The sequence below is a fragment of the Antechinus flavipes genome, chromosome 2 (assembly GCF_016432865.1).
Source record: "Antechinus flavipes isolate AdamAnt ecotype Samford, QLD, Australia chromosome 2, AdamAnt_v2, whole genome shotgun sequence".
Classification (NCBI taxonomy): Eukaryota; Metazoa; Chordata; class Mammalia; order Dasyuromorphia; family Dasyuridae; genus Antechinus; species Antechinus flavipes.
The window spans coordinates 434,909,111-434,981,199 of NC_067399.1; the positions used below are offsets into that span (position 1 = coordinate 434,909,111).

Genomic DNA, 72,089 nt, shown 5'->3' on the forward strand with positions numbered 1-72,089 from the left:
TTTTTGTGCCTTTTTCATCATTTGAACTATCCATTTTTTAAGGTGGTATTTTCTTCAAGTTTTTTTTTTGTATCTCCTTTATCAATCTGATAACTCTTTTTCTGCTATTTTCTGGCATCACTCTCATTTCTCTTCCCAATTTTCCTCTGTCTCTCTTATTTGTCTCTTTTGAGTTCTTTCATGGTTTGAAACCAATTCAGATTTTTTTTGGAATCTTTGGATACAGGAATTTTGACTTTTCTTCTTTTGAATGTGTTTTGATCTTATCATAGCAATTTTCTATGATGAGAATTTTTTCTGATCATAAAGAAGGGAAAGGGTCCCACAAGTGCAAAAATGTTTGTGGCAGCCCATTTTGTAATGGCAAGAAACTGGAGACTGAGTGGGATGCCCATCAGTTGGAGAATGTCTGAATGAGATATAGCATATGAATGTTATGGAATATTATTATTCTACAAGAAATGACCAACAGGATGATTTCAGAGAGGTCAGGAAAAACTTACATGAACTGATGCTAAATGAAATGAGCAGAACCAGATCATTATACATGGCAACAGCAAAACTATATAATGATCAATTCTGATGGACATGGCTCTCTTCAACAACAAGGATTCAGGCCAGTTCCAATGGTCCTTTGATGAAGAGAGCTATCTGTACCCCGAGAAAGGACTATGGGAACTGAGTATGGATCACAACATAGTATTTTCACTCTTTTTGTTGTTGTTTGCTTGCATTTAGTTTTTTTCTCATTTTTTTTCCTTTTTGCTCTGATTTTTCTTGTGCAGCATAATTGTGGAAATATATGTAGAAGAATTATACATGTTTAACCTGTATTGGATTACTTGCCATCTAGGGGAAGGGGTAAGAGAAAGGGAGGGAAAAATTTTGGAACACAAGGTTTTTCAAGCGTGAATGCTGAAAATTATCTAAAATATTTTTAAAATAAAAGCTTTTAATTAATTTTTTTTTATTGTTTGCTCATTTTTTCAGCCCATTTCTTGATTTTTAACTTTGTGTTAAAATAGGGCTCTGTTTCCAGAGTGAAAGGGTCACTTTTGAAAGCTTCAGGTTTTTCGTGCAGCTCTTTTCAAAAGTAGTTCTGGGGACATGTAAGTTTTTGGCTTTTCCAAGATGGTATGATTTAGAGAGAGGTGTGCTTACTACTATTCTCCTGTTCCATGCACTAATTTGTGAACCACTACAAGCATTCTTTTCCTGTGAACTAGAACTAGTTCCTAGTTTCCTAAAACTGTGACAGGATCGCTGCTCTACTGTGGACCACTGCAAGCTGGTGTTTCTCCTCTCACTGGTACTAAGACCCAGGACTGCAACCCAGATTTAAGTATAGACAATACAATAGAGTCCTTGCCTGTGGTGCCAGCAAAAGGACCCCTATAAACCTCTTTCTGATTCATTGTCTGATCCCCTTACCATCTGTGGGCTGAGAGATAAGAAAATCACTATTTCTGCTACTTATTCAGTTGCCTGAAATCTGTTCCAGGTCTGTTGGGACCCAGTCTGCACTGGCAGGGTTTGTGTTGGGAATGTACTCCTCTCTCATCCTGGTGCAACACACTTTTACTGCCAAATTTCTAAATTGTTTTGGGCTGGAAAATTGTTTCACTCCATTTTTTTATAGATTCTACCATTCTGAAATTTGTTAGAATCACTATATAAAGATATTTATATGGTTAGGGGAGTTGTAGCCTTTACTCCACCATCTTACTCTTTCTCTAGGTTAGATCTCAAATCTGTTTTTAGTTCAAGTTTTATAATCTTCCACCTTCCATCACCCAAGGGAGAAGAAAGGAAGAAGAAATAAATAAGCATTTATTAAATACCTACTGTGTGTCAAGAAATGTGCTAAGCACTTTTACAGATACTATCTCATTTGAGGGCAAAGTCCTGTCCTCCATCATAGCACTATTACCATCCCTTCCCCATTACGACTTACTTCTGTATCTTTGAGGTTCCCTAACAATCTATAGTATCATGAAGCAATCTATGAGTTTCTTCATCTTCTTCTCAGGTCCCATAGGACTTTGTACAGAAGTAATGGTGCAGATTGAGAATATGATTGCACTGTTATTGTAGATTGTGAATCTCAAGTGACTATTATTGTATATTCTAGTCAGTTTTAAGTGACATTTGAGCAAAATACTCTTTTTTAAAATTTAATTTTATTTTATAATAACTTTTTATTGACAGAACCCATGCCAGGGTAATTTTTTTTTTTACATTATCCCTTGCACTCACTTCTGTTTTGATTTTTCCCCTCCCTCCCTCCATCCCCTCCCCTAGATGGCAAGCAGTCCTATATATGTTAAATATGTTGCAGTATATCCTAGATACAATATATGTTTGCAGAACCGAACAGTTCTCTTGTTGCACAGAGAGAATTGGATTCAGAAGGTAAAAATAACCCAGGAAGAAAAACAAAAATGCAAATAGTTTACATTCATTTCCCAGTGTTCTTTCTTTGGGTGTAGCTGCTTCTGTCCATCATTTATCAATTGAAACTCAGGTCTCTTTGTCAAAGAAATCCACTTCCATTAGAATACATCCTCATACGGTATCGTTGTTGAAGTGTATAATGATCTCCTGGTTCTGCTCATGTCACTTAGCATCAGTTCATGTAAGTCTCTCCAAGCCTCTCTGTAATCATCCTGCTGGTCATTTCTTACAGAACAATAATATTCCATAACATTCATATACCACCATTTACCCAGCCATTCTCCAATTGATGGGCATCCATTCAATTTCCAGTTTCTAGCCACTACAAACAGGGCTGCCACAAACATTTTGGTACGCCCCTTTCCCTTCTTTAGTATTTCTTTGGGACATAAGCTCAGAAGTAACACTGCTGGATCAAAGGGTATGCACAGTGAGCAAAATACTCTTATAGTTTATTAAAGGACCAGAACTTAGAGAACTGTGTCACACCAGAGTAAATACATAGTTTCCCAAGGTGGTGTCAACAGAAAACCAGATTCTATGGCTTTGATATGTCTATCAACCATCAGAGGAGGATCAGGTGTTTGGAACCAATTTCAGGCTATTTAAATTACTAGCAGGATACTGCAAGCAATAAGCTAGGAGACTCTGACTATTCATGTTGCCTAATGGAAAAACTATCAGGACTGGGGAGAGAGAACAGATATATGTTAGCAATAAATTTCATGAAATACTGTACTTTTTCTAGAAATGGCTCTGTTGGTCCATTTTTGGGGAGATTGTAGAAATGAGCCAAACTTAGGGCATAATAAGACAAAGAAGAGGAGAAAAAGCCCAATATTCTAAAGAGAGAAATCATTTCTTTAGAGCATTGAATCTGGTTTGCCTGAGTCCAGAGCAGAAGTCCCACTTTTCTTGGTCTGCTGAACGGATTTCACTTTTACATGATTTTGTACTTTGGCCTTTTAACTTCAACTGTTTAATGCTTAACTCTTTTTGGGGAACTCTTTGTATTTGGGGTTCATATCCAAGTTTATTTCCTCTTTTAAAAAAATAAATCTACTGGTCCTATTGATGGGAACTTAACCCAGTTTATCTTCTTCCTAAAAGCAAAATCTCTTAATTTACTCTAAAACCATCTCCCCAATTCTCCCCTAACTTTGTCTCTCCAATTCTCCTGACTTTCTTTCTTCAAATCTCCCCTTTGTCCTTCAAGTGTTCTTCCAGTTCTCCCCTTTGTCCTTATCCTTATCACATCCTTTCCCATTCCTTGCAGATCTTATCTTAATCCTTCAAGTATTTCTCCAACTCCTTCTGGATACCCTGGATCCCTTCAAACATCCCTTATCTCCCCAAACTCTTAGTTTTCCTGGACTCCCTACAGTGTATAAAAATCACCCTTTCCCAAAATATGATACCAAAATCATATTTGGATTTTGTCCATGATCTTTACCTTTTGGCAAGAAAAATGCCTTGTGATTTTTCACTATTTTTGTGCTTTATCTTTGCTCTTTCAAACCTCGACCACATCACTATCATTGGGCAAATTTGGACTTCCACTTGAAAATCTCTATGACTTTACATATATGTAAAAATGGGGTTCCATATGTGTTTCAGGGACCTTTGAACTGACTTTGGCCAGATTACCATCTAGAATTGAGACACATTTTTGGGTTGCTTTATGTACTGACAGTACCCATAGGAGGAATTTCTATCTCCCTTCCACCCCCAGGGTAGTTTTTTAGTTTTGTTTCTTACCTGAGGGTGAAAAGGTTGTTTTCAGCAAACCTTTAATTACCAATCCCTGTTATAAAGGCCTAATATAGTTTGAAATCATACTTGGATCTAGATACCTTCTGAGAAAAGAAACTCATCCTTTACCCTTTTATTTTATTTTCTTCCCACCTGTTAGAATTCTTACAAGGTGCTAAGTTGGTGGAATTGATAGAGATAATGGTTGTTTAGCAGAGTGCTTAACAATTCTCTAGATGTACTTAGTACTTATTAGAGTTCACACCTTTAAGAGAGCATATATAAGCTAGGAGCCTCAACCAGGATGCACTTCTGGAGATTCACAAGGCAGGATTCAGTCAAGGAGATTCACAAGCCAGGAAGAAAGAAGGAAGACAGAGAAGTGGTGGCAGGCTGTCCTGTGGAGAACACTAAAACCAAGATCCCGAAGGCCTCCAGAAAAGCTATTCAAGCCCCAAGTGAAGGAGATAAGATTTTGGAAGAGACAATAAAGGATTTGGACCTTTAACTCCTGGCTGCATTCGGGATGATTATTGAACTGAACTGAAACCAAGGCTACCTCCAGAAGCCCCCCTGGAAACCTGCTCTCAGAGAACATTATATTTTAAAGAAGAACATTACATCCACCTTTCCACATTTAGTTCTTTTTGGTTGAGATAGGCTTTCCTAAGCAACAGACATATAATAAACTTTGAGGATTTTGTCAAATTTGTTTGCTTACTGAATCTGAATTAATTTGTATTTGTAGATGAATGAAATCTCTAGATCCACTTCTAGGGATTCTGGAATCCAGGCTTGGGGTCTTCGAAAAGAGTTTTTGTGATTTTCTAAGGACTATGCCAGATGGATTTTTCTTGAAATAGAAAATTTCTTTCAGTAAAATTTAAGTTTGGCACATCTTTTAGAATTTCCCAAATAATTCAGCTGGAATTTTAAAAGCCATTAAGAACTACTCACAGATCACTGTACCCAGCAACTAGATTATATTATGATCAATTCTGATAGACATGACTCTCTTCAACAATGAGATGATCCAGACTCGTTCCAATGATCTTGTGATGAAGCAAGCCATCTACACTCAGAGAGAGGACTGTGGGAACTGAATGTGGATCACAACATAGTATTTTCACTCTTTTTTTTGTTGTTGTTGTTGTTTGCTTGCATTTTATTTTCTTCCTCCTTTTTTCTGGTTTGATTTGATTTTTCTTATGCAGCAAGATAATTGTATAAAAATGTATACCTATATATTAAAAAAAAAAAAAAACTACTCACATGGATATGCTGTCACTTAATCCAATAAGTACTTATTAAATACCTACTATGTGTCAAGCACTGCCTGGAGATACAATTAAAAAGACTGTCTCAAAGAGCTTACAAATTAATGGGGGCTGAGAGTGAGGAAGAGATAAAACACAAAAGGAAGCAGAAAAACAAGGGAAGGAGAGAGACCTATGGGATATCTAACATGGGGTTATCTTGTTCTCTGGAATTGAAATCAGGAAGAGCAGTAGATGTAGAATGGAGTGAGCCAAAAAGTTTCTGCCCACTATAAAGAAAGGCACTGGAAGGAGTTTGGTACTCCACCCTCCAGTCCTCCAATTAGAAGGGAGAGGAGATTGAGGGAAGTGGTGTCAGTCAAAGCTTGAATTAGCAGCATAGTGAAGAGATTAGAGGTGATGAGTTTAACCTGGGAGAGGCCAAGTAGCAGATGCAGAGTGGGATCTTCGATGTAAGGCACTGAGAGAGGTAATTGAAAGTACATTTCATGAGTTTCCCTAGGTCACAAAATCATGGGATTTGAGAACTGGAAGGTACCTCAACAGCCATGTAGTTTAACTCATATATAAAAGGAATCCCTGTTTGTATCATATCTAAGAAATGATCATCTAGACTCAGCTTAAAGACCTCCAAGGAGGGGAAACCCATCATCTTTCTAGGCAGTCCATTTCAATTTTTGGATAGCATTAATTGTCAGGACATTTTTCCTAATATCAAATTAAATTGGTCTCTTTGCAACTTCTGCCAGTTACTCCTGATTCACTGGGATCAAACCAAATAAGTTTAATATCTCTGCCACATGATTAGCCCTTCAAAAACTTTTTTTTATTATAGTTTTTTGTTTACAAGATATATGCATACCGTGTTTTCCCGATAATAAGACCTATCCCGAAAATAAGCCCTCCCCTTACTGTGTAAGATTCCTCTAAAATAAACCCTCCCCGAAAATAAGCCCTATTGAGATTGCTACTGTAGTGAAGGTGATCCCCTGCGCTACACGCTACATTACAGTACTCTCTGTATGCACCATCCCCCCCACCCCCGCTCCCTTCTTCCCCCCGGGGTGAAACGCACGCCGCGCTCCGAGCTGCATCCAATCAGAGCTGCAGCAGTGAGCGCATCATCCTGTTCTTCCCCAGTGATTTGCTTGCTGGCGTCATTGAGAGCAGTGCTGCGGAGGAGAGCTGAGGCAGGACAACATAAAAACCCGGTATGTAAGCAGGTTACCTGGACAAGACATGTTCATTTAAAGAGAGCTATATTGCTGGACATGACAGATTGGGTCTGTCCTTCTGAAGGAAATCTTTTGTATAGTTAGAAATATTTCCCAACTTGAGAAGAGAGGATTTCTCTTTCTTTACCTTCACAACAGCAGTGATAGCAGTTTCTCATACACACAGAAACACACACGCCTCTTTCTTTTTTTTGTTTTAACACATACACACCAACCTCCCTCTCTCTCTCTTTCTCTTTCTCTCTCTCACATACATCCCTCTTTCTCATTCCATGATGGAATTCAGGGTATAGACACTTATGACGATGTTGTTGAAGAAGATGACATGATCATTATTGAATAAAGGTACTTTTTTTTGTTCACATTTACCTGTTTATTAAAATTGCTGTCAATGTTCATTAAAATAAGCCCTCCCCTGAAAATAAGCCCTCTGGTGGTTTTCTGTCCGAAAATTTTTTTTCAATAAGACAGTGTCTTATTATCGGGGAAACATGGTAGGTAATTTTTCAGCATTGATGGTTGCAAATCCTTTTGTTCCAACTTTTTCCCTCCTTCCCCCCTACCCCTTACCCCAGATGGCAGGTTGACCAATACATGTTAAATATGTTAAAGTATAAGTTAAACACAATATATGTATACATGTCCAAACAGTTATTTTTCTGTACAAAAAGAATCGGACTTTGAAGTAGTGTACAATTAGCCTGTGAAGGAAATCAAAAATGCAGGCGGACAAAAATATAGGATTGGGAATTCTATGTAGTGGTTCATCGTCATCTCCCAGAGTCCTTTCGCTGGGTATAGCTGGTTCAGTTCATTACTGCTCTATTGGAACTGATTTGGTTCATCTTATTGTTGAAGAGTAGCCCTTCAAAAACTTTAAGAGAACTATCACATCTTCCTCTTAATTGTCTTCTCCAGGCTGAACAGCCCATCTTCCTTTAACAAGTTTTCATATGATACAAACTTTCATCCTCTTGTTTTCCTAAAATGTGGTGCCCAAAGCTGAGGTCTTTGATAAGGTCAGAGAACACTGGAATGATCATTTTCCCATTCCTAGAAGCTATGCCTTTTTTAATGCAGCCCAAGATGGCATTGCTTTTTTTTTTTTGTTTGCCAAGAAAATGTTCCACAAATCAGGATATGTACAACTATATCAAATGTACTACAGTTGATTTTTGGGGGGATAGCAAGTATTTAGCTGGGGAAGAATATATGAGATAAATAGGGTTATATCCCATCTTCTGAACTGAAATACTTCCATGGAGCTTTAGCATAGATGCTGTGGTTCCATTGAGAGTGAAATGTCTGGAAACATGTTCTTTGTTCTTTCTAGATTGATAATGGTCCCCATAACTGGGAATTGTAACAAAGAAGATTGGTCTTGAATCAGTATTGCCTAATCAGTAGAATTTATTAAAAGGAGAGAACTAAGTCTTTGCTAATCTCTGTTTTTCTCTTTTGTATAGTTAGGAATATTTCCCAACTTGAGAAGAGAGGATTTCTCTTTCTTTACCTTCACAGCAGCAGTGATAGCAGTTTCTCATACACACAGAAACACACATGCCTCTTTCTTTTTTTTTTTTTTAACACATACACACCAACCTCCCTCTCTCTCTCTTTCTCTCTCTCACATACATCCCTCTTTCACATACACATATTTCTCAATCTTTCTCTCTTACACACACACACACACACACACACACACACACACACACACACACACATACTCTTTTTGTGAGTATCTATATATTCCTATATAAGCTTCAGACAATTTTGTAAGTCTCCAGCTGCCTTTTTTGCTTTATGTTTCTTTCCCTGGATATAGTTGTCTGAATAAAGCTCCCTTATTTCTAGCCTTATATGTTATATATTCAAGAAATTGGGAATCCCTGGGTCACTGGCAGCAGCAGGAGCTTTCTGCAGTCACATATTTCTTGGAAAAGATCATCACTAGAAGAATAACTATGTCCTGGTTCAACAAGCTTGAGCTGCTATTCAAATAGTCGAGTGATAAGAAAATGAAATCTATTAAGTAGACTCCAAGTGTCTCAGGAGTCAACCTCCTTAGAGAATATAATAGAAGTGTTAGACAATATAGTTCTGTGCCTGTTTCTATGAGTTTTTGAATGCCCCTAATATTTCTCTTTTTGTTTATAAAATCTTGTGTTTTGTTATGTATGTATTACATGCATGTCTTAAGTATTTGTCAATGTAAAGTTATATGTATTTTGTGTACACATTCCCTGTGTTTCTCCTCTGGGGCTTTGGGAAGGTACCTTAATGAGTTAAAGCATACTGAAATATGAAAAAAGAAGTTCCCATTTAGCAATTTCTCACCAGGTCAGAAGTGGAGTCCATTTGAGTCCCTTAGGGAGTCCTTTCATACTCAGGGGTCCCTGGGTCACAGGAAATATAAAACAAATAAAAGATAACCTCCCTGGGAGGTGAGGGAGGAGTTATGGCAACTGGAGGCAACTGGAGGCAACTGGAGACAACAGGAAGTTGAAGATTACATAGCTGAAACTCTTTTTTTGGGGGGGGGCATTCTGAGCCACAAGTAAAACTACCACCATCACCACCAATAACTTCCCTCCTCCCCAAAGAAAACGAAGTAACTTTGTTAGGGACTGAGGGACTAGAAGGCCTTGCCAACCATAGACAATGGGAAGGGGCTCATTTATATAGAAGGTAATACTTAGAGTCAGTCTTGAAGGAACTCCAGGATTCTAAAAGATAGAAATGGGGAAGGAGTGCATCACAAGCCATACAGACAGCTAATGCAAGGCATAGAAAGAATTGGGTGGAGTGGTACATTCAAGGAAAAGCAATTAGGCTAGTTTGGCTATACCACAGAATTTAAAGAGGGGACTGATGAGGCAGCACAGGACTAGGTAGTGACAAACTACTGAACAGCGTTTCCATTACATCCTGGAGGTAATAGGGAGCTGTTTAAATTTGGTGGAGAATAGCAAGTAGGGGGAGGGAAAGACAGGAAAAAATGAACTTTAGGAAAGTATTTTTGTGGAAGAAGGGACTTACATTGAATGGGATTGGGAATATGAATTTGGAGGCTATTGCAATAGTCCAGGCAAGAGATGATAAAGGTCAGTACTACAGTGATGGCAAATTAAGAGAAAGGGATGGATCTGAGCCACGCTGTGGGGAGTAGTAAGGACAAAATTTTGTAAGTGATTTTGTGTTGAGGTCCTGAGTAACTAGGTGAGGGTGGCAGAAAAAAGCCTGAAGTACAGATAAGATTACTCCCTAAGGCAAGCAGGGAAGGGCACCAATGGGGATCAGTTCAACCTGGTAGTCCCACTATCTGTGGTCATGGGCAGCCCCACCTTGTAATATCCAGTCAGAAATCCAAGTTATGCCAAACTCTCCAGGTTAAATTTCTCCTATAAATGTGTCCATGGTCCACACAATCTTTGCTGAATCCCTATTTGGGTTAGCCTGCATTCTGCTTTCTGGCGTCTTTCTTCTCACCTCTCCCCCATACCTCATAGTATCTAAATATATACTCTCCCAAATCTGGTGTCTGTTGTTTCTATTCATTTTGTCTGTAATCTCTTCTCCTAAATAAACTTATCTTTTGGCAAAGAGAGTGGTCACTGTGAATTCTGCCCATGGCTGAACCCAACATTCGGTACCTACATCAATCTCTTCATTTGGTGCTAAACTTCAAATACATCAATTGGCTATGTGGAGTGAGAGTGAAGACTTGAGAATGAAAACAAGATTGTAGAGCTACTAGAAAGATTTTTACAGAAATATAGGGAAGAAGGGTTGCAGTAGGAGTGAATTGTTTGTTTTGTTTTCAAGAAAGATGATAAATTTTGACTATGTAGCATTTGAGACACTTATAGGCCATGTAATTTGAAATCCGCAACAGGCCCGTTGAATGAAACTCGGGAGGGAGGCTAAATCTGTAAAAAGAGATGAGGAAGTCATTTGCATAGAAATGATCATTAAATTCGAGTTAACTAATGAGGTCATTAAATGAGAGAGTGTACAGAAAACTGAGGGCCAGGAACAGAATCTCGGGGTAACATCCAGTGATGATGATCCAGCAAAGGAGGCTGAGAATGAATCGTCAGACAGGTAAGAGGGGAATCAAGGAGAGCAATGTCCTCAAATCCAGAAAGGGAGTATCCAAAAGGAGTAGTTAATTCGTGTTTAATAATAATATAAATTTTTAAAAAATATTTCTTATATCGAAAAATTCTTCTTATATCTCACTGTCCTTTGGGCCTCAGTTTTGCTAATCCATAAGATGAAGGGAATGGAACTCGATCTCTATATTCCCTTCAAGCCCTAAGAATCAGCGATTCCTCTCTGGACTAAAACACTCCCCTGGCCCACAATTCATTCCTCGGCTTGCCTCTCCCTTAACCCCTCCACCCCCCAAACCTCGTTCTCTTCTTCCAAAGCCTCTCACGCTCACTTTTCCCCAAGAGCACATCCGTCTTCCTTCTCCCCTCAAACCCATATCTAGCCACCGCTCCCACTCTTGCCCTTCTCCCAAATTCTGTTTTCTTGTCAACATAAAACCTTAGCCCCCTCTTCCAACCCCTTCCTCCTCCAACCTCCAGTTCTCCTTTATCACTTTAGTCACCTTTCCGCGCCTCAGCCCGTCCCGCTCTTCATGGAAGCCCAGCAAGACCAGATAGGCAAGTTTCCCCCGCTGAGACAGTAGAGAGCGGCTCAAGGGCTTCCCCGAGTTCAGATCCAGAGGACCAGGGTAGTGCCCCGCCTCCTGCCCCGCCCCCAGCACGCCGATATCCTTGCCCTCACCCATCATGGCGGCCATTGCGGCTTCAGGGCTGGCGGAGGCGCTGGGCCTCCGTGACCTTTAACCTGCTGGCAGCGGGCGGAGGGGGGGGAGCCGCGGGCGCCGCCATATTGGCTGTTGTCCTGTCTCCGGGAGCGGCTGTGGCGGCGGGAGCGGCGGCAGCGGGAGCGGCGACCCAGGGCAGGCAGCATGACGCGGCGGCGGAACAAGCCCGGCGGCGGCGGCGGCGGCGGCGGCGGGGCCCGCAGGGAGCGGACCATCGGGCCACCCCCGCCCCCGCCACAGCCCGAGCCGCCCTGCCCAGCCGCGGGCGCGGGGCTCCCGGACGGAGAGGCTGCAGTGACGCTGGGCGGCTGCGAGGAGCCCGTGCGTCCCGGGCCCGAGCCGGGGCTGGAGCCGGAGCCGGAGCCCGAGCCCGAGCAGGAGCAGGAGGAGCAGGGCCCGGCCCCTGAGGTATGCTCTGGAGCGGCCGCCGCGGGCTGGCTGACGAGCGAGCGGGCGGGTCCCTCCCCTGCGGCCCCGCATCCCTGCCTGCAGCACGGACCGAGCAGGACCGGGCTGGGCAGGGCAGCGCCCCCCTGCAGGTGGCCCCGCGGCGGGCTCAGCCTCTTCTCCTGGGCAGGGCTGCAGGGGCAAATCGAGCCGTGGTCCAGAGCCGCGGTCCTCCCCTTACCCCCTTCCCTGGCAGCTGCCCCACAGAGCAGGAGGGTGACCTTCCCTCTGCCTAGCAGCTCCCTTCACACACACCTCCCTCCCCGGCCGCCGCTGCCCCGAGAGAGTCCGGGAGGGAGCGCGAGTCCTCAGGTGCAGGGGTGCAAGATAACGAGGCTGGCTGCCCGCCCCTCCCTGGAACATGCCCAAGGGAGGTCCAGGGGACGATGACCTCCCCGGGCTGGGGGTGCACAGTCCCACACCCAGTGCTTTGCTAGCCAGCTGGCTTTTCACACTCTCACTGCCATCTGATCCTTGGATGGGGGTAGGGGGAGAAGGGAAGGAGGGAGCGGGAAGAAGTACCTCCTCTCTGCCTGAGTTCTCAGCCCCACGCCCAGGTTCAGAAGGCCAACTGGCTCTTTACTCGTCCCCCTCCTTGGCAGCTGATCCTGGGAAGGGGGGGAAATGAGAATCGCTTCTCTGCTGCCAGGGTCTAGGGCTGAACCACTGTTCAGGCCAGGGTCTAGGGCTCACCCTAGTGTTGAGGTGAATTAGCAAATTTGGTCAGGGGAAGGTAGGAGAAGTTGCCCCCCAAGAGGAGGTGGAAGAGGATTCTGACTTGCTATAATAGACCCCAATGCCTGGAATCTGGAGTTGAGGATGGAGGGTGAGGGAGGGAAGGAATGGGAGTTACAGTTGTGCCTGTTGATCCAGTGTTGGGCCTGCCCCTCAACAGATGCTTTCAGGCAAAGGAAATGAAATTCAGGGGCAAAGCGCTGGGTACCTTGTCAGTGCCTTTTCAGGTATTTGGGAGGCTGCGCTGCCTGTGCTACAGATTCTCCAGGAGAGACTTGAGAATCACAGGGACAGGAGACTTCCCCTCGGCTTGTTGTAACAAAGAATTCTGGAATTAACCTTGTGGAAGAGAGGTAGGCTGCAATCCGAAGGAGACTTGGAGGGCTGTGTGCACTGGATGAGGTGGGGTGGAACTACTTTTTGTACTGCAAGAGCCAAACATCTGTCAGCAGAGGAATATTTGATAGCTCTTTTTTCCTTTGAGGTTGGTGGGCCTGGGAGCAGGCAGAGTATGTCACCTTTGTTACTATAGCTAAAAGAACTATGCATGGAAAGATTGGGATTATTTTGGGGGGCTAATGAGAAATCAAAGATGGCTATGAGCTCTTCTCTGAAACCCATTTATCTTCCCGGCCTCTTTTAATTTTAAAATCATAAGCAGTTAAAACAATTTTTTCTTTGATTTTCTGCAAGTCCCCCAAAATAGATTCATGGTGACAGGAAAGTATTTTTTATAGAAATTCATTATGTATTTCAAGAATTTAAAGTGTTAGAATATCTGGCCTCGTCTGGCTTTTGTCAAAAATTATTAGGAGGTAGTTGCCTTGTAGTCCTCTTGGGAAATAAGTTCCCATTTCTCACAAACAGGCCTTTGTAGTGGCCTTAGCTATGAATGATTGATTCTGGATTCCCAGTTCTCCTAGTGATTGATTTCAGTCTTACTCAGATTGCATAACTTCTCTCCATCCCATGATAACCCATCTATCTTTCCACTTCTAAAAAATTAGGACACTGATATGACTGATGCTCAGGATGAGAGATTCATCCCATGTAAATTGGTTGGAGACCCTACCTGAGGCTTAATTGCCCTGCCTTCAGACAGAATATTGCCATGTGAACAATTGGTATGATGCTAAAACTTCTCTCTCTTCGTGATTTCTGCTGAGGCACAGAAGCCTAGTTTGGGGAGGCTGTTCTCTGATTAAAGCACACAGACAGAGAAGTACTATCATTCACCTGCTTTTTTTTCCACTTTCTCAGTGCTGTGCACAGGGCATAAAAGGAGGCCTTTGCCTGAGTGTATTAACCAGAAGCTTTGTAATAGTACTAAATACATTAAACTGTGGCAATTTTTTTTTAAGGGACAAGTAGTCTTTGTAACTAGCTATTTATACTGAGTCCTCTCTAGGAGTGGAAGCAAAGGGTTTGGTGGGGGTCTCTCCTAAGATCACCTCACTCCTAAGCCCCCATTACCAAGTTATTTTCAAATTACTATGCTAGCAACTACTCTCAGCTTACCTGAAAAGTTGGCATGGGCTTCCTTTGGTTCCCTCAAATTTGCACCCTAGGAATGCACTCTTGTGAGACTTGTCAAGACGAGGATTACAGAGCCATGAATCAGGAATGAGAAATGAGAAAAAGACTATTATTATTATTATTATTAGATCATCCTGGTCTTTCTCCTTAGGCCTCTGATCCCCTTGAGTATATCCTCCAGGGTTTTGCCCAGTCTAGTTTGAAATGACTCAAGAGACTAGGTTTTTCTTATTCTTCTAGATGAGACAATTCCCTAGACTCTCTTCTTATGCCATTCCCATTCACAGAGTAATCCGTACCTTGATAGTTTTAAAATCATCGCAGTAATGTTTTAAAAATTGTTTTATTGTTCTAAATTCCTTTCTGTGGAGTGTCCTCCTTAGATCTGAGCGTTTTCACCCACTTCTAACTTCCTTCTTAATGGATGACCAGGATCATAGATCTTTGAGCTAAAAGAGACTTAGAAATCATCTAACCCATAATTGCCTTATTTTGTAGATGAGAAAACAGATTCAGAGAGAAGTGATCTGCTTTTGGTGGCACAGTTACTTACTGAATGGCCAGAATTCAAACTCAACTCTTCTAATTTGAAATCTTATGTTCTTTCCACTAGCTAATTTTGTGTTCATTTCCATATTCAATGTGTAATCATATTATAGAGGAACCCTGAGGTTTTTATATGTGGAGGCTTATTTCTGTTCAGTTTCTATTTAGGATTTAATCTTTAGGTTAGAGATACAAATTCCATTAACTTGCCTTTTATTAGGTTTCTAACAGTTTGCTCTTACCTGAACACTTCCCCACAAAGCAAAGAGCCTCAGAAGAAACTGTATCGTTTGCTTCTACTAGAAAGCATGTTAAAATTTTTTTTTCAAAAGATTAGCCTCCTGAAATCAGGCTTCTATTTGGAAACTGTTGCCTGTAAATAAATAGAAGCATACTAGGGACTAAATGCTCCTTACTCCCACCTTAGTGAAGAATTTCTTCTGGGTATAGAAATGGTTATAGAAAAGTCAAGGAATTCACCTGTCTCAGGGAATAAAGGGATACTACAGTATTTGTATCTTTTGTTTGTAATGGAGTGAAATGGAAATAATAATGTAGCTAGCTCATATTTTAAAAGTATTTTCCCTGTGAGCTAATCAGTTCAAGTATCACCCTCATTTTAAAAACACAGAAACTCATAACAGTGAAATGATTTGATAGGAAGTATAGTAAAGTTAGGATTTGAACCTAGGGTTTTTCTGACCAGTTTAGCATGCATTCCCCTAGATTGCTGTTTGAATTTGGAGTCAGAGTAAATGGATTTAAATCCTGGAACTTACTGCCTTGTGTGATCTTTGGCCCCCATTGTCATATTTGTCAAATAAAGGGAATTGGAACCATATGATCCTTTTCTGCTTGAAATCCTATGACCCTGTTATTTTAGCATGAGTTGCAGGTATTCTATCATCTTAAGAACTCTTAATTTCCCTTTCCCCCTCCTCCAATTCTTGTAGTGCAGTTGGCTGTTACTTATCAGTTAATTCTTAAATCTTTCCTACTTCAAGCCTTTAGCATTCAAATTCTCTCTGTAATTTTTCCTTTCCAGGGTGTACTAGTTTTGATAAGCTCTTGAGATGTGACAAGTCTGTACCTTTTATAGCCAAAATATTCTTTGCTCTGGTGGAAATAGAAAATGGAGACATGGGAGTGAGTGTATGACTTATTTGTCCTCAAAGAAGACCAGTGACATCAGGAGGGTGATGTCTTGACTTGTGAGTGAATTGGATTTAAGTGAGGCAGAGCTGAGCAAAGTTATGGAGCTAAGATGCATATCTTTTGCATAGATACCTTTGGCCACAAATAATTCCTGCACTGGAAGCTCCAAGTGACATTAACTCATTTCTTCTAGGGCTGAAATGCTCCTCTGCTCGACTAAGCATTGTATTGTAAAAGTGTGATAGCAGTGCCCTCTTTAGTTCAAATGATGGCAACCCCCTAAAGTTTCTTAGTTACAGATTTACTGAATCCTGAAAATAGGATGTTAGCTGTGGAGATAGGGAACCTTCTTTAAACAAGATTGGGTAGGTCTGTCTTTCTTGCTAGAAAGCTATGTAATATTGATTATTGGAAATAGATTTGCTTAAGTTCTTTTTCAAAAGCTTTAGTTGTCATTGCTAATGAATTGGCAATGTACTTGTTGCAGATTCTCCACATGTTGACTTGTACTGAATTGTCTTGTCCCCTAGAGCTGATTTGGCAGCTTCAATAGGAATGTTGGTTTGGCTTGTGTAGGCAGTTATGGGAAAGGCCAAAGGGTGTTGAAGTTTTATTTTATTTTATTTTATTTTTTAGGATATAGATCAGTAATGGTTATTTACAGTTTTCATTGGAAAAATTTAAATGCCTCAATACTTTTAATTACTTTGAGGCTCAATACATCCCAGCTGCTAGAGCACCATGATACCCTGCGGTTTCATGTTGGTATTGAATATTTTTGCCTGGTCTTACCTGCAGAAGTACACATCATTTTTCTTTTTCTTGAGTGTTTGATTTCACTATCATGAGAAATTGGAAAAAAAGAGTCTGCAACCAAACAATGTTAACTGCTATGGACAATAAAGGAAACTTGCCTGGTGGGTTCTCAGCAGCCATTAAGACTATTGTAGGTGGATTCTGCTTCTTGCAGAATGGAAGATGGAGATGGAAAATGCAGGGAGAGGAGGGGAAGATGGACATCAGAAAGTCTGCTTATCCTCTGTATGGGCAGTCCAAATATATTCAGCTCTCTCTGGGCTTTTCAGAGTATAAAGGTAGGTAGGCAGTGCAGTGGATAGATTCCTGGATCTGGAGTCAAGAAGACCCAAGTTCAACTCCAGCTCATAACACTTACTAGCTGTGTGATTGATCCTAAGTCAATCACTTAACTTCCATTGGCCTTAGTTTCCTCATCTGCAAAATGAGGGTGGTAATCTTGCTTATGAAGACCAAATGAGAATATTTGCAAAACATTTTTCAAACTTTAAAGCACTAGATAAATGCTAGCTGTCATCACTTTTTAGGATCTTCCTATGAACAGTCACTGGTCCTCGTCTGAGTCTTGCCTTGAATTTGGGAACCATTATCTCATCAGAATACATTTCTTTTATTACACTTTCTATAAAAGCTGGACAATTCTATTGATTTCTAAACTTTTGGTCTATTTTCTAGATCCAAAACACATTAGCTAAGTAAGACCTATTGTTTGTTTACTCCCTTCTTCAAGGAATGACTCAAATCATTTCCATTGATTAGTACATCACTAGATAAATCAGTACTCTGCTTTTTTTGCCTAGAGACTAGGACCAGAGAAATGGTTTGATGTTTTATTCTTCCATTACTTTCTAAGGGGGTATTTATTGATTGATACAGTTACTTGTGCTTAGCCAGACATTGAAGAGTCTTCAAAATCTTGTGGCAGAGTTGAGGATGGAGGTCCTCGGTGCTAGGAGATCATTTATTATTGCCATATCCATTTTTTTGTTTTGAAGAGATTACTCTTCATGTAGTTTACTCTGCAGTATGCTGGCAAGAAAATGGTGAATGTAGAATCCTTAGAAAGGAATGCTTCAAACTGCTGGTTGAATCATTCCAGTTGTTTTTGAAAGAAAACCTTGAAGCTATTGTCTATTGCTGGTGATAATATTTTGGGGAAATTTGGGAGTGCCTGAGAACCAAAAAATTTGCACAGAACCTTTTCAAGAAGAATTTTGACCCTATTGAAGAACCATTGGGTAGATACTGTGCATCTTGGATATGTCCTCAATAAGCAAATGCAGAATCTTGAGTCTAAAGAGACCTTGAAGCTAAAGCACTACAATCTTACATGCTGTTAGTAAGAACTAAATAAACCTCAGGATAGCTCTTAGCAACTTCCTGGGAATCAGAAAGGTTGTTATAGATCAGGGAGCTTGTCCAGGAGGGCTGAGATTTAGATCTTTGATTCATGACATAAGAAGGAATTTTAAAATTTGTTTTGAGTTTTTTTCCCTCCTTGGATTACTGATGTATTTTAAATATATCTATTCCCATTACCAGATGAGTAAGATTTCTGGTACTACCTAAAAGATAAGGAAATCAAATGATTGATGATTGTTCAAAGAGCAGAGGTGAGGATTGATTAGCCTAGTTCCAATTTCTGTTCTCACAGACAAACTGTAAGTTTTTGGGAAGATTATGGTTTTTACTTAGATTTTTGCAAGATACTGTTATAAGAACAAATTTAAAAGAAAAATAATTGTAAATGTAACATGGAGCTTTCCTTTTTTAGATCTTATTTTACCACAAACCAAACTCTGTGAATGAACCAGAGAACAAAGTGGATACATTGTCACCAACTTCCTGTGGTTCTGTAACATTTTCAGAAGGTATAAAAATGTCTCAATTTAGGAGTTGTTTCTCATGTGTCAGAGAATTGATGGAATATATTATATGGAATATTGGAAAACTGAAGAATATAAGCATAGCTGAAAGTTAATGGTCTTCAATATTGCAGCGCCTTTGAGCTGACTTTTCTGTGGCTTCTTATTCACTCTGGAATCTAGTACCGATAGGCTATGTCCTGGGGATGAGCTCTTGATCTTCTTGAGGACAGGGACAGTTTTTGCTTTGTCTTTGTATCTCTAGTGCTTAGTGCAGTGCTTGACACGTAAGTGCTTAATAAATTGTTGAATAATTGGTCTGTACAAAACTGGGTTGCATCTAGAGGTCTAGAAAATGTTTAATAGGTTAGGTTCAGTTTTCTCTGAGGTTCCTGATTTAGAGAGAGTTTTATTAGGGGATCAAAACAAGATGATCTTGGGACTTCTTGAGTAGACCTGAAGGTAAATCCCATCTTTTTTTTCCCACAAAAAATCAGTTGATTCTTTATGCTTGCCCATATCTAGCTAGATAGATGTTCAGAAAATTTCTGGACTGACCAGTTCAGGTTAGCATCCAGGTAAGGGGAAGAACTGTAGGGTAGACTGTACCATCATTTTCTGTCACAGACAATGGATGTTTGCGGCCTGTTTTGTACTTCTGAGACATTCGTACTCTTCATTGGTGAACCAGTGAGAACATGTTATATCTGTGTTCTCCATGAGTTTGAGGCTTATGCTTCTGAGTGAATAGGTTTCTAGGGAACCATACTGGAAGCAAGAAGAGAAAATGGTCCAGTCAGATAACCTTATGTCCCTACCATCTTGCCCATCTATACTTCCATCTCTAAGACATGATAGCATTGAAAACTGAAATATTTTTTGTGCATGCCATTGGGTTTTCAAAGGAGCAGTTTGTAATTGAAAGAAAATTGATCCTTGGCCTAGACTAGTGACATACTAGTGCTTGAAATGAAAGTTTCCCCACAGTCACTGGGAAGATGGGTTTTAAAACTTTTTAAAGATTAGAGGTGGGATTCAGAATTCATTGAAAAGGAGGGGAACTGGCAGTAACATGCTTCTTTTCCCTTATTGAGGCTATGATTATAACCAATATTACAACCAATCCCTGAAGTCAGGAGGACCTGAGTTCAAATCTGGTCTCAGACATTTAACACTTCCTAGCTGTATGATCCTGGGCAAGTCACTGAACCCCAGTTGCCTGAGCCAAAAATAGAAAGAAAGAAAGAAAAAAGAATAAGCTTGTTATCTGGCAGTGGTCCCTTCTGTTTTGATATGCCAGGATATTTGCCTTATGTCTCTGACAATTTTTCTGAATGACTTTTTGATAGATAACCACATATATATTGAATGGAAATTAGTTGCACTAACCCCTGTCATATTCCAGTTTATGGAAAGAAGAATGAATGATAGGAGCACTGATTGGTGAGAACGTGAGAACTAATTTTTAGGAACACTTGTTAAATGGATGGAGCACAAGACAAGATCATAAAGTTTAAAGCACTGTATGGACACTTCTCTGTTAAAGTCTTTTCTACATCATCAGATGATCTTGGAAGTGATCTTGGGTTCTTAAAGCTTATACCAGTAAAGTACAAGCCTTTGTAGGTCAGCTCAGTTTGGAAAGGCTTTGAATATGGTCCTTATTAGAAATCATCTGTTATCCATCTTAGTAAAGTTGAGACAGATTCATCATGAAGTTGGTCAGTAAAGTTGAGACAGACTCATCATGAGGTTGGTCACCAGGTAATTTTTTTTTTCTAGTCCCAGATACTCATAAAGTCTGTCTATTCAGGCAGAAAAAGTTTGTGATTTTTCTCAGGGGATAGAGCACCCATACTTTTGAAATCATGGATCTTTTAAAGTATTTGAAGTAAGGACCCTACAAACAATTGAAAATGTAGCCAAGATGGAACAGAATAAGTCATTAGGCTAAATCTTGGGTGAGAACTTGGGAGAAATCTTTGACCCATCTAACATTCACCAGAACCTAGATCAGTAGGTGGGATTGAGAGCTAACCTGTTCCTTGAACCTTGAATAATTGCAAAAAAGTCAGGAATTGGGAAATGGGAAAATGGGAAGCTGAAAAGGCAGATTTTTATTGATCGAAAAAATATTTAATGTTGTTTTTTGTTTTTTGTTTTTTGTTTTAAAAAAAAGTGAGGAACTGTGGGCACAATAACCTGGAGAAAATATGATTTTCCCTGAGAGCAACTAAAAGTGGGAAAATAGAGAAGATCCTAAGATGCATACCAAAGCAGCTGTCAACACTGGAAGAAATTCTGAAAGTAAAAACCAAATGAAGAAAAGTGCAATTGTCTAAGTAGATTGATGTGACTATACAAGGAATTCATTGACGAGTTTAGGTTTTTTTAAAAGACATGTACAGAAGGTGGAAGCAAGAGCAGGTAACTGAGAATGCATACAGAAGTCCTTTAAGAATATTAAGAATGTGGGGCAGCTAGGTGGTGTAGTGGCTAGAGCACTGGCCCTAAAGTCAGGAGGATCTGAGTTCAAATGTGAACTCTAATACTTGATAATAAATTAGCTATGTAACCCTGGGCCAGTCACTTAACCCCAATTGCCACCTCTCCTTCCCCCCTCCTAAAAAAAAGAATTTTAAGAATGTGAAAACCCAGAAAAAAAATGAATCTTTCAGTGAATGTTAAGAATAAAGAAGGGGGTGGGGTTGCTGAGGGCAAAAAGATCAGAAAAGGACTGGGGAATACTATTCAGGATAGGTGAAATCATGATAACAGGTTGTAGAGAAAAGGTAGAACTGTTCAAACTCTTTATTTTGCTTTTGTTTTTCTTCTAAGGACAGTGAACTTTAGATTAGGTATTATGGGGGAAAATAGTTGATAGGAATTTGAAACTCAAGAGGGAATTTGGTAAGAGAGCACCTAGGTGTCTTTATTGCTATCAGGAGCAGATGAACTATATTCCACGATACTTGAAAGGACTCGAATATGTGATTGATCTGGGAGTTATCACAGGATTTGAGGCAAGCAAAAGTTCTGGTTTTCAAGGAGGCTGGTGAGTTTATTATTGTTTTTTGTTTTGTTTTGTTTTTTTTTTGCCCACATGTGTATATTATATAAATTATGCCCATTTACCCAACATAATTTTTAAAATTATATTGATGTAATTTTTGCCTTAATTTCTGAATATGTACCAGCAATTCAGATCTCATAACAAATAATAAAAAAGAAAAAGGATAAATGCGAAGTTGAGCAGAACTAAAATCAACTGAGTTTGGCAATATACATATTGTTCCACACCCAGTCTAAATCCCTTCAAAGAAATTGGAGACAAATGTGTTTCTTCATCTACAATGTTTGATGAAATTTTTGGAAAAATTAGGCACTTCTAAAAACCAGAGTGTTTTGTTTATCATTTTATAGAAAAATGTAGGTTATGTGAAAACAAAAAATACCAATAAAACTAACCTTAGTTTCTTTTTTGATAATAAAATATTAGATCAAAGAAAGCCATAAGTATTATATACTTATATTTTAGCAAGGCATTTGACAGTCAAGTCCACCACCTTTTCCAATTTTTGGTTTAAAAAGAATGTGACTTTGAGGGGATAGCTAGATGGTGCAGTGGACAGAGCACCAGCCCTGAAGTCAGGAGGACCTGAGTTCAAATGTGACCTCAGACACTTAACACGTCCTAGCTGTGTGACCCTGGGCAAGTCACTTAACCCCAATTGCCTCAGGGGAAAAAAAGAGAATGTGACTTTGAATCCCAGTTTTTACTATCTATGTGATCTTGGACAGTCCATTTGACCTCCTAGAGACTCATTTTTCTCATCTATAAAATGAGGACATTAAAATAGGTGATCTCCAAAGTTCCCTACACGTTTATTATATATTATCGAAGTTTTAAACTATCTTTGGTAGGGGGTGAGGGGAGATGTTCTTACTGGTAATATAATTAGGCTAATATGGAACTACTTGAAAGTTGAAATAACTTTAATCTCATTTACCCAAAGAATGGTGATACAAAACCATTTAAAGAGAAGTCTTTAATGGAATACTGTAGGAATTTGTTCTTTGTCCTATTCAGCTCATTTGGATTGATGAAGTAGCCAAAGACCTAGCTAGACAATATCCAATTTGTGGGTGACAAAAAGTTAGAAAAAGCTAATGCATTATGTAACCTATGTTATGCATTGAATTAAAATCCAAAAATAACAGGTTAGAATAATGGGCTGATATAATAAGATGAAAATAAATAGGAATACCTATGAAATCGTACATTTGGAAGCAAAAAATCATTTATACCAAGTACAGTGCTGGGCATGTAGATAGAAACCATTTTTGTTTTTTGTTTTTTTTTAAGTAATAGATTTTTATTTTCAAAATATATGCAAAGATAGTTTTCAATATTCACCCTTGCAAAATCTTGTGTTCCAAATTTTTCCTCCACTCCCTCCCCTCAACAGCAGAGTGATCCAATATATGTTAAACCTGTACAGTAGAAACCATTTTTATGTGAAAAGGGCCTGGAGGTTATAGTGGACTGTAAGCTCAATATGAATAAACAGGGTTACTTGACAACTAAAAATCTGAGTCCTGAGGTTTTATATTCAGAATGAGTGAGACTATATTTCCTGCCATATTTTGGCCTGGTCCCATCACATGTGGAATTGGGTTTTCAATTTTCAGTACCACATTTTAGGAAGAACATTAATAAGCTGCAGCAGTTCTAAAAGATGTCATTCAGGATTATTGTGAGGGAACTTAAAGCCATATCATACTGTGATTAGTTGAAAGAACTGAGAATGTTTGGTCTGGAGAAGGGAATACTTGGCAGACAGGGGAAAGGATATAATAACTGTCTTCAAGTGAAGGGCTTTTACTTAGGACAGGGATTAGACTTGTTTTATTTGGCTTTCAAAATTAGGAGCAGCAGGTGGAAATCACAGAAAAGCAAGTTTCAGCTTGATATAAAAAAGAAGTTCTAATATTTAGAACTATCCAAAAGCGGAATGGGCTTTTCCCATAGATAGTGAACTCCCCCTTGTTAGAAGTAGAGCGTCTATGACTTTTTATAAAGGAAGCTGTAATTGAGGTTCTTGCTCAGATAGGGATTAGGCTAAATGTTCTCCAAGGCTCCTTTCAGTGACTAGTGGAAGGACTGGCTAAGCAGTGTTGTATGGTGATCAAAATTGATTGTTTAGGTTCAGAATAACCCAGACAAAGTTAAAAATGCATAATATCAGATCTTTTATTTCTAGGAAGAAAATTCCAAATAGGGCACTCTGAGGGAGAAGGGCCCAAAAGGTAGTTTGGCAGCCATAGAAAATTTCAAGAGTGGTTCTGTAGAGGAGTAATGCTAATTGCCTAGGCTGAGTTTGCAATTCCACATCTTCCCTTCAGAGATAGAGACGCTTGGGTAGATGACTGATTTTAGGATATGTTCTCTTTTGGGGAATTTGGTATACTTTCTTCTTGGATAAGGTATTAATGTTCCTTTAATGTAGCATGGCATCCTTACCTACTAACTAGATAGCTGGTGGGGCAGGAATGAGAATGGTACTCTATTCTTACCTGCGGGGAATATAACTGACCCCTCCTAGGTAGGAGAAGCCCTTGTATCTGAGGAAGAGAATCCAACCTTCTCATACTACTGTAGTCGAGATTAGAAGAAACAAGATGGTACATTTCAATGTGACAGGCACAGCTGTCACAGACTATCTTGAGGAAGACCAGATCCCTGCCTACCCCACCCCCATTCCCAACTGCTTGGTTGGCATCTGATCAGAGGCATGTGCCTTTGGCTCCTTGCTTGCTAGACCTAGCCTGCCCTTTCAAAATGAGGTTTCAGTTCTAAAGCCAGACCATTGTAAAAAGAATCAAACCAGTGATTTAGAAACATTTCGTTATATAGACCTTCATTTCCTCATTCATTCCCTTAGGAATATTCCAAATCTTACTTGTTCCATAGTGCAACAAGAATGATCCTTGCTCTTAGGTAATATTCTGAAGTATATAGTATTTATATTTGTCATTTAAAATAGAGATTGTAATGTTTATATGAATGCATCATACACACATTTTGACACATTTCTATATAGACACAAAAAGAAGAGATTTATGTTAAATATAATGATAGCCACGTGGCAGTGCTCATCAGTTTAAGGAGTGGGCTGATAGTTCTTCATGTCTGCTTTCCTGGATTTGACCTCTATAATTTTGGATAGAACTGCCTATCTTCTCTCCATTATTCTTCATTTTTCTTCTCATCTGTAAAATGAAGGAGTTGAACCTAGATAATCTCTAAGAACCTTTCCATTCCGTTCTATAATCCTCCATCTAGAATATTTTGGGAATATATCTGACCAAAAAGCCCATTTCCTGAAAAATCTCTTGTTTAACTTTTTTTTTGTTGTTGTTCTTTCTCTTCTTTCTGAACCTTTAATATGAATCTCATTAAATTTTACTTACAAGAAATTAATTTCTTTTTTAAAATTAATTTTATTATAGTTTTTTATTTACAAGATATATGCATGGGTAATTTTTCAGCATTGACCCTTGCAAAGCCCTGTTTTTCAACTTTTTCCTCCTCCCCACTCCCTCCCCTAGATGGCACACAGATGGCATACATGTTAAATATGTTAAAGTATATGTTAAATACAATATATGTATACTTATCCATACACTTCTTTTGCTGCACAAGAAAAATCAGACTTAGACATAAGGTAAAAATAACCTTAGAAGGAAATCAAAAATGCAAGCGAACAAAATCCTTTTTAGCTTTTTTTTTTTTTTTTTTGTTCAAGTTGTATATTGTTTTTTTTTTTTTTAATTTTAATTTTAATTTAATTTTATTTAATAATAACTTTGTATTGACAGAATCCATGCCAGGGTAATTTTTTACAACATCCCCCTTTTTAGCTTCTTGAGAGTGACTCTACTGCAGTGGGAATGAAAATGCCTTTCTCTCTGTGTGCTTTAGCTTCCTCTCTGCCTCTGACCTTTCCTACCTTTTCCAGCTCAGGAGCACTATATATTTTCATGTAGTTCTCCATGGTGCTAGGGGTTCTCTGCCTTCAGCAGACAATAGGGGACCTTTCTCTGGTCTGGTACTATGCTCTCCATGGCTGTCATATTGAGTGACTACTAGAGCTACCACCTGCCTTCTGTGCTTAATGCCATTCAGGAAATGAAGGAATCTTCGGGACCCAAGTTTATTGTGTGAGAGCAAAGAAAGAGCAATGAAAGGGGCTGAAATTTGCTTCCCATGGCACACATCTGGTGAGACAAAATCCTGGCAGAATGAAGGCTCTCTGTTGAGGGCAGCAGAGGCCCCTGTGTTGTGGGCTTTGGAGCTCAGTGCTCAGTGGAGGGAAGATGGGGAATGGGGAGGTTGGGTTGGTGGGAAGGATGTAGCAAATCAGAAGGCACCTGAAGCAGGGCCTGGGTTAAAGAGAGGGATGGTAGAGGGAGAAATCCTCTCCTTGACTGAGATAGCACAGCTTCCTAGCCTTTGTGTTTCTGCTATTCTCTCCTAAATAGCTGGGACCTTCAAGTCAAATTCCCATGGGATGACATTCTGTGTGTCCTGAAACCAAGGTGAGCGTTTTAGGGAATGTGATGTAGGCATTGTCTTGGGCTCTTCCTCTTGGGCACCTAGTTATTGAGAAATATCAGAATCAGTTACTTCCAGTGTGATAACTAAACATGGCACATCTCAACACTTGGCAGGGTTGAGAAGAAATGGTAATTGGAATTGTATATTGTTAGAATTCTTTTTGGACCACAGTCTGGCAACATGATCACCAAAATAATCAAATCCTTTGATCTAGTAATCCTATTATTGGAGATGTACTCTCTGAGTGTTATAAAGGGGAAAAAAATCAATCAAACATGTAGAAAACAATATTATTGTAATTGCTGAGAACTGGAAGCAGCCTAAGTGTCCAACAGTGAATGGCTAAATAAAATATAGTAGATTAATATAATAGAAAATTACAGTTCCATTTAAAATGAATATTAAAATTAACAAAGAAAAATTGGAATGAAATGGTATAAACTAATGCAAAGAGAAGTAGAACCAGAAGGAACTATATACCTTTACTTTATAGAGGTAGTATGGCACCTAATAAAAAGGATACTTTCCTAGACTTGGAGTCAGTAGACCTGGGTTTGAGGTCTGGTTTTTCTGCTTAATAGCTGGGCAAATTATTTTAGGTCAGGTTTGTGTTTTTTTTTTTTTTTTAATCATTAAAATAGAGATAAAAATACTTAAAACTACTGACTTTACATAGTTGTCATGAGAAAAGTGCTTTGGAAACCCTAGAGCACTATATAAATGTAATCTGCTTTTATGAAAGAAAAAATAGATTTTTAAATGCATACAGAGGAGTAGCTAATAAGTTGTGGAGTACCATGTGTCGAAATTCATTTTTTAAAATGTGAATACTTGCAAAACTTGGCTTAATCAGTTTTCTTTTTGAAGTTATATCTATAATTATTTTAAAAAGAAAACTTCTTAATGATGTTCTCAAAGTAAAACTCGATTTCCAATGAACTAGTGATGATGTCAGATGATTAATGATTATCATGTAGGAGGTGGCTGGGCCAAAGTCAGCTCCATGCCTGTGCCTGCTATCTCATAGCTATGAGATCCAAATGGTGGTGTCTTTGGTAGAATAAAAGGAATATTTGCTATATTTGAAATCCCTTGTCCTGGATTCAGGTCTCAGCTCTGCTGCTTATGTGACCTTGGACAAGTGATTTCACTTGTCTGGGCCCTTGTTTTACTCATTTTCGATTGAGTATGTTAGGCTGGATGATTTCTAATGACCCTTCCAGCACTAAATTCTGTGCTTCTTTGACAAATTTCTAGTTCTCATTGGGCTCAGCTCTTATGAATGCCCTCTGAAATTTCCATTAGACACACCATTCTCCATTGCTGAGTTCTAGGCATGTTATTTTGCAGTACTTACTGAATTACTGTTTATCTTCCTAAAAGGAATTCTTCTTAGAGATTCTATGAGTAGCATCATGGAAGTGTTAAACATCACTTTTATATCACTTGAACTCCTTCCTAAGTGTCTCTTTTTTGGAATATCCAATACAACGTGAGATATTTTGTTACTCTTTTGGAACTACTTAGAGGTGTCTTTTCCCTTTCTCTTAATAAGCTACCCAGGGAATAAATTGTAGGAATGTGTGCCAATATAACTAACTGTACATTGCAAATTAAAACAAAACCAAAAAATAATTTAATGCAAACTTTCTGTAACTGGACCCAATTTGAGAAGTTGACATTACACTGGGAATATTGCATTTTCCATACTAGGTTTCTTCTGGAGATGTTGATACAATGATTGGATTCCTTATAGATATCTGGGACCCTGGGGCAAGACAATTTTAGGAAGGGAGCCTCAGTGTGGTGCTGAACAGAACATGGAAAATTTTTGTCTCTTGAGTTGGGTTTATAGTTAAAATATTAGATTTCCATCATGCCTCCTTTTCCCTCTTACCCCTCCCAGTTTGAATTGATTAGATCCATTTGGCTAGATCTCTATAGTGAATGCAAAGTGGGCTATGCTAGGATGATCCAGGTACGGTTATTTTGGTTCTAATCCTATATTCTTCCCCCAAAGAATTGAATTCTACTTTATTGTTATTTTTTTAAAAATCACATGCTAATTACTATGTATGTAGACTGCAGAATCAACTGGTTCAATAATGAGCTTTAGTTAGACTTGGTCATTTTTCTTTATGCTGAAATTTCCCAACTTCTCAGCAATCCTGTCCTGACTGCTTGGTCCCCAGTAGATGTCTTCCCTCCCCATAGCCTCACCCCCTGAAAAACTTTGTTTGTGTCTGTCATGCAGGTTCTCCCAACTTCTAACGAGTCCGTGCAGACTTGCTGCTTGCTGTGTCATCGGGAGCGCAAGGACTGGGAAGGCCCTTCCCACAATGGGCTGGTCTCCTCTGGGGAGAGGCTCCCGCCTGACTTTGTGCCAACGATCGTTCAGAACCTGCTGGGAGAGATGCCTCTGTGGATCTGCCAGAGCTGCCGAAAGAGTGTGGAGGATGAAGAAAGGAAGGCTCTTCAAGAACAGTCCCTGGCGGTAGGTACATGATGTCCTACAAGTACAGGGAAAGTGCCTGCAAATCAGAATTTGTCCCAGTCCCAAGACATGTGAGGGAAATTGTTGGAGATGCCTCAGAAAAGTTCTTATAATTTCTGTTCTGAGGGGTTTTTATCTCCTTATATATCCCCTCAGGTAATTCTGTTGGTTGACTCCACTGACCCATGCACTGAGAGGCTGGAATCACTGTTTTGAGGTAGCAGCAAAACTCTGGAATCAGGTTTTGGAAAGAGGAGAGACGATTAGGTGGTCTGTTACTCCCCTGGGACAGTCTGTGAGAGCAGCCTGGAGGGCACAGCTGCATGGACTGGGTGATAGTAACCCTGGTCCAGTAGCTGTTACTTCACAGAATATTAGGGCTGAAAGGGACCTTAGAGGCCATCTAAACCAACCTCTTCATTTTACAGAGGAGAAAATGGAGTCTTATAGAGGTGAAGTTATTTGTCCAAGGTCATACAAGCAGTTAGTGGCAAAGTTGGGACTCAGTCCTAGGTCTTCTGAGACTTTTGACTCTCAAGCATATGCTTTCTCCACTGTACCATGCTTCCTCCCTGTTTCTTCTGCTCAGTTCTGTAGCATCATGGAAGGCAATATAAGTACCTTATAGAGGGCTAAGGACAAGATTTGAAGGCTTGAAATTAGCCACATCAAGAAATCTCAAAGGACCAACCCCATAAAAATCCTTAAAACAAAATCAAGCATGTGCCATTGGAGGCTTTTTTGTTACAAAACTTGGTGATCTGGCTCCTGCCATACTGATACTTAAGTCTGGTTTACCTCTCCCTTCCCTCCAAATTTTCTATCGTTACCGTGTTTTTTTAGTTTTAGGGTACCTGCCTGATCTGCCTGTCAGTACTTTTGGCAAGCCCATCAGTCCTGACTGTTCCCTCAAGGGCACTTGTCCAGGATGGGCTGTTCTCTAAGTAGTCTTTGTTTCCTTTTCACCAAGATTCCTGGCACTCCTTTGACTCCTGGCTCAGCTTTCTGTCTACCTCTTGGGCCCAGTTTTATTTCTGCAGCAGAGCAGTGGGATGTTGATTTTCTTTGTTTCTTTGAATCATGGTAGATGTTGCTTGGGCCATAGCAGAGGGTTCTTGCAAGAGGGCCACCTTTCCTGAGAGACTGAAAGCAGAGAGCTTTTTCAGGAAGTAAGGTGCTCTGTGTTGATCATTTTTTTCCCCTTCCTCCAGGTCTCATTATCACACACGTCCTGCAAGTCACAGTCTTGTGGGGGTGGTTCCCACTCCTCTTCCTCTTCTTCTTCCTCGTCATCATCGTCCTCCTCCTCCTCATGCCATGGGAACTCAGGGGACTGGGATCCCAGCTCGTTCCTGTCTGCACACAAACTCTCAGGCCTCTGGAACTCCCAGCAGGCTGGCGGTACCATGCAGGGCCCCTCGATGGGGGGCCCTCCTGCACCTGGTGAGTCTCAAGCTCACCAGAGCCCTCTCCCTCCAATTGGACAACCAGGTCCTTTGCCCTCTCCTGAAGGAATAATTGATAGACAAACCATGAAGCGTCTAGGTCCTGGCTAGCTAGAGTGAAAGGGACTCGCCCACAAAAATACCTTGTATCAAATGATTGTTAACTGCTGCATATTGCATAGACTGATGGAATTATTAAAAATAATAAAAGTAACTTTTTCAAATGGGAAAAGGAATTGATGCAGGAAATATATTCACCAGGGATCCAACAGAGAAATCCCTGGAATTCTAACATTAATATTGCAATATATTGCCGTGATTATCTAGATAGAGAATATCCCTTCCTTAACTTCATTTTCCCCATCTATAAAATGGTCATAACAGCATTCTCTTCCTTCCCAAAGGAGATCAATAGATCAGATGGGCATCTTGGGGCTGGCATTAATTGTTAAGGGATTTGGGGATTGGAAAATTCTTTTTAGACTCTAAGACAATACCTCAAGGCCTAGAAAAAGCACACCTTGGATATGAATTGAGAAGCTGAGCACAACAAAAACAGTGTTGTTCTGAGTCCTTGGAAGTTTTACTCATATTTATTTTTGTGCAGAAGCCCACTGAGTATTCTGGAGTTTTTCTACCTCCCAGAGAGTTGGAGATAGCTCAAAGCTGAGCTGGGAAAGTCAACCTATGAAGTGTCTGAAAAGACCCCTTAAACTGCAGAGGAGAAATCTTCCTTTCCCTCTGCTTTTATTTTAGGTAATAAATATGCCAGTCCCCTTCCCTTTTCCCCCCTACACACTCCCACTCACATCTCTAGATTGCAGCAGTCAGCCTCCCACTTTGGGAGCTGCTAGCTTTAGGACCTGCTACTGCAGCCAGGTGTTGTCCTCTCAGGTGGTTTCCAGTGAGGTCCTACAAGTTTTCCTCTCCCTACCCCACTTGAGTTCTACAAAAACACTTCCCAAGCAGTTGAAGACCTTGTGTGGGAGATCTACTCCACCAGGTCTGTATCTGCTGCCAGGACATATCAGAGGAGCAGGGGCCCAGACCTCAAAATTACTGCCATGGTGGAAGTGGAAATATTTCTGTTTCCTTGCCTCCTGCTGCTACCTCTGGGTTAGACTTTGATCCCTTTGGCTTGAGAATTGAGTCTTGTTCCTCACTATTGTTTGTGGGTGGGTTTTGGTTTTTTGAGCCTTGACAGTTGGAAAATGGTGGATTTGGAACCTTTTTTTCTCCACTTTGGGTCATAGTGCCAGCTTCTCTTGGAGCCTTAGACATGGTCTAACCCCTGCTGTTTTATTGGTTCCTAATATGAGGGAAGAATGACCTCTTTGCTCCTCTGTTTGTAGTCAAACAAGAATGGATGGTGTTAGTATCTACTTCTGAGGTCCTCTGGGCTAGGAAGAGCTTCTTTGGTGCATTCATCCATCTTTCCAAGAGTCAAAACACATTCCAGACTGCCTATAGCCAACTCAGATACTGAACCTCATTTCATATTAGGGCATCCATCACCCTTTCCTGGTATTCTTCTTGCTTGTAGAATTGTATTAGGACTACAATGCTTGGAAGTCAGTCACTCTTATAACATCATCTTGCTGGATCCTACTGAATATCTTATCTCTGATTTCTTACTCACTGGTAGCAATCTAACTTTTTTGATCTACTGTTCAAGATTTGTAAAACCTTGTGGATGGACTAATTCTCTGCCCTTCCTTAAGACAGTTTCTGATCTGAAGTTTAATTGCCCTAAGAAGATGACACTCCCAGCTTCTGCGATAAGACTTCCTGGATGAAGCTTTGGAATCTTTAAAAAATCACACACCAGTGTTTTTTCTTCTTAGGACTTAAAAAAATTAATGAAATTCATAGATACCAGCACCCTTCAAAATGGAATTGGAATTGAGCAAGGATATTTTTGGAGCCTACCAGTATGAGTAGGGCATTCTAAGATCTTTCTCCTTTGATCACAGAGCCACTTGGATTGCTTGTGGGCAGAGATTCATTACAAAGACTCATGCCCAGTTCCAGATCCTCTCCCCTGCCCCCAAGTTTGGAGAATGTTGTAAGGGCTTTGGCTATTTTCAAGATGTAGCTTCCTTCCATAAACTTGCTGTTGCTCCTCCATATGTCTACATAGGAAAACTGTTTATTCTGCAAAAGTGAAAATGATCATTTGTGCATTCCTTTTCTTTCCTCCCTTTGGAAGTGACTGACTTCCCTTCTCCTCCTGACCTGCCTTGATACTTCTTCACTCCTATCTGCCTACAGGTGAGGCCTTCCACTCCTCTGATCATCACCGGCACTCAGACCTCACCGCTCCCCCCAATAGTCCCACTGGCCATTCCCAACCACCAGCATCACTGATCCCTGCTCACCCAGGACCCTTTGGATCTCCTCCCCATGCCCACCTAACCCCTACTGCCCAGGCATCACCTTTTCCCACACCTGTCCCCAACAATCATGCTCCAGTGCCCAAAACTCCTTCTGAGTCACCTGCTGCCGCTGCCGTTGCTGCCCCACATAGCCCAGCATCATGTAAGAGCCCTCACTTAACCTCCGCCAACATGCCGCTTCTGAAGATGCCTCCTCCACTCTCAGGGTGTAATCACCCCTGCAACGGGCATTGCACTGGGTCTTTGGTCCCTCAAGCTGCCTCACATCAGCTTCCCAGCACTAACAGGTTAGTGGGTAAAAGCATCGGTGGACCTGTAGTAGATGGGGCTGTGAAGGTCAAGAAATGTGAAAACAATTCAAAGAATGTTTGGAGGGAAACTGAGGGGTGATTTTCCCTGAAACAGAACTAGAAAATCAGAAGTGATCAGTATAAATTCTGAAATATAGTCAAGATTCTCAGAACTTTCCTTCCCCAACCTAGTTGCTGTTAGCAATGTTCCATTCTTTTCTGTCTTTCATGGAAGGAATTGAAGTTCAAATTGTTAATTTTTGATGTATAGAAGATTGTTTTTGGGGATCCTATTTTTAGCTTGCTGATCTATTACCTAAAACTCAGCCTTTGTTCCTGGCTTCTCTGTAAGATAATTGTTGTAAATTACTATAAAGCATGGTGCTTAGTACATGGTAAGTGTAATATGTAGCTGTTACTATAGCTTTTATTTGAGAAGTGAGTACCCAAACTAACTTTCTTTCCCCCTCTTTCCTAATCTGAGTCTTATATGGATCTTTCTGGTTAGTTTTGTCTGTCCTGAAATTACTAAATATGTTACTTGTGCCAGCTCTGTGACACACTTGGTCTGGGGGATGGGCTCTTCTGAGTTTTGATAACCCAATAGTAGTAAAGACCATCAGACTTAGAGTATCAAGTGTGTTGGGCAGTGAAACATGACCTAATGAGTTGTCCTTGGGTATGGCACAGAAGTGTCTCCCTCTGCCTTGCCTTGCCTTCTGCTAACACATCCTTTTTTTCTTCTACTGTTCACAGAGACCCAGGATGCAAGGGGCACAAGTTTACAAATGGTACTGGTTGCCACCCACCACAGTCATGTGATGCAGATGAGGGTCTTGGAGAGGATGAGGACAGCAGCTCAGAACGAAGCTCCTGCACCTCATCCTCCACCACTCAGAAAGATGGGAAATTCTGTGACTGCTGCTACTGCGAGTTCTTTGGACACAATGCGGTGAGTGAATTCTTGGAGACCACAGGAGACAGGGAGAGGGAGCAGTTTAGTTAGCTGGGTCCTCTGCATGGCTCTCTTCACCCTAAGCTGTGCCACTCTGGGAAAGCTCTGGATTGTCCCACCTGGACTCAGATCCCGGGCTGAATTCAGTGGAGTCTGCTGAGGGTAGAATCTGGATTTTTGAACTAAGGCAGGATTGGTGCCACTTGGCCCTCGCTTCTAGTGCTGGAAAGAAGAATGTTCTTATGTCTCACTACACAGCCTGCATTGGGGGCTGGAAAGGTGCGGGCTTCCCAAGCTCGGAGTCTAACATCAGGACGCCCCTCTTCCAGCCCCCCGCTGCCCCGACAAGTCGCAACTACGCTGAGATACGAGAGAAGCTGCGCTCACGACTGACAAAGAGGAAAGAGGAGCTGCCCCAGAAGATGGGCCTGGCAGGGAGTGGCCCAGGTGAACCAGCTGTGGATCATCGGGATGTGGATGAACTGCTGGACTACATCAACAGTACTGAACCCAAACCCCTCAACAGTGCCAAGGCAGCCAAGCGAGCTCGTCACAAACTGAAGAAGAAGGTAAGTCTGAGAGGATTAGCTTCCAGTACGCCCTCACTTTTGAAAAATATACAAGTACTTTCTATGGATTGCTTCAGCCTGAGATGGGCTCAACTTACTTTTATTCTGGTGCTAAAACCTTTATTATTTATCTCCTTGTACAAGGCCATGTAATAAGGACTAGAAACAGGAAGAAAGATATGAGAGAGACCCTCTTAAGAAGTTGAGCCATTAGAGTGACAGGGAAAGATAATGTGGAATGTTGGAGGGGATGTGGGAAAACAGGGACACTGATACATTGTTGGTGGAATTGTGAACACATCCAGCCATTCTGGAGAGCAATTTGGAACTGTGCTCAAAAAGTTATCAAACTGTGCATACCCTTTGATCCAGCAGTATTTCTACTGGGCTTATACCCCAAAGAGATACTAAAAAAGGGAAAGGGACCTGTATGTGCCAAAATGTTTGTGGCAGCCCTGTTTGTGGTGGCTAGAAGCTGGAAAATGAATGGATGCCCATCAATTGGAGAATGGTTGAGTACATTGTGGTATATGAATGTTATGGAATATTATTGTTCTGTAAGGAATGACTAGCAGGATGAATACAGAGAGGACTGGCGAGACTTACATGAACTGATGCTAAGTGAAATGAGCAGAACCAGGAAATCATTATATATCTCAACAATGATACTGTTTGAGTATGTATTCTGATGGAAGTGGATCTCTTCGTTAAAGAGAGCTAATTCAGTTTCAATTGATCAAGGATGAACAGAAGCAGCTACACCCAAAGAAAGAACACTGGGAGATGAATATAAACTGCTTGCATTTTTGTTTTTCTTCCTGGGTTATTTATACCTTCTGAATTCAATTCTCCCTGTGCAACAAGAAAACTGTTCGGTTCTGCACACATATATTGTATCTAGGATATACTGTAAGCTATTCAACATGTAAAGGACTACTTGCCATCTGGGGGAGGGGGTGGAGGGAGGGGAAAAATCGGAACAGAAGTGAATGCAAGGGATAATGCTGTAAAAAATTACCCTGGCATGAGTTCTATCAATAAAAAGTTATTTAAAAAAAAAAAAAAAAGAAGAAGTTGAGCCATAAGGATTGGGAGTTCAGTCAATCAATTAAATAAATAATTCAACCAATAATTATGACATACGAGAGAGGTAGATAAGTGCAAAAGTTTAGGTCCCCATAAGTACTAGGATAAATTTGAAGAGAAGTTAGCATTCACTGAAAGCTTTGTGGATGAAGTAACACCTGAGTCTTGAGGACTTGGCTGTCAGGAAATGGAGTTGGAATTGAAGTGTAACTCATTACAATAATGGAATACATTGTGCATAAAAACTTCGAGATAGATAAAGGTAGTGCAAGAATGAGGAAGCAAGGGAAGTAGTAAGGTATCTTAGGAGAAGGTTTAGACATAGAAGAAAAGGAGTTTGAGTAATCTCTCAAGTTATGAGAAAATATTAGAGAAAGGAAGAGAGAGAGCATCTTGATTTTCTGCATTGGAAAGCATGGAGTATTGCTATAAGGGCCTAATGGGATTCTTTATCTATTACCTAATAGATCTATTACCTAATCTATTACCAGTTATAATTATGGTCTCATTGCCCTTATGCCATATCATAGATAGTAAATAGCTCTGAGTCCTGGGAGATTTGAATCTGCAAGCAGGAATTCTGTCATGATTCCAATTAATCAGGATCTTTTCCTCAGGCAGCAAAAAAGATTGTGTCTTTCTGTAGCCCCAGGTATTCCTGGGGTATTTTATTAATCTCAAAACAGAAAATAAGGAGAAAGTTAAAGAAAATGTATATTGAAGTTCTTCATTTCCCACGTAGCTCCAACAGAGTAAGAAATTTATTGCCTGGTCTCCAAAGCTACCTTACTGAAATTGCAGCCCAGTAGATGATATCCCATCATTTCTGCTTTAGAATGTTCTCTTAAGCCTGGGAGGGGGCTCAGGTCCTTTTGACTTTCAGACTGGGGCATTATTTACTTTACTATCTAGTTGAAGATAATTTTTAACATTCACCCTTGAAAAACCTTGTATTCCAAATTTTTCTCCCTCCTTCCCCCAAACAGCAAGCAATCCAATATGGGTTAAACATGTACAATTCTTCTGAACATATTTCTACATTTGTCCTGCTGTGTAAGAAAAAGCAGATCAAAGGGGGGGAGGGGGTGTGGAGCATGAGAGAAAAAAACAAACAGCAGCAGCAATAATAAGATGAAAATACTATTCTTTGATCCATATTCAATTTCCATAGTTCTCTCCCTGGATTGGCATTTTCCATTACAAGTCTATTGAAATTGTTTTGAATCATTTCCTTGTTGAAAAGAACCAAATCCCATCACATCTTGTTGCTATGTATAGTGTTCTCTTGATTCTACTCACTTCACTTAGCATCAGTTCGTGTAAGTCTTTTCAGGCTTCTCTGAAATCAGCCTACTAATTGTTTCTTTTAGATCAATAATATTCCTTAACATTCATATACCACAACTTATTTAGCCATTCTCCAATTGATGGATATCCCCTCAGTTTCCAGTTCCTTGCCACTACAAAAAGGGCTGCCATAAACACTTTTGCACATGTGGGTCCCTTTCCCTTCTTTAAGATCTCTTTGGGATATAAGCCCAGTAGAGACACTGCTGGATCAAAGAGTATGCACATACAAAATAATTGTATGGATATGTGTGTGTGTGTGTGTGTGTGTGTGTGTGTGTGTGTGTGTGTGTGTATTACATATATTTATATAATATTTAACATATTTAACATGTATTGGTCTACCTGCCATCTGGGGAGGGGGTGGGGGGAAGAAGGGGAAAAGTTGAAACAGAAGGTTTTGCAAGGGTCAATGCTAAAAAATTACGCATGCATATATCTTGTAAATAAAAAGTTATTAAAAAAAAAAAAAGGTATGCACAGTTTGATTACCCTTTGGGTGTAGTTCCAAATTGCTCTTCAGAATGGGTAGATCATTTCACAATTCCACCAACAATGTATTAGTGTCCCAATTTTCATCTTTTCTTGTCATTTGAACCAACCTGAGAGATGAAGTGATACCTCAGAGTTGTCTTAATTTGCATTTCTCTAATCTTTAGGGAGTTAGAGCAAAATCATGGATTCTTAAAGTATAAATAGGAATGTTGTAGTACCAGGGTAAACAGAGAACACAAGACCTGTACATTGAGGGGTAAGGAAAAGTTATATAGAGAAAAGTCCAGTTTGCCTGAATCAAAAAGTGATGGTTGATTGTGGAGGGCTTTGAATAATAAGCAGAGGAGTTTGAATTTATTCAGTAGGCAATAGGAAGGTCTTGAAGATTTATACTCTTTTCTGGTCTCAGTGAACAAATAGTTATTAAATGCTATCTATGTCCTGCCCAAAATGCTGGCATAACATAAAAAAAAGCAAAAACCTGCTCAGGGAGCTTACAGTCTAATGGGAGGGACCATATGCAAACAATTATGTGTAAACAGTGTCTATATATATGCAAGAATAAATTGGAGATAATCTCAGAAGGAAGGTCCTAGCATGAAGAGGAATCAGGAAAGGCTTCTTGGAGAAGGCTTGAAGGAAGCCTGGGATACCAGGAGATGGAGATACAGAGGGAGCGAATTTTGGAAGATGGAGTGTTCTGTAGGAATAACCACAAGGATACTGATGTCACTGGATTAAAGAGAAGTGGGAATAAGGTAGAAGAAGGCTGGAAAGATAGGAACACACGAGGTTATGGAGGGCTTTGAATGCCAAACATGATTTTATGTTTGATCCTGGAGGTAAAAAGGAGCCACTGGAAGTTAATTGGGAGTCAATAAATTTTATTAAAGTGTGGACAGGAGTGGGGAAGAGACTCGAGGCAGGACGATCAACCAGAATTCTTAGAATAATCCAGGCAAGAGATGATGGGAGCCAGAGTGGTGACAAAGCTGGAGGAGAGCAAAGGGTATATATAAGAGATGCCACAAAGGTAGAATGGATAGGACTTGATTAGATATAAAGAGGAAGTGAGGAAGAAGTTGAGGATTTTGCTGAGAATGACACAAACATCTTCTGATCTTTGTCCATTCACAGCTACATGTGTCATTTAAAAAAATATTGCTGTTAGGCCTATCCTTGTTTGTCTTTGGATTCCTTCCAGTTTGTCTGTCTTTTTATGAAGATGTTCCCAGAGACAATGAAGAAGCCAGTCATTGATACTCTTTATTAATGCTTTTCAACAGTACTTATTGGATTTTGCTCAGAAATGTAGCTACTTTTACCAAGAGATCTTACTTAAAAGGGTTTTTATATACATCTACCAAACACTTTTGGTCATGGGATTAAGTCTTGTCCTCTTAGGCTTTGAATATATCAAACACTTTGCCAATCCTGTCTGTGTTTATCAAACAACTATTGATAAACAATTTTTTTCACTGTTAGAGTTAGCAGATTGGCTTGATGTTGTTTGGCCCCAATTAGCCCCTCTTTAGGGTTCAAAGCATTGAGTTAAAGAGTATAGGTTTAGAGTTGGTAGGCATCTTAGCAGTTATCTTTTCCAACTGCTTCATTTTATAAATTAGGAAGTAGATTTGAGAGCAATGGTGTAACTTTTCAGAAGTCACACAGATAGTAAAAGGAGAATTAGTATTTAAACCAAATTCTCTGGCGCTAAATTTAGTCCTTTTTTGACCATCCTGTTCTGGGTCCTCTACTTAACTTTTCTTTTATTTAGCAGCCACTCGGCTCTCTTTAAGACCATTTTACCTCAAAATGAGATTTAGAGCCTCATGCTATATTAGAATGATTTCTTGCAATCATCTTTGATGGCCTCCTTACACAATAACCCACAGAAGCAGGTTTTATTATCCTTGTTATACAATACGATAACTAAGATGATGAATTGACTTGCTTGAGTTAGCACAGCTAATACATTGAAGAGCTCCAGGTTTCTTGATTCCATGGTATAATGCTGTCCTTGTATGGAACTCTTCTCTCTTCCCATCAGGTAAGCCTGTCCCTCTCCCCCATTCCCTACACTCATGTGTGTATTTGTATATGTACACACACACACACACTCCTCATCTTTTTGTTTTTGAAAACATTTCATTTCTTCTCTTATAGGAAAGAACCCAGTTAGGAATCTAGTAGCCTGCTGCTTCAATTTCAGGTTCACCAAGGTCTTCTGGAAGAATAAATAGGTTTTATTCCTTTCTGTTGTTATTTTTTTAATCTAAATATTGATGTCAAACTCATTGGAGAATCATTTGGAAACTCATGCTCCCTCCTTCTCTCCTCCATGTAAGGTGTCACTTTTCACTAAAGGCTTATATGACCTTCTGGTCTATTTCATATTTCGAATTTTCTCTTTTCTTTATTAGGTATAATGCTGTATGTGTTGTACTCAGTGTTATGCAATTTAGATAAAACATAGAATGGTCCCAACTTTCATGGAGTTTGTTATAATTGAGTTATACAACAAGCATGAAGACAACTAGCATACAAATAACCATTGCATTAGGAATTTGCATATAGTGCTTTGTATGATCTAGGCAGGAAAATGTCATTACCATTTGGAAGTTATGGGAACAGTATGACACATGAGGTATGTTTGAGTCATTAAAAGCTCCCTATGATCAGTGAAGATTTTTGTGTAGAGGAATGTGCTAATTAAGCCCATACAGAAGATTACTTAGGTAGTAGCATGAAGGATGGTTTGGAACAGTAAACCTGTTAGAAAGCTATTTTGTTAGTTTCAGACAAGGAGTAATCAGAGCTTGGATGGAATCATTAAAAAGAGGGAAGAAATGAAGATAGAATCTGCAGAACTTGGTACCTGAAGATATGAGGGATGGAGGAATCAAAGATAATTCCAAATTATAAATATGAGTAATAGAATAAATGCTGGTATGACTAATAGAAAAAAGTGAAGTCAGGTGAGAAAAGGGTGTTGAGGGAAAGATAAAGCAGACTCTGCTTTGGACACACTGAAATTTTGGGACATCCAGGTAGAAATATCTGGTGGGCAGTAAGATGCTGTTCAGGAGTTCAGAGGGGTCAGATCTGGATACAGATTTGAAAGATTTGGGTGGGCAAATGATGGGTAGTTAATGGGAGTTATTAAGGTTGCAAATGGAAAACTTGCAGAAAGGACAAATGTAAAACCTAGGGAGACATTTTTTCTCCCAAGGGGATGAGGAGCCCCTTGAAAGAAGTGAATGGAAGGTGAGCTAAGGAGTATGTGTTGTTACTAAAGCCAAAAGAGTATCCAGTAGGAAGAGTATTCAGTAGTGCCATAAGCTGCAGAGAAAATCAAGGATGAGAAGGGAAAGAAGGCCACTGTAATGGGTTATTTTAATCATTGGTGTCCTTGGAAGGAACAATCCAGGTACAGAGATAGAGACAGAAACCACATTAAAAAAAAGATTGAGGAGAGTGAGGAAGTAGAGATTTAGGGTGTAGGTAGCTTTTTTTTTTTTTTTTTTTTTTGGTGCTGAGGCAATTGGGGTTAAGTGACTTGCCCAAGATCACATAGCCAGGAATTGTTAAGTGTCTGAGATCAGATTTGAACTCAGGTCCTCCTGACTTCAAGGCTGGTGTTCTATCCGCTGCACCACCTAGTTGCCCCTCTAGGCAGTTTTTTTGGTAACTGTCCATGGAAAGGAGGAGAGATGGGATTAAGAGTGGGCAGACTGGAACTTGTTTGTATTAAGTATGAAGAAGCTAGTGAAGAGGGAGAGACTGAAGATGAATCAGGCTAGTACAGTCACAGTCTATCCTCTGAGTGACAAAGGACTTCTCTGACAGATTGTGTGTCTAAGTTTGTCCCTTCATATAATCTTGAAAATTAAAATTTTAAATAGACACAGCCCTTCCCATTAAAAATCTTACAGTCTTAAGTGGTAGGGGCTGGGAGACATGGATATAAATAACTATGGTAGGATTTTAAAGATATAATATAAGCCATAAGTGGGCCAGGTACAAAATGCTACAGGGCTTCAAAGGAGGCAAAGGTTCTCTTGAAGCTTGGGGGGATCGGAATTCTTCATGGAAGAAGCTGGCATTTGAATTTGATTTCTTTGAGAAAATACCCAGGACTTAGTGCTGCCTTCACTAGGCCTTGGTTTCCTTAACTACTAAAGGATGTAAGTAGGAACAGTTTCTGAGGTCTGTGGTTCTTTGTTCCTTAATCTGCTGATTATAGTTAGAGTTACTGATCAGTGACACTGACAGTATCACTTTGCTGTAGATATGTCCATGAGTTCATGGAAATGCTTTTATGCCTCTTGGCCTAGGGTGGAAAGAGATTTTAACCTGAATTTTTATATGTTCTGCCACTCACTAGTTCTGGACCTTCAGGAGTCCCTGAACTTCTGTGGGTCTCCATTTTCTCATCTCAAGAATGGGGATAATAATCTGTCTTGTTTACTACCTAGGGCTATGATGAACTAATGGATGCTAAAAGAATTTGTAAACCAAAACTCCTGGAGGTGGCTGGGAAGGCCCTAAGAAATTCTAAGGTTAAGTGAACCTGCTTATCCTGAGGAATGGGCTTCTGGAGATTTTACCTAATTCATCAACACTGACGGGCCCTTAATTGAAAACAACCTGGCATAGTGGTTAAAGAGCTAGGCTTAGCATGCAGAGACCATGCATGGGAGGCCCAGCTCTGACATCTCCTGGGTGACCTGAAGAAAATAACTTCACTGTTTATTGCCCCCAGGCAACTTTAGTAGTTGCAACAAAGTTATTGATCTGCCTGGTAGAGGAATGCCTTCCCAGGAAGCGCCTTACCCAGATAAAATTACAAGGTCAAGGAAAAAAACCCTTAAACAACATACTAAAGTGAATTGTACCCCTGACCTCTGTACACTTCTGCCATTGTGTAGCATGCCACCAGGTGGCATGCCAGTATCCCCAGCTTAGTTACTAATTGTTACCAGAGCTACATGTAAATTATTACTGAATTAATTTCATGTGTTCTGTACACATGGATTTTGTATCATTGGGAAAAACTTAGATAATCTTGAGTTAGATTTCCTTCATCATGCAAAGCTGGTTTCTTTTGCAGAGTTCTTGATCTTAGTGCTGTTGAAATAATAATGGTCTGGTCTGTGCTTTTTGTGGAAGGATGAGAATGGTCTATTCCTTTTTATCCCCTTGTCCTGAGGAAGCAGAATCTTCAAGGATTATGTAGTCTTTTAGGTTTAATTTTACTCTCCCTTACTTAGAACATTATAATATAACTTTGGGCTCTAAGAAGTTTATGAAGTAGATTAGAAGTCCTATCTTAATATTTCCTTACATATTTATCTAGTGTGGCTGTTTTTTTCAAGTGTTTTCACATAAATGAATTCACTTAAGGTTTTAATATCCTAAATGACTGGAGGTTGATTGTTCTAGGTGGTGTGGCAAGAGTCAGAATAAGCTTAGGGCTTATCACCTCTGTCACATATTGTACCTACTGAAAGTCTTTGGTTAAAAAGCCAGCTTTGATAATGGGAGAAACACTGGATTTAGAGTCAGAGTTAGATCTAAAGGTTCATCAGAAGTTGTTCAGTCCCATTCTTCTGGTTTACACTGGAAGAAATGGAGACCTAGGAAAGTTGAGACTTTTCTAAGGTCACATAAGTAGTAAGTATAGAAGATTGGATTTAGACCCATAGACTCCATAGCCAGTGTGCTTTTCACTATACTGTACTAAGTATCAGATCTTGGATTTGAATCCTAACTCTTGATTTCTACTTGATTTCTAAAAGCAAGTCATTTAACCTTTATGGTTTCCTCATATGTAAAATTGGAAGGCAGGACTACATAACTTCTTTCCATTTTTAAATTCTTTGATATCTCCATGCAGCTAGATGGCACAGTGGATAGAACTTCAGCTCTGGAGTCAGGAGGAGACCAGAAATTCAAGTCTGGCTTCAGGTACTTGACACTTAACTAGTGTGTGATCCTGGCCAAGTCACTTTACCACATTGCCTTACTAAAAATATATAAATATATATTCTGTGACTTTTCTAGTCCAACATCTTCATAGTATAAACCTTCTTTACAACACTTGTTCTCAGTTTCAGTACCTCCAATATCTGAGAATTTACCATACTCCCATGAGGGAGGCAAGGTCAGTTGGTGTCATTTCCATTTTGGAAATTAGGAAGTCAAGGCCTAATGAGGTTAAATTGTTTGTCTAGGGTTTTTTGATATTTCTTCCCACAGTCTTAGGTTACAAACATAAAGATACTTTTCTTTTGCACAACAGTTTACCCAAAGCGGTTTTACATCCTTTATCTCATTTTATCCTCACAATAGTTCTGTGAAATTGGTAAAAACAGGTATTATAGTCAAAAAAAATCTCGCATTTAAGTTGTCGGTCAATAATATTCATTTAAGTACTTCTTTTGTGCCAGATATTATGCTAAGTACCAAGGATACAAAGAAAGACACCCTTTCCTTCTGAGGTTCCCCCTCCCTCAAATTCCGTTCTCAAGGAGCTCACAGTCTAATAGCATCCTAGTAAAGTCTGTAGTAACTTCAGCCCTTCCCCCAGTCCATATCTGTGAAGTAGGTAGTACAGATTTTATTCTCTTTCACAGATGAGAAAATAGCCTTGGGGAAGGGACGTGAACTTGCCCAAGGAGACATAGCTAGAAAATGTTACAACTGGGGTACCAGACCTCTTTGCCTCAGGTCCCCCAGCTAATTAGGGACTGCCCCACTGTAGTAGGAACAGTCAGAGTTTGTGAACCAGACATTGAAGTTTAATAGAGGGCTGATAGATGGAATGGCCATGTTTTGTCAGGACTACAGAGGGATAATAAAAACATGCAAAAATGGGGCCATACATACTAAATTGGGGTCAAGCTGACCAGCTCTTGTACATCTTTCTCATGGTCCTCACTTTCTTCTCCACCCTTGTGGTTCTGTGTTCACTCTCTGGTTCTTTCAGGTTCACTATATAGATGTGTAAGCTCTCTGGATTTCTTCTTCATGTTTATAATACAGAAAACATTTCACTGAATGTAGGAATGGATCTCTGGGCCCTTCTAGCTTAACTCATGCCCAAGAAGGAATCCCTGTTTCAATTTAACTAACAAATGGTTATATAGCCTATACAGCCTCTGCTTGAAGACATGTAATAAGGGGAAGCTCATTCCACTTTGGGGTAGCTCTCATTGTAAGGAAGTTTTTCAAGCCCATATTTGCCTCTTTGACTTCCACCATTGCTTCTGATTTTAACCTTAGAAACCAAACACAACAAATCTAGTCCCCCATAAATTTTCCTTTCCTCAGACTTAAATATTCTAAGTTCCTTCAACCTATCATTATGGCATGGATTTATGGCCCTTTACTAATCTTGTTTCTGTCCTCTAGATGTTCTTGAGCTTCCTTGTGACTTCTTAAACTATGGCTCTCAACACCATACTCTAGATATGGTTTGATGATAAGCACCTTCTTATTTTTGGATGCTTAATGGTCAGCGAGAAAGTTTATTATTCCTAAAAACTGGAGTCTATTTGCTGTTAACTTTTTTGTCAGTGCCTCGGGAGCCTCTTAGCTCTCTTGTATATGGAGGTATAAATAGGATCTAAGAGCTAAAGAAAATTTATAAAGGACTCTTGATTTGCTGAATAAATCCAGAAGCAGTTATCACCACCAAAGGGGCCTAGTTTGATTAATTTTATTATATTAATTAATTGTGTATAATTATTCATTATATTTGTTTTTAAAAAGATAATGCTAACAATGTTAATATTCTGTAGATGAGATTGTAACCATAGCTATTATATAGTACCTTGATTGAACTGAAAATAAAACACACTTTTAATTAAAAAACAAAAAAAATCAAGCAGTGGGATGTTGTTGTCACCTGTGTTGTCTTGGCAGGGCCAGATCAAATTATTTCAAGTCTATGTTCTGTGCTTTTTTTTCTCTCTATTCTCAAAAGTATCACTGCATGTCATCTTTAAAACAAATTGTTAGAAGATAATGAACACAATAGTATTGAACTAATTCCTAACAAACAGTTATAAAATTAAACTCACCTACCTAGCTCCTGACTTCTGGCCTAATTGTGCATTATTCTTTACACTATATTCCAGACAAAGTAAACTACTGGCTGCTCTCTATACACATGATGCTATAGAGTTCATTATGTGTCACATGTGTCCAGGTCTTTGCAGAGGCCTGGAATGCATTCTTTCTTCATTTCTGCCTTTTATAATCCTTGGCTTCCTTCTAAGCTTAGCTCAAGTGACAAACCTATCCTGGATCTCTTCTAGTTGCTCATACCCTTTCCCTCCCAGAAATTGCTTTGTAAACACTTTTATATATTGTTTATTTTTAGGTGTACATGTTGAATCCCTTCAGTAGAATGTAAGCTTTTTGACAGCAAGGAAACTGCACTTGTTTTTGTCTGTATGTGCATAGCACTTAATGTGCTCTTAATCAATGCATTTTAAATGAAGGAAGTCCCATGTCATTGCTCCCCCAGCCACCTCTGCACTTTATATTTGCAGGAGAAGGAAAAAGCCCAACTGGAAGCTGAAGGCTCTAAGCGTGCTGATCGAAATTCCATGGCTGGTCAAGGTGCAGAACCATCAGGGGAGAAGCTCTTAGAGTGGCCGCAGCTTGAACTGGAGCGGGTCAACAGCTTCTTGACCAGCCGTTTACAGGAGATCAAAAATACCATCAAGGAGTCCATCCGAGCCAGCTTCAGTGTATATGACCTTAATCTGGATGTGAATGACTTTCCTAAAAAGGCAGCCATGCTGGAGCAGAGAGACCTTCTTTCCCGCCTCAATGGCTCATCTGACCTACAAGAGATTGGCTTAGATCTCTCACCTTTGACTTTAGGTTCCTCCCAGAACCACACACTACACTCCCCTAGTGAGCGGGACCTGCCCCAGGATGAGAGAGTGCCTCTTTCCTCATCTCCCACCACTGAGAATGGGCTACTTAAAAGGCTTAGTGCTGTGCCTAACCTCTCCCGTATGATCTGGGTTCAGTCTCCAAAGACTGCTGACTCAGCCCCTGAAGAGCTGAGCCAGAATGTGAAGGATGCAGTCTCCATTAATGGGCCTGAGCTCCCTGAGCCCCCACCTGGTGGAGGGGGAAGGCAAAAGAAAAATAAGAGGCAGAACAATCAGGGCAAGAAGAGTGAGACATATGCAGTACCTGGGCATCAGGCCAAGGTGGAGAGCCCCTCCACTAAGGGACAAGCTTCAGGAGCCAGGCAACCAGCCAAGGGCCTGGAGCCCTCAGAAGGGCCTCGTGGGAGCCGATCAGGACAGAACTGGACTTGGAATGCTAAGGTTGAGAAAGGAAACTTGTGGAAAAGCCGAAAGAGTGAAGCCAAGATGGACCGGCCAGAACAGGAATCTGTGCAGCTGCCTGGCCCAGGGCATGGGCCATTTGGGAATCCCTCTGGGCTGGGAGCCTCACCACAGACCAAGGGAAAGCACAGAAAGAACCGGAACAAGATGGAGAAATCTACCACTTCTCTGGGTAAGTGAAAAAAGAGCCAAATGGCTTTTGGTTTTTTTCCAATCCTTTTCCCTATGTGTGTTACCTTAGGACAGGTGTGTTCTGGCTTTGGATTCCAATTTGGATGAGGGACTTCTCAGAATATGAAGCTGAACACCATCCTGCCTTGTTCCAACAATGTCCTTCCCTCCTTCCATGCCCAAGACCACCTGTTGACCTTGGACCGGTCTGTTTTGTCACAAGAAAACCCTTTGTCTTGGACTTTGTAATTTGTCCATGAGGCAGAGATGATAGGGTGTAAGTCCTTGTTGGGAAGTGGTTGGGAATTCCTAGGCTGGAAGAAATGGCCATTTCTGGGTGAGCTGTACTTTGGGACCAGGGAACTAGATATTGGTGCTGAGTAGCTTTGGGTATGTGTTGCTAGATGATGTGTTCCTGCCCAAGGATGTGGATGGAGTAGAAATGGATGAGACGGACCGGGAGGTGGAATACTTCAAGAGGTAGGTGGGGAGGGAATGAAATCCATGGGAACACCTTGCATCTGAGGGCCTGTCACTCACTGCCTACTCCATTCAAAATTAATGCCCAAGACCTTTGCTCCATTGAGAAACTCTGGTCAACCAGCTGCCTCCATCACTCTTTAGACCATAAAGAGATATTGAAATTTCAGAAGTTCTGATGAGAATCTTTCCCTTCCTCTAGCTGATACTGCCTGGCAGTGTATCCCACCTGTGTTCTCCTTTGGGTGACAATGAGTTGAAGTATAGGTAGTTCCCTTCTTTCCCATCTTGTACTAGAATCAGGATGATTGGAGCCTTTACTCTTCTTTCCCCACCCTCTTTGTAGCCACTTAATGTTAGTTGAATTGATTCCAAGGTTATCGAGTTCAGCTTAGTTACTGTTTTCTTTCCTGAGTACATGGCAAAGAGGATTAGATGGGGCATCTGTCAAGATCCAAGTATTAATGTTTTCATGTTTTGACCCTTGTGTGCTTGGACATCTATGACTTCTCACTGAGTGGTGACACATATCCCAGTGGTTCCTTTTGGCTAAGGAACTAGAGAGATATTTTCATCTGGTCCATTAGCAAGGAACACCTTGGCCAGCTTGGATGATCTGGGCCTAGGTTGTATCAAATCTGTAATGGACCAGGGAACTGTTTGACCTGAAATTTGAGGGGTTTATTCCTAGCCTCCTTATAATCCCCTACCCCATTTCCTATACTTCCCCCATATCCCATTCTCCTGGAAACCAGAGCAGGTGAATATTCAGTTTTTGCAATTTTTCATCTCTTTGCCATAGAATAACATTTCCAGGTTGTAGGACCTGAATCATCTAGCTCAATGTTGCCCATGGTGCCCACTGGGAATTGATATCAGGGATTCAAGGGTAGCTAGGTAGCACAGTGCTGGGCCTAAAGTCAAAAAGATTCATTTTCCTGAGTTTAAATCTGACTGTGTGACCCTGGGAAAATTACTTCACCCCGGTTGCCTCTGTTTCCTCATCTGTAAAATGAACCGGAAAAAGAAAAGGTGAACCACTCCCAGAAAACCCCAGATAGAGTCACAGAGAGTCAGACATGAGCAAACAACAAGAAATGCTGATTCCACATCTGGTGCTCTTTTTAGCACACCATGCTACCTGATGTCCGAGAGAGGTTTGGGGTGGGTGGCAGGTGTATCAGACTGTCACCTGATCCGCTTGGGTTTCATCTTAGTTGTGGAAAAGCCACAGCGTGGCATGATGGGAAGAATATAAGGGATCCTCTGATTTGGTCTTTCCTGCCAGGTTCTGCCTGGATTCTGCAAAGCAGACTCGTCAAAAAGTGGCTGTGAACTGGACCAACTTCACTCTCAAGAAAATCACCTCCAGCGCAGCTCAGTGAGGTGTGGTAGGGGCAGGGCCTTGTGTGCTCTGGGCATGCCCCTTGGGGAGACGGACACCAGAGGGAGGGCCTCTCCTCCCCACTACCCCCTCCCCAGACACTGCCTCTCTGTGTCTTCTCTCCTGGGCACACTCTGTGGACTGGAGAGTTTGGCCTCCCAGAGCGTTCCACCCCCTCTCCCTTCCTACTCCCTTTTGTGGCTTTGTGTCATTTGGTGAGCCTGAAGGCACAGGTGTTCTTCCTGCCCTTCCTTCCTTCCTTTACTCTGAGGCCTACTTACTTTGGGGCTGTCTAGAGTGGGCAAGTGGGCAAGGAGTTAGGAGGAAAGGAGATCGTGTCCTGTGCACCATTCCCTCCTCCTGAAGTGACTTGGCTTCTGACGGCCCCTTTAATCAGCTTCTTGATGTCTTCCTTCTCCCTGGCTACCAAGGCCCCAGAGTTAAGACTTTGATGAATCTAGGTCCCTTTTGTCTTTTTATGTCTCAGTTTTTGATAAAATGGGGGAGAATACTGACAGACCCCAAGAGTTGGGGGCCTTGGTCATGTCCTTTTTCTGTATAATACTCACATTGACCCTCCCGTTGGGTGTGTAGAAGGGCCATGCTGGACCCAATAAAAATTTTTTTAATTTTTTTTATTTTATTTAAAAAAAGGATATGATTTTTGTTGTTTCTCATTGGCTTTTCCATGCCTTTCTTCTTGCCTGGTTCCTTTGTTCTCCTTTACTCCAGCTTCTCTTTTCTACCGGTTCCTGAGATGCCTGGGAACACTAGTCACTGGTCCTCATCTCATTCCTGTCCCACGTGACCTTTTCCAGCACAGCCCGGCAGAGAGTGAAGGCCTGACTCCTCTGCTTCTCTTCAACTGACAGGAAAGTTGTAGGAAATGTGGAACCCCAGTGTTTGGCCTTCACATCATATCCAACTTAAACTCTGGGGGAAGGGCCTACTTTCCTACACACACAAAGCACACCACCAGATGCAAAGTAATAGGATACCCTTAAACAGAGCCAGCCTTCTTCCCTCACCCCTAGCCCAGTGCAGCCTAGGAGTATCTGGGGCGGGTAGAGTATAAGATTGTGATCAGGAAAGGCTTTTACACAGCAACTGTCAGCCCCCCTCATTTTACAGCTGAAGAAGCAGAGGCCCAGTGAGGGGAAGGAATTTCTCCAACCTTAAACCAGGTAGTAAGTAGTAGAGCTAGAATTTGGACTCAGGCCCTGATACTAAACCCTATACTGTAGCCAGGAATACAGACATCAAAGAGATGTGAGAAGCATTTTGTAGGAGACAGGGAGATGTCAACAGGATGGTTGAAAGCTGTCTGAAGATGGGGAGCTTGGGCCCCAGATGGGAGCCTTCAGTAAGCACCACGCCTACCCCACATTGTTGTAGACTGAGAATTCCCACTCCCTCCTTTGCTCCCTCCCATATTCCCCTTCCAGCCATCTCCTTTAGTCTACTGGCCTCTAGACTCATGGTCAGCTGTCTGCCTGGATTGTTATACTTAAAGGCTGCGCAACTGTCCTTCAGGGCTTGGGGAAACTGACTGGAAAAGGAGGAAAATTGGGATTGAGGGGGAAACTCATGGGACAAGGATCTTGTTGTTCAACTTGGGGAGGACCCCAGCTTCCCACCTCTGTAGCATCCTCTGGTTGGAGGATGTGGATCAGGTCTACATAGCTGCACTCAACAGTGGGGACTGGAGCAGGTTCCTAGCATACTAGCATACTGTCCTCAGGAACAGAGAGAAACCTGCTCAGACCTGTCCCTTACCCACCAGCCCTCCTCTTCTCCCTTCCAGGGAAGTTGGGAACTTTCTCAAGTAACTAGTTACAGAGCCATTTTCATTCTGTAGTCAGGTTCCAAGAATCTTGTTTCTACTCTTTCCCTTCCCTCCTCCTGCCTTTAGGAGTGCTCTCTGAACTTCCTGCCTTCCTCTGAAAATGGGACACTTTCTATTCTTTGAAAACAGTCTTGGGGTCCAGAGCTGAAAGGGCCTTTAGAGGTCATCTAAGCGCTCCCATACCCCCAGCCCCTTGCTCAAGGTTAGTTAGTGAGTAGGTTAGCCAAGATTAGAACCTCCTAGGTTCTAACTAGACTCCAAATCCAGTTCTCTTTTTGCTTCTGCTATCAGTGCCCCCCAACCTAGCTACTTAAGGCCTCTGGCTTGGCTTGCTAAACACAGAATTGACAAACTGTTTTGAGAGTTTAGTGGCAACAGGTTCCCTAAATGCTGAACTTTGACCTCACAGCCTTTTTTTAAAAAATCCCTTTGCAACATGAGCCCAATCAGCTGATCATCCCCAACCCCTCAGTCTTGTTCCAGATTCTCTTTTCTGTCCTGGGACAAGCACTGGAAGTTCCTAGGATTCTACTTCTAACTTTGCCATATCTAATGAGGTGAGGAGCCTTTACAGAATGAAGGCAGAATGTTGAATATCCTTTGAGTGAGGCTGGGATTCCCTTGGCCAATTTTCCATTTGGGGGACCTAGTCTGTCCACAGACTCCTGAGCAATTTAGTAAGATTCCTTGGGCAATTAAAACTGTTGTCACTTGAGATGACCCAAGATGTGAAATGTTAAAGGAAATGAAATTTCCTCAGACAGAACCAATCCCTCTAACCTATGGGGAGACTCCTTCCTCAGGATATATACTTTCTGATGAATCAGTGCTTTATGAAATTCTCTATTTTTACAGTTTCTTCTTCCCTCTTTGCCCCAAGGTCCTTTCCAGGAGGGAATCAGGTAGGCAGGTTTAAGTAATAGTCAGTACAAAGACAGCATGCTCAGAATTACTGCTCTGACTTTTCTCTTGGTTTCCTTCTAACTCCCCCCTCATAGATTTATGGGAATTAGTACTACATGCCCAATATTCATTTGTATTCATTCCCTAATCTTTGTCCTTTTCCCTTAGATCTGTTGAACCAACATTCCCAAACAGCCTTTTTATGGACTAGCTGGCTGAATGGCCGGAAACTGGAAGCAAGGGTAGTTCCACTCCACTCGTTCCCTTTCCTTTTCCTGTCCCCTCTTACTTAGGTCTGGAGAGCTGAGCAGCAGGGTTGTTAATACTAGGTATTAACATTTATCTGGAAATGTCTGGGGATGGGAAGCTGGAGGAGCAGGAGTCAAGGTAGCAGGAAGCTAACCATCTGTGGAAAGCAATAAATTCTCAGGGCCTTGGAGACCCATAGCCAGAAGCCATGTAGCTTCTAGGCCAGCTACCTCAGAGGAAGAATTTCTGGGCACCTTCCTCAGAGAAAAATAGAAGCCTGGCATTCAACATGAGGTGCTGGTTCTGCCACAGCCAAGGGGAACAGAAGTTGGTGGTAGTTGGTCTTTGTCCTAGGGAGTACTAACAACTCTGGTAGCAAGAAGGGCCCTTTGTGCTCACCCAGGAGGCAGTTCCACTTTGCTTGAGATCTAGAACACCTTTTGAATTCACCTACTATATACTCTGTTCTATCCCTCTCCTTCCAGGCATGTGTTTTCCCTCCTATGATTGGGAAAGTAGGAATGGCAATTGAAGGCAATCCAGATAGTCTGATAAATGTTTTTGATTTCCTTTTGTAACCCAAGGAGCGGAAATGGCATGCAGGCCTGCTCCTGTTGCCACGGTGATCACAGGGGTAAAGGTGGGGGGAGTGAAGGGGTTGGAACCATTCCTGATGTATGTTAAAGCCTGAACTATGGAACAGGAAGAGAAGCAGGTTGTGTTATCACCCTCTTTTTTCCCCAGCCCCTGCCTGGTCCACACTGAACTATTCTTCTCCAGGATGGTCGTAACTCTTGGGTACTGGCTGAATGTCTGGAGAGAAAGTACTTTCCCTCCCCACTCCTGCCCTCATAGTGGCTCTGTCATTCATGCCTGTCCACTTGCCACTTGACTACCTAAGAACCCCTCTCCCCGGATGAACCAAAACCTGGATTGACACTGAGCTGTGATGGAAACAAACTCTGGATCTTCGAAAAGCCGATTTCTGGTGCTAGCCAGCCTCCACGCTTGGAGCCCGGACTGGGACGGGCTGCTCCCCCAGGGTACTGTGGGGTGAAGGAGCTGGTGGAATTGCCTGCCCAGCGCTTCTCTCTGTGTTTGGTTTTTTTATTCTTTACTTTTGATACTGTGAAGATCTTTCATGCTGAAAGATTAAATGACATTTGGACACAGGCGGTGTGCACAGTGATTTGTTCATCTTGCTTAGGATCAGACCAGGCCAGGGTTTTTTGCAGGCATAGGACTGAGGGGCCTTTTAGGGGGTAACAGGGGTCTTACCATCTACCCTCCCTGTGCTAGGGATAAAGGGTGGGGCTACTGGACATTCAAAGATTAATTCAACTCTGGTGGCTACTTTTATTTCTTTACCAACATCCCCTTGGTGTCCACACATTGCCAGTCTCAGCCTCCTTTTTCCAGCATTCTCTAAATGAAAGGAATTGCTAAACTTCATAATATATAGCCACATAGCATCACCATGAGATGAGAGCTATCAAGAAGGTGAGCTAGGGACGTGGGATGGACAGTGGTGAGCAGATCACTCTGCTCATTAAAACACACAGCATAGTCTCAAACGAAATCCAGCCTGCTTTCCTGAATTCTGGGTCTGACTCACTGTTTATCTACTATTTATTCAACAAGTATACTTAAAACAGTATCTACTCTGGAAAAGGCACATGATGCAACAACAAAAACTATCCCTGCATTCTAAGGGGGTTAAATTCTACCAGGAGGATACCAAAAAATATACTTGCTTCTTTATGATGCAATTATCATATAGATAATTGTATATGAAATATTTTGAGGAGCGAGGGAAAACTGAGAAGAACAGGGCCCCCTGATGATGTGATATTTATTGATAAATTAGTTCAACAAGCTGCTACTGATCTAGATTAGTGTCGTTCTGAGTAATAGCCATTTTAAAAAAAGAAACTGAACTTCTTCAGTGTAGATGGCTAGACCAGTCTCATCACTCTGCATTTTATTAAGGAGTCTTTGCAGCGGCTGACTATGATGAATATATTTGTAAGATCATTTAGAACTCACCCATTGTCCAAACACAAACAAACAAAAAAAAGGGGTTCTTTCTGGGCTCTGCAGAGTCTACCTCCTTTTCAACGCCATCAAACAACTTAAGTGAGCATTATATCTATTTTAAACCTCAATTGTTATTAAAACTCACTGGGCCATTGAACAAAGCTTTATGTAGTCTTATCTAATTTTAACATGTATGGGGTACATTTAGCTCAAGGCTACATTCTCTTCCAAGTTTAATGATTTTTTTTTTAAGGTAGTCTTTTTTTTTCACCTATGAAAGCCTGACTGTTCCCTTTACACACTAAAAATATATAATAAAAATAGGATATTCTAAATGTGCATAGACTTCTAAAGATTTATATAGAGATGAGAAAATAAGCATATGTGTTGGTAGTTGTCAATCTCTTGGTTACCAACCTTTTTTATGAAAGAAACATTATCTATATAGTATTTTCTTTTGAACCCTCCAGAACTGACTAGGTGTACAAGACACAGAAGTAATTGAATGTGACAAAACAGTATTCAATAAAACCAGAAACTCACTGTTTACCATAAACTGGTGGGAAAACGAATAGTCTGGCGGAAATTAAGTGTAAACTAATATCTAACATCACATACAATAAGCTCCAAATGGATACATAACCTAGATATAAAAGATCAAACAAAACAGAAGGAAATCTCTCTCACAACAAAATAGAGAAAGAGTTCTTGATCAAACAAGAGCCAGGAAATTAAAATGTACAATTTTTATTGTACAAAAGTTAAGTCAGTTCGAGGGAAGTAGCCAAGGAAAATCTGCAACAAACTTAAAAATTTCCGATTAGCTAGGAAATTGATATAAATAGCTAAGAACAAAAGCCATTCTCTAGAAGATAAATGGCCAGTGGACAAGATTATGCAGTTCTCAAAAATGGGAAATCAAACTTTTTTAACTTATGGTGTGAAAAGTTAACAAACCATTCATAGAAATGCTCGTTACAACAATTTATGTTTCCACTTAATACTTATCAGATTGGCAAAGATGACAAAAAGGGGAAATGGCAATTGTTGGAGCTGCTATGGGGAATATGATGTTGATGGAACTCTCAAGTGGTTCAACCATTATTCCAGTCACTAGATTGTGCAAATCCTTTGACACAGTGATACTATCACAGCCCAAAGACATCAAAGAAAGGGAAGGACCTATATATACAAAAATATAGTAGCACTTTTACTGTAGCAAAGAACTAGAAACAGTATTCATCAATTGTGGAGTGGCTGAACAAATTACAACATATGCACATAATGAAATATTGCATCATAATGACTACAACATTGTAAAAGAAAAGAACTGTGAAAGACTTAAGAAGTGCAATGGTCAGTCTTGAAGATCGGTAAGTTATGCTTGGCAGAAGAAGTGATGGACAAGAGGCAAAGAATAAGTTATATACATTTTATTCCATTACCAATGTGTGGATTTATTTAGTGTAACTATTCTTGTTTGTTACAAGGAAGGGGTTGGAGGGATGGAGTTAAGTGGTAGTGGGGAGCATGTGTCTATATATAAGAATCAATCCTTAATTGCCTTTAAAATTATTATCTCCAACGCTTATTTGTTATTTTTTGTGGTAGATAATTTTCCCAATTACTTGTAAGGATAGTTTTCAACATTTATTTTTTAAAATAAGATTTTGAGTTCCAAATTTTTCTTTCCCTCCCTCCTTCTCCACCTCCCCCCAAGATCAAGATAGCAAGCAATCTGATATAGGTTATATATGTTCAATCATGTTAAACGTATCTCTACATTAGTCACGTTGTAAAAGAAGAAACAGGACAACAAAAAGTGAAAAAAGTATGTCTCGATCTGTGTTCAGGCTCCATCATTTTCCCCCCCTCTGGATGTAGATGGTGATGATTTATTCTAGGGTCATTTGATCAGATGTGGCTTATTTTCCAGACTTCATCTTAAGTACTACTTCTGTGTTTGGTAGAGTTACTGTGGTATAGAGAGAAAATGGACCACCTCTCACTTTATACTCTAATTGATATTAGCTCCCTTGGGTTCAATTACCATCTTTCTGCCAAAGAGGCCCACCTTCCCACTAGAGTTTTTTTATCCAGTTCTGGTTCTCTTTTGAGCTTTAGTCCTATATCACCTTTGGTATATACTAAACCAGATATGCATAGGAATATAAATATCCAAAATTCAACATGTCCAAAACAAAACTCTTCTTTCTTCCAAAGTCACTCCTCTTCTGAACTTCCCCATTATCCTTTTTGTCACCCAGATTTACAACTTCAGTGTCATTTTCCCCATGCTTTATTTTCACCCCGTATAGCCAATCTGTTGATATATCTTGTTTCTATTTTCACTTTTATTAATCTGTTCCCTTATTTCTACTTTCTCAGCCACCATCCTAGTTCAAAACCTTGTTACCTCTCCCCTAAGCTATTGTAATTGGTGTTCGTGCTTCAAGTCTCTGAACTCCATTCTCCACATAGCTACCAAAGAATTTTCCAAAAATGGAGGTCTGACTGTGTCACTCTTCTTAGTAAACTTTAGTGCAGGGATTCTTCACTTTTTTTGTGATTGCACTTTTGCAATCAGTAAAACCTACGAATCACTTCTCAGAATAATGTTTTTAAATTGATAAAACAAAGTACAAAGATTACTAAACCAATTATATTGAAATATTTACAAAATGTTTTTAAAAACAAATTCATGGAATATATTAAAAATGATTGTATACATATAACCTATGTCAGATTACTTGTTGCCTTGGGGATGGGGGAGAGAAGGAAGGGAGGAAAAGAGAAAAAAAATATGGAACTCAAAATCTTACAAAAATCAATGTTGAGAACTCTCTTTATATGTAATTGGAAAAATAAAATACTATTGAGGGGAAAAAAAAAAAAAGAAATTTCACCTTGCAGGCCATTTCCTCATCAATAAAATGAAGGCATTAGATAAGCTGATTTGTAATGTCCATTCTAGTTCTAAATTCCATGTCAAAAATATTAAGTATATTTTAATTATAATAAATAAATAAAATTAATGGGCCCTGGGTTCTGAACTCCTGCCAGTAACTTTCTATTAATTCCAGGAACTGTTTAGCACTAAAAACCCTTGATAATCTGGCCCTCACCTACTTTTCCAATGTTATTTTTTGTATATTACCTTCTTACATATTATAGTCCAATCAAACTGAACTCTGTTCCTAATACATGACACTTCCTTCTCTACTTTTGTGCTTTTGCAGAGGCTATCCTCAATGCCTGGAAAATATTCCCTCACTTCTACCTCTTAGAATCTCTAGTTTCCATCAAGGTTCAGTTCAACAATCATCTTTACGTGAAGCCTGTCTTATTTCTGCAGCTACTATTTCCTTCCCTCCTCCCAAAAAAAGTCTTGTCTGTCTTATCTATACATATAATGCATGCTTTCTGCCTCAGTCGAATCATAAACTTCTTGAAGACATTCATTTTTGTCTTTGTATCTCTAAAGTCTAGCACAGTGTCTTGACATTATAAATATTTGTTGATTCATTGGTTGTAATATAAGCAAATCACTACAAAAGCAAATTTTTTCTCTTTTGCATGTGTCTCTTGCTTCTCCAATTTAATTAACCAATGATCAAAAAGTATGCATGCTACTGTATATATTAATATGCTGGGAGTCTAACGATGAAAAAATGGTAACTTCTGCCCTCAGAGAACTATGATCTAATCAAGAAATACATGATTATAATACAAGCTCAAAAACTAAGTTCATAGAGCTAAAGTATCAAATTAAAAGAGGGAGGGAGTACTGCTATTTAAAAAAAATGGACCATATATAGCAATTTAACGTTTGCAAGGCACTTTACAAATGTCAGAGTGGGAGGAAGCATAAGTGCTATTAATCTCCATTTTAGAGATGAACAAAATGAATCAAATTAAGTGACTTGTCACACGGTGTCTGAAGTTGTATTTGAACCCAGGCCTTAGACTCCAGATCCAGGGTCTAACCACTGCTCTACCCATCTGCCTTGGGGATGATTAGGGACTACATTATGGAGGAAGTGGTACCTGAGCAAGATCTCCCTGAAAACTGTTGATAGGAGAACATGGCCAAAAATTGTAATATAGGCATGGAGAATAACCTGCCAAGTCGCAGAGAAAACATCATAATAAGAAACAGAAACTAAATCAAAATAAAAGAATTGAACTAGATAATCTCTAGATTTCTTGTATCACTGCCCCTCATCATAACCATTCCTTTTAACAAATAATTTTCTTAAAAAGAAAAGGAAGAGAAAATTTTAACAACAACATATCAAAGAAAATTATTGTTCATAAGTGTTGGAGTTTGTCAATACCCACTGCATGCTTCTCTGTTGCCTTCTGTGAGACACTCATTTCAGCATCAGATCCTTTGTCTCTGATTACCACATAGTAGCATCAATAGAACATTAGGAGTAAAAAGATGGGCCTTTTCTTTTAAAGGAAACTTGGAATCAGCAAAAGGCCTTTGCAATTTCCTGAATAAAATCCAGCCTACACTCTCCCCATGTTCAACTCTAGATTTAACTTGTCCATCTATACTGACAATCTCAAATCTATAAAACTATGAACAAATATTTTGGGGTATTCATCTAAATTGTTGAAATCTAATCAATAAACACTTCATCAACTTAGTATGTATGAAAAAGCCAAATCATCTTGGGTGATCATGAATTGTTGCGATACTGGAGATCTAACTCAGACCATGTGAGAGGATGATGATGATGATACAAGGAGATTGAAAGGCAGTTTCTGTTCTGACTTCTCTGACTGAGAGGCAGTTGCATTGTTTAACCTCTCTCCTCTTCCCTCTGCCTCCAATTTATCTCATTCCCAGTCCGCAACACTGTGTCATTAAAGGCTGCTTTGCAACTCTTTCAGATGTCATGATTCACAGCTGTGGAGGCTTTCAGAGAATTGACCTGCCCTTTCACCTAGGCATGGTCCTTAACAACAAATCTCTTTCAGGATCTTCTGCCATATATCCTGGAGTTTGCTGTAGTCAGAAGATGTCATCCATTAGTGAACATCTGAAGGACTTCACCACCCACAGAAAATGCTCCTTAATCTGGACTCTGTGATATATCATAGTGGTGAATGTCATTGATGTACATCTATCTCCTGCTTTTATTCATCATTTGATGTATCTTTTTAGATACTCAGTGAATTGGGTTATTTCTATTATATCTTCCAAAGAATCTTGATCTTGATGTATGGATAGGAAAATTTTCAAGGAATTTTAAGGCAACATTTTGTTTTTACTAAATCAAAGGCTTTTCCCTAATAAACAATAAGCACAATGAGATCTTATATTTTCTACATCTTTCAGTTGCTTGTGAAATGGTGAAGATGTGGATTGCTTGTTTTCTACTAATTGTTCATTGAGTATGCCCTGGATTCGTGTTTAACTTATTCTCATAAAAATTTTGCATAGTTAGAATGGGTTTGTAGTTATTCATGTGCTCTTGGGCTCCACTTTCCAACTAATAATAATGTCTTATTTATCTTTTTCACACATTGGGTATCATATCCTCTTGTATATCCCTTGCATATCAGTCATCACATCCTTATAAATGTCTCCTCCAGCACAGATTTTCATATATATATTGTCTAATCAGTTACTTTTTTTTTCTCTTGGTTTCCTATCTACCTCTTCTATAAGCATAACTGGGACTGTTGTGTTTTAGGCTTAATTTAATGGTTCCATTGTCCTTAATGGAGAAATTTTTTCTTATAATTTTTTTAAAGAACTTCCTCCCATTTTCTTCTCTTTGTATTGTTTTCATTTTTCATCCTTTACGTCCTTGGAATGACTTTGTTTATTTGAATATGTTGCCATGCATTCTTTAAACTGTTTTTAATTTCCATTCTCATAGGATATTTCTTTTAAAACTTTGTTATTTAAATTTTTTATTTTCTTTTTCTTCCCCCTATCCATTGAGAAGACAAGGAATCTTATACACAAGATACATATGAAATCATACAAAACACTATCCATCAATCATGAAGGAGAAGGAGGAGGAAAATGATAAGAAAAAGAAAAATGAGGAGGAGGAAGAGGAGCAGGGGAAGGGAAAAACTTCAATCTGTACTCAAAATCCTTTAGTTCTCTCTCTGGAGGTGAATAGCATTTTTTCATCATGAGTCATGGAAGTGTTGTAGATTATTATGTTGGGTTTTTTAAAAGTATTTGTTTTCAACAAATATAAAATGAGAAAAGACATTACCATGTACACAGTAGAACATAAGGGAGAATTCAAAATAGAACAAATTTCAATTTCAAGAAAATCTATATAATAATACTACACATTTTTTACAAAGCTATCTAGCTTTGTTTCCGTGTAGGTTTTCTTTTGTTCTCTGCTATGCATTTTTTACTTTTCCCCCTTCGCCTCAAAAAAGACTAGAACTAAGTGCAGATATATATATACATACACACATATAGATAGATATTTAGAAACATGCCTATATATAACATATACTGCTGACTCTTATCTTTGTGTGTATCTCTCATTTCTAGAGCATTTCCTGAAAGCAACATATTTTTGAATTCAAATTTTTAAGCAGCTATCAGTTTCCATTAAAATGGGTGAATGTGATGACCGCATTAGCACTCTGGATACTTTAGAATCAGGCGGAGTCAGGATAAGCAAAAGTCCTTGATCTTTATTCTTTGTGGATGGGAGAGAAATGGCTACAGGAATTCAGCCAGGAATCACTCTGGCTTTTTTACTCTACCCTTTTTTCCCTCCACCAAATCTCTCTATAGGCCAATAGATCAAGCCAGCACAGAATGGTTGGAGCAGGCCATTTTCTAAGCAAATGCTTAGAGTATTGTCCAATTGGTAATTAGCCTTAAGTGCTTGCTTGTCCGAACATCAGTTCATCTGCTCAGTTTCAACCCATTACAGGTGAATTCATCCCAAATCACATTCTAAGCTTGGCTGTTTATTTTCCTCCTTTCTCTTTTTTCCTTACTATCCTCACTCTATTCACCTATCCTTCCTTGTTCTTCTGCTTTACTTTTAACTGCTACCTTACTCTGCTATTATTTAACTCACCTATCTCTTCCAGAGTTTTCAACATTCTCAACATATCCTCTCCACCATCCTATCCTCTTGTCTTTTTATTTCTTAATTTAGAAGACATTTATGCCCTTCTTGATATATGTATTGTTCCCTTTTTAATCCATTCCTGATGAAAATAAGGTTCCATCATTACCTGCCCTCCCCCCTACTAGTTGCTTCTGTATCAGTTTTTCCTTTTATGCTTCATTTGTATAATTACTGCTTTTTATCTCTCTACAATTTTATTTTTTAGAATCACCCCATCATACTCAACTCAGCCCAAACCTTTCTTTCAAACTCTTGAGAGGTGAGATATCCTAACAGCAATGGGAGTCCCTAGGCCAGTGTCATAGGTTTTGCGAAAGAATTCATAGTTTCAGTCTCCAAGCCAGGTTTGGCAAAAATGGATTTATTTTTGCTGAGAAGCTCTTTCTCTCAGTGGGTCCCTTCCTGATTAGGAAGACAGAAAAGACTGGGGCATAGAGTTTTGATTTTATTTAACTTTCTGTGGCTTGGGGCTAGGGAGCAATTTGAAAGACTAGTTTTCAAATCAATAAAGGGTGGTGATTGTTTTCCAGGCCAAACTGATTCCCAGATCATTTGGAGGTGGGAGTTTCCTGTGGGAACCAAGTAGGAAGGTGGGGATCATTTTAGGAATTTTCCCAGAGGCCTGGAGGAGTTGAGATTCAGAATTTCTAACCCATGCCCATCCCCCCAAAGATCAGGGGGACACAGAGTCCTATTACACCAAAACTACCCAAATGATGATGACAGTCATAAGAATGATGAAGTCGAATGATGAGGTCAAATGATGAGGTGCAAGAATTGGGGGAGGGGAGGAATCCCCTCTGGTCAAAAGCTCAGATCCTATGGGGAAGAATTCACAAACCTGAAATCTGTGTGGCAAAAAGGGATTTATTGGCAGCTTGTTGGAAGATAGACTTCTTAGTGGGCAAGGAATATAGCAAGGGTGGGTTACACTGAGAAGTGTAGTAGATGTGGGCAAGGTCCTGTTTAGGACTTCTGCAAAGATATCTGGGCATGTAGCCCTAGATATATTGAGGCTTGCTTTGATCTTTGGTCTGGAGACAGGGGCCAACTCCTGAGACACTGATTTTTCCATTCAAATTAAAATTGAATGAGATAACTTGGAGTGTAGACCGGAGAGCTATCAAGTCTCTCAAAGCCTTTCTGAAATCATTTCTGAAATCAAATGATCATTTCTTACAGAACAATAATATTCCATTACATTCATATTTCTTAACTTATTCAGCTATTCCCCAATTGATGGGCATCCATTCAGTTTCCACTTCCTGCCACTACAAAAAGGGCTGCCACAAACATTTTTGCACATGTGGGTCCTTTTCCTTTTTTATGATTCTTTGGGATACAGACCCAGTTGAGACACTGCTGGATCAAAGGTTATGCATAGTTTGATAGCCCTTTGGGCATAGCTCCAAATTGCTCTCTAGAATCAGTTCACAATTCCACCAACAATGCATTAGTATCCCACTTTCCCCACATTCCTTCCAATATTTGTCATTATTCTTTCCTGTCATCTTAGCCAATCTGAGAGGTGTGTAGTGGTACCTCAGAGTTGTCTTAATTTGCATTTCTCTAATCAAAAATGACTTACTTAGAGAATTTTTCATGTGACTAGAAATGGTTTTAATTTCTTCATCTGAAAATTGTCTGTTCATATTCTTTGACCATTTATCAATTGGGGAATGATGTATTATAAATTTGAGTCAATTCTCTACATATTTTAAAAATGAAACCTTGAATAAAACTTTTCCCCCAGTTTTTCGCTTCCCTTCTAATCTTGGCTACATTGGTTTTGTTTGTACAAAACCTTTTTAATTTAATATAATCAAAATTATCCATTTTGTATTTTGTAGTGTTTTCTAGTTCTTCACAACATATACATTTGGAAGGAAATAATAGTCTTCTTCAGATCTGTGGAAGAGGAAGGAATGTGTGACCAAAGATCATTATTGATCACAAAATAGATAATTTTGATTATATTAAGTTAAAAAGTTTTTGTACAAAGAAAATGAATGCAGACAAGATTAGAAGAGAAGCAATAAACTGGGAAAACATTTTTACATTCAAAAGTTCTGATAAAGGCCTCATTTCTAAAATATAGAGAGAATTAATTCAAATTTATAAGAATTCAAATTACCATTCTCCAATTGATAAATGGTCAAAGGATATGAACAGACAATTTTCAGACAAAGAAACAGAAACTATTTCTAGTCATATGAAGAAAAGGTGCTCCAAATCACTATTGATCAGAGAAATGCAAATTAAGACAACTTTGATCTACCATTACATACTTGTCAGATGGGCTAAGATGACAGGAAAAGATAATGATGAATGTTTGAGGGGATGTGGGAAAACTGGGACGCATACATTGTTGGTGGAATTGTGAATACATCCAGCCATTCTGGAGAGCAGTTTGAAACTATGCTCAAAAAGTTATCAAACTCTGCATACCCTTTGACCCAGCAGTGTTTCTACTGGGATTATATTCCTTTGCCAAATTCAGCTTTACCATATTAATCCCTGAACAAATCTTGTCACTTCCATCCAGGAGGCATATATTAGTTTACTCCAGCTTCTTTTTCCATATTTGGAATCAAAAAATTACATTCCAAATGTGATGACTTCACTATTTTTTATGGGAAACAGATTGTTCATTTCTATAGACTTTTCCAATTTGTTGTCTGTCTTCCAGCTTCATCCATAAATGCCCTTGGGATGCTTTTTCTTGGTTGCTTCTTCACCAAGCAAGCTCTCAGTAAAGTGTTTTCCTTTTACTCTCCTCATTTATCAGGCAATTCTGATCTTAATCTTTCTTCATCTAAATCTTTCTCAGACCCTGGGAAAGTTAATCTGCTCAGTTTTGGAGCTCTTTTCCTAGACTGCAGACCCTGCTTTAGCTTTACATTTCATCCAGTTACCCACCCAAGACTTCTTACTATTTCTGCCATTGACTTGGCAATGGCAGATCTGCTCCTCTCCACTGGAACCTGCATTATCCACACTGACTTAAGATTTAAACTTTACATCCAGTTCTTCCAGGACCCTTATCTCCAGTTCCCAAAGAATTTAACCTATTAATTTTGAGAGTTTCAGACCTCAGACCCAACCTAGATGATTGGTATCTAAATTTGTGCAGATTTGTCCACTTAGGCCCACTACAAATTTACAGACTGACTTTGGATACCAGGTTACTCTTTAGCTTCAGGTATCATCCTATTAAGGTTTAGAAAGGATGCCAAAAGGTTAGGGGTTGCAGACTGGTGTCATGGAGTATCTCAAAAGAATTTTCAGGATTGAACCCATATCCAAGTCAAAGGCCAGAGTTTATCATAATTGTAATGTCAATTGAAGGGTGCGGATGAGGCGGACAAGTTAGAGAAGATACAAGGACCTACGGCAAGGGCAAGGAGAAGAAGAAGCAAGGGTCCTGTAAGGGATGTAATAAGGGTTATTAGCCATGGGGAGGAATTAAACAGTGACTGGTACCAGTTCCTTTCCTGCCCCTTCTCCAGTCGTCTACACTTGATTCTTCCGAACCAGGGCCAGACTTTCCCTGATCACCCCAGAGTTATTAGCATAAAAACAGCATTCCTCATTTAGGAGGCAGACGGGCCTCCCTGTTGCAGAAATAGCAGATCAAGCCCCCTGCGGTTTTGGAGTACCATCTCAGCCAGGGAGCCAACCTGGCTTTCCAGTTTCGAGATGGACGACTCGATCTGAGTCAGGCCTGTGGTCATTTGTGCACTTAACTCAGCATAGCCAGAACTGCCCTTCAGGAGGGCTGCAGTGCTGAGGGCGGTCGTGCCTGCCAACCCGAGCCCTACTATGAGGGGAAGGAACAGCCGAGCACGTTTCTGTCTGATAAGTCTCCAAGGGGAAAAATGGGACCAGAAGTGGCTCCATCCGTCCCCTCCTGGAAAAACAGACAGGCTGGGAAACATCGCCACCAGGACACAGAAAGAATCAGGATTGGGAATGGCATGGGAGAGACAGGAGGTAATGGGGTGGGTGTAGGGAGTTCCCAGGTAAAGGTGGATATAGGTTTGATCCCAGATAGGCAGGGGGATTTTCTAAAGGGTTTTCCGGAGAGTCCAGTAGGACTTTTTTCTCTGGTTTTGCTTGAGCTACTGGCAATTTACAACCTTTCTTATCTGTCCTTGGGGACTGGGTGACCAAAATGCGAATACCATTTTTCATGGTCACTGCCCTTAGCCATGAAGGAGGGTAAGAAACAACTTGCAGCCAGATGTCAATATATGGGTATTGATCTGGATGGCCTGGTTCACCAGTAACTATCTGGTGCACTGCTTGTGCTATTTCCCTATCATATGTGCCTTCTGGTAGCCATCCCCACCCCAAAGGAAAGCCACTCTTTTTGGCAAAACAGTTTTAGTTTATCCTTTTCCCATGATATTCCATAATTATGGTGTTTAAATGTCTCAGAAAAATATTTAAGAAGACAATATAGTGGAGTTATTGGTTTTGAAACAGAGTTTCCCATGATAAGGTGATAAACCTTATACCACTAGGAGAACTAATATCTTTCAAAGTTTTCCTTTTGGCAGAATAGCCAAGGACCTTTTCTGTCCCTCTCTCAATCACAGTTCTTAAACCTTAGCCACAAAACAGGCAGATAAAACATAAGACATTAACATCAAAACCAGAGCCTGGTGGTGTCTTAAAGGACACCCAGATTTATACTCTGGAATGCCCAGAGTTGTGCCAACTGTCACAGAACCAGATGTGTCTTAAGAGACACCCAGGTAGTGCCAACTGCACCCAGTTCGACACCACAATTTCTCAGAATTGTAACAGCCGTTGATGCCCTGTTATTCTGAGAATCCAGATGCTAGCACAGACAGAACAGGTTACCAGATAGTGCCCCAAAAGGCACTCAGAATCAGATCCGACCTGGTGTCTTAAGAGTCACAAAACTAGAGGGTATTATCCAGTGTTCTGAATAATAACTTTCTCGGAATTCAATGCCTGTCAGCATTCCATTATTTCTGAGAATCCAGGTGCTAGCATAGACAGATAAACAGATCAGATTGTGACTTTCCACACCTGGACTTACTCTCTTGTGGCCGAATTGAAAGTATCCACCATCGGGTGTGGCTGCAGCTAGTGAACTGCTCTCTTCTTGGAGCCTCAGGAGAAATCCAGAGAACTAGCCTAAGGAAAAAACCCAGATCCCCAACTGTCTCCAGGCCCATGATGGAGACTTAAAATGTCTCCAACTCCTAGTCCCGTTTCTCAGTTTCTAATATCTCAGTGGGAAGCCTCCAAAATGTAATGCTGGAGAAACTGAGGCAAGATAGAGATTAGAGAGTATTTAATAATTTATTTAAAAGGGAGAGATTTACTGGGACCAAATCGGAATTTGGTCCCAGGGCTTTCATGAGACTATGGTCTCCAAGAATCCAGCAAACAATGTGAGTTCTCAATGACATATATACACGTGGCTCAGACACAGGGGGTAGACTGAGGCAGGGGCGGAGTCAGAGTGCTGAGGAGACTCTGATAGGGTGGAGTGAGCTGGGATGACATAGGGGATGGGATGACCCTAATGGGGGGAGTAACCCCAGAGATGGGGAAAGGCATCTTGATAAGATGGTGTCTGACATTCTGATAGCTTGGGATGGGAAGAGGCATTCTGATATTCTAAAACATAAGATCTTTTATCCTTGTCAAATATTCTGATAAAGAGGAAGGAGAGGTTTTGCTAGCTTGAGGTTTGGGGCAGAATGACTGAGGTAGGGCAGTTCGAGGAGACCAATCCAGTCAATTGACTTACTCTCCAATAAATTAAATTATTATAACTCTCTAACCTCTATCTCACCTCAAAATAAATCAAGATTTCTCAAACTAAAAGCAGAAAGGACTTTTATTATGATCTCATGAGAAAGAGCATCTCCCTCCCAACAAATAGTCATGATTTCTCAAACTAAAAGGCAGAAAGCCAATGAGAATAGATCTCATAGATCTCATGAGAAAGAGCACCTCCCTGCCAACAAATAGTCATGATGTTATAGAACTTTGTACCCTTGATCTTTGAGGCGGGGTGGACCTGGGTTGGAAAAATGCTGAATCTCAAACCCCTCCTGACTTTTGGGAACATCCTCATCCTCCTACTTGATTTCCAGGTGAAGCTCCCACAATAATCCCCACCTACAATTCCTTTGGAGATCTTGGCCTGGGGCATAATTACCACTCATTATTGACCTGGAAATTAGTTCCTCAATTCATCTGGAGATGAACCCTAACCCGGGCCATGGACACCTAAATAAAATCAAGGCTGTGTATCCCAAACTTTGCTAATTCCTAATCAGGAACTAGCCCACTGAGAGACTTCTCAGTGTAAATAAACCCGTATCTCTCTTAGAGATTGGAACTGCAAATTCTTTCTGACACCATCACTGTTAAGGTATCTTCATCCCTCAACAGCCAGACAAAGAAAGGGGAGGCACAGTTAACAGACAATGATTAAAAAGGGGTCTGAGCTAACACTCCCTATAAGGCTGGACCTTTGTCCTAGTCAGGGCAAATGACCTCACCTTCTAAGTCATAAATGAGAAAAACCTTCTAACTCAACCACGTCATTAGGACTACCTTATATGGGAGTTTTAATACCAAGGTGACTCTAACTTAATCTCACAAAGTAAAGGGCTATATGATCCTATTCCTTGCAAACTACATGATCTCTAGAGAAAGAAACTTGGGCCTGGAGCACAGCCGATCTTCACTCAATTTTATAACACTGTTTCCATCTTGTGAGATAGCTTTCACAGTTCACTTTATTCACTATTGAAGTGAAGACACCCTAACAATGTTAGGGTCCCCAAGTCAGTGTCACTAGAATTTACAAACTCAGTTTGTCTCCAAGTTAAGGGGCAAAGATTTATTATGCTTCTAACAGTGGGCTGAGTTCCAGTAGAATTTAGCAAAGAACTAGGAGCAAGAAGATAAATTTATAGGAAAAAAAAAAAGATCTGCTTCACTGATATGCTAATTCTATGGTTTAGAGGTAGAATTGAGGAGTGGTCTTGATAAGGTTTAGATTTAGGGAACCAAAATAAGATTAGGGTTTCTGGTGGTCAGGGAGTTAAATGATAAGGTCTAGTGGCAGGTTTGGGGTTCAGGGAACCAGATGGAGAGGTTTGACTCCCCTGCAATCCCTTGGGATTGGGCTCAAGGGTAGGGAGTTTGGGGGACTCCATTCTGGTGGCATGGAGGTTCTTGGTAAAAGAATTTACAGACCCGAAAACCTAGATTGATAAAAAGAGGTTTATTATGGGGATTGGAAGTAAGATTAAAAATCTTGACAGGGAGGCATAAAGTCTGGTTAGGAAATAGGTGAGGATAAAGAGAGGATAGCACTGGAAAGAATATTCCAGTGGACAGAGGCTCCTTGGCATAGCAGGGTATAGCATGGCATGTTTGGAACCTCTGCAAAGCAAAATAAGTTGGCTCTTTTTATAATAGGAGCTTTGGCTACAAGCTGAAGGGGGGTCGTGGGTGGAGTTCCAAGTTGGCACATTGCTGAGTTTTAGCTTGAGCTGGAATTTGAATTGAATTCAATGAATTTCAGGTCTGGGCCAACCCCACCCAGCTAACAAGGATGAAACTGTTTGTCCTTCAGTTGGGGTCCCTCACTGAGAGAGAGTTGAAGGAGATTTTCTCCTTTAAGGATTTTTAGAGTTTCAGGGTCCCCTCTTCAGTCTTATAGGTGGAGTTGAGGATATTGAATTCTACTGAATTCTTAGAAGTAGAGTTGCACACCCCCCCCAATTGAATTCCATGGCTTAGATTGTCTCAGACAATTTATTTTCAGACAGCCAGCATTATCTGTGGCACTTCCAAGGCTGGGTAGCCATAGAGTTATGGCTACATCCTTCCTAGCAAATATACTACATCAATCCATTCAGGCCATTTTACTATCTGCCTGTGGCTACTGACCTGTTATACTTCCATCTTTCTACCTCACTCCTTACTCTCATTACTACTCTCAAAAATGTGTTGTTTCCCCCATTTGAATGTAATTTCCTTGAGGGCAGGAATTCTTTTAAAAAATTACTTTTCACAGTGCCTGGTACAAAGTAGGTGATTTATAAATGCTTTTCATTCTTCCCCCGTCCTCACTTTCCCAGCCTGATATAATGAAAATACTCCTAGATTTGCAGTTAGAAACCTAGTTTTGTATTCTATCTCTGTCCCTTACTATTTCTATGACCTTGGACAAGTGAATAATCATACTTGCACTATCTGCCACCTAGGGCTGTTATAAAGAAATGATTTATAATCACTAAAGTACCATAGAAATAAAAGATATCCCACTGGAGATGATAATGTCTGTCCCAATTCCCTAACAAAACTATTGTGATAGAATAAGAGCATGGAATTTTAGAGTGCTCTACAAATGTGAGTCACTTTTTGTTTGTTTACTATCAGTACAAATACCATCAGTATTAGTATTTCCATGGATCTGTGATCTTCCACCATTGCTTCATGCCTTCTTATCTAGTGATGAGATCCTGAATGATGTTTTAGATAGAGAGAAAGTAAAGAATTGATCTCTGAGGCAAGCAGGCAGAAGGCATTGCTAGAGATCAATTTAGCTCCATGGTCCTGTTGAGGGGTGAGATACTCTAACAGTGATGAGGGATGATACTCTATGATGAGGGGTGAGATACTCTAACAGTGATGAGACTGGCAGAATTCACAGTTCCAAGTCTCCAAGCGAGGTTTTTAGCAAAATGGGTTTATTTTCACTGAGAAGTCTCAGTGGGATAGTTCCTGGTTAGGAAATTAGCAAAGATTGGGATACAGAGTCTTGATTTTATTTAGCCTTCTAAGGCTTGGGGCTAGGGATCGATTGAGGGGCTAATTTTCAAATCAATAAGGGTGGTGATTGTTTCCCAGATCAATAGAAGGTGGGAGTTTCCCCAAGGGAAACAAGTAGTTTTCCCAGAGCTGGGAGGAGTTGAGATTCAGGGTTTTTCTAATCTAGGTCCATTCCCCCCCCCCCCCCCAAATCAGGCGAACACAGTTCTATTACATTAGTCCCAGCCTCTGAGGTAGTCTTCCCTTCTGAAATCCAAGTTATGTCAACCCCCTGAGACCCACCCTTTGTAGTCTTGCCTTGTGCATGCTCTGTCAGAAATCCCAGTCATGTTCTTGAGGTTAAATTTTCCCTATAAAATCTACTTATGGTCCATCCCATGGCTGCTGCCTTCCTTGGGTCAGCCTGCCTATGGCACTCTTCCTCATGATGTCTTTCCCCTTCTCCTTCTCCCATGCATATGGTATCTCTCCTAACTCTACTATGCTTCCCAACTCCACTTCTCCTCCTCAAAGCTAGCTAATTCTTTTGGAGTGCTATGTCCCTTTTAGCAACTTTTCTTTCATATGCTCTCCCAACTCTATTTCATATTTACCATTCTCAGTGTCTATTGTAACCCTTTTTCTGTAACGTATCCCTTTAAATAAATCTACCTTTTGCCAAAAAGAATGGCCATCATGAATTCTTCATATAAATGAACTCCAATTTTTGGTGTCTGCCATCATCTGGTATCTTTATTAGCTACAGCATCTTGGTCCTCAAACCGCATCACTATCATGAAAAATACTTAAAGACACATGTATCTATATCTATACATGTATACACATGTACATAATACATGTCGGTAGACATGATCCACAGCAAAAGGGATGGGCTATAGGAAGGGATGTTGACAGGAGAAGGCTTTTATTGAATTTTAGTAGGCCTTCCTTGCAGTGGGTCCTAGTTGAATTCATACTATCCCTAAGGCAAGCAGGGAAGTGATGAGGTGTGAGAATTGAGGGTAAGAGATCCCCTCTGATTGATATTGCAGATTCTTTGTGAAAGAATTTACAAACCTGAAGTTTGTGGCAAAAGAGGATTTATTTGTACTAAGAAGACAGCTTTCTTAGTGGGCAAAGAACCCTGGCAGGATAATTTTGCAAAGATGGGTTTACATTGAAAAAAAATATTTTTATCAATGGCCAAAATCCTGTTAGAACTTCTGCAAGGATGTCTGGGCATACAGCACCCATTCAAAAGCAAAGAGAAACTCATGAAGGTATACAAAAGAAGCCATCTTTAAGGTCTAGGGTGGAGAACTATTCTGTGACTGCTTTATTAATTGCCCTGAGATCCTGCACCATGCAAAATTCCCCATTCAGTTTTCTAACAGAAGGAATTGGAATCTTGTAGGGACTCACAGGGAATTAGAAGCCTATACTTAAGAAATTTCTCAATCAAAGGTTACAACCCCTCCCTAGCCTTTGGCTTTACTGGGTATTGGTATTGGGTATTTATGGGGAAATACACCAGGGTTCCGTAGCTTAACTAGGGCTGGGATTGTGTGCGTGTAGCCCTCTGGGGAATCCCTTGATCCCAAACAGAAGAATCTATTTTCTCCCAGATTTCAGAGGGAATATGGGAGGGTCTTGAAAGAAGCACACAAAGGTCACTTAGAGGTCTGAGAAGAAAAAAATTGGGTCCCCAATTTCACCATTAAATCCTGCCCCAATAAAAGAGTGGGACAGGAGGGAATAATAAGAGTGTTTAAACAAGTTACCAAACTGACAAGGCAGAGGAAAAGACTCAAAACAGTTCCCTTCAATTCCTATTATCCTGTGGGGAGAGGGTTGAGTGGGACCAGAGTACCAGAGTAGAACCGAAAGAGGCCCCCATATCAAAAAGAAATTCAGTGGCCTTACCTGCCACATCCAAAGAAGCTTGGGTTTGGAAGTAAGCTTGGGTGATGGAGTAAGGCGGAGCCTGGCCGAACCTGGGCCCCATCACGCCTGGTCCTGAGGAGACCGGAGGGTAAGGCTTGAGGCAGCAGCTCTCCCCCTCTCTGGGCAATCCCACTTCCAGAGCCTTCCCTTGGTGCATTCAAGGCAAGGTCTAGGAGGGTTTTCCGAGGGCAGTTGGGTGCTCAGTGGCCCTGCCCATTGCACCTAAAGCATGAACCCCTGTATTTCCCGGAAATAGCAGCAGCCAAGATGTGGGCCTGCTCTTTATTTCTTGTTCTGGCCCTGCAATCTTCCTCCTCTGCTTCAAGTTGGTTCCTGTTGTTAATGACTCCAAAAGCTATTTCTAGCGCCTGAGCCTGAAGAGTTTGGGG

General features: G+C 40.4%; 2 protein-coding genes across 5 annotated transcripts in view; both read left to right on the forward strand.

Moving 5' to 3' along the window:
- Positions 1-11,687: 11,687 nt before the first annotated feature.
- Positions 11,688-52,939, forward strand: FAM193B (family with sequence similarity 193 member B). Of its 4 annotated transcripts, XR_007950809.1 has the most exons (11): positions 24,777-26,260; positions 28,534-28,773; positions 29,985-30,216; positions 32,490-32,901; positions 33,661-33,856; positions 34,189-34,428; positions 45,918-46,905; positions 47,309-47,384; positions 48,673-48,770; positions 49,501-51,171; positions 52,511-52,609. XR_007950809.1 is itself a non-coding variant. In XM_051979033.1 (10 exons), exons 2-9 carry the CDS (start codon positions 28,693-28,695, stop codon positions 48,767-48,769), a joined length of 2,322 nt encoding a protein of 773 aa, XP_051834993.1. In that variant the 5' UTR covers positions 24,781-26,260; positions 28,534-28,692; the 3' UTR covers position 48,770; positions 52,511-52,609. The 4 variants fall into 4 exon arrangements, 3 of the variants coding, with proteins under 3 accessions (XP_051834991.1, XP_051834993.1, XP_051834992.1); XM_051979033.1 differs by lacking the exon at positions 49,501-51,171 and having other exon boundaries at positions 24,781-26,260; XM_051979031.1 differs by lacking the exons at positions 24,777-26,260; positions 48,673-48,770; positions 49,501-51,171 and adding an exon at positions 11,688-11,966 and having other exon boundaries at positions 52,511-52,939.
- Positions 52,940-59,794: 6,855 nt separating this feature from the next.
- The window catches only part of DDX41 (DEAD-box helicase 41), a 38,357-nt gene continuing 26,062 nt past the window's right edge, over positions 59,795-72,089 (forward strand). Inside the window, exon 1 of the mRNA XM_051979036.1 lies at positions 59,795-59,944. The gene's annotated coding sequence lies outside the window, so the exon portion shown is untranslated. The remainder of the gene's footprint in view (positions 59,945-72,089) is intronic.

What these genes read in the sequence shown, in the direction of transcription:
- FAM193B (XM_051979031.1), top strand. Translation starts at nt 11,703, where the DNA reads ATGACGCGGCGGCGGAACAAGCCCGGCGGCGGCGGCGGCGGCGGCGGC. An exon ending in CAGCTTCCCAGCACTAACAG is followed by an intron (nt 32,902 to 33,660) that starts GTTAGTGGGTAA and finishes TACTGTTCACAG; the next exon opens with AGACCCAGGATGCAAGGGGC. An exon ending in AGTTCTTTGGACACAATGCG is followed by an intron (nt 33,857 to 34,188) that starts GTGAGTGAATTC and finishes CCCCTCTTCCAG; the next exon opens with CCCCCCGCTGCCCCGACAAG.